At 40.5% G+C, this 72,089-nt stretch overlaps 1 protein-coding gene across 1 annotated transcript; it reads right to left on the bottom strand.

Moving 5' to 3' along the window:
• Positions 1–46,979: 46,979 nt before the first annotated feature.
• Positions 46,980–51,392, bottom strand: IL6 (interleukin 6). Its single transcript, XM_019959556.2, has 5 exons — positions 51,267–51,392; positions 50,909–51,099; positions 49,694–49,807; positions 48,817–48,963; positions 46,980–47,545 (listed from the first exon to the last, which is right to left on the bottom strand). Exons 1-5 carry the CDS (start codon positions 51,283–51,285, stop codon positions 47,390–47,392), a joined length of 627 nt encoding a protein of 208 aa, XP_019815115.2. The 5' UTR covers positions 51,286–51,392; the 3' UTR covers positions 46,980–47,389.
• Between the last annotated feature and the right edge of the window lie 20,697 nt (positions 51,393–72,089).

Genomic DNA, 72,089 nt, shown 5'->3' with positions numbered 1-72,089 from the left:
GGTCATACTCATAAAGAGTGATAAGTGGGGATTTGAACCCACGGGCTCCATGAAAGTGTGTGTGGCCCTGTGAAAAGCAAAAATATGGGACTTCTTGTTTAAAAATTGTTAGGAATTTCAAGATGGTAATAGCAGAGTGTGAAATGAAGTTTCATGCCATGAGGTTAGATGCCATTTGGAGAGCACTGGAGAGATAAAATTGTTGGATGCCTTCCAGGGTCTGGCACTGTTGCAGGTACAAGCTCATATAATCCTATGGCAACCATATGGGATTGAATGATCACATCCTATAGATGAGGAAACTGAAGCCCAGGGACACTCTGTACACTTTTCCTAATATCAAATAACTTTTTACACTGAGGAGTGTTCTCTTTCTGGAGTATAGCATTGAAGTTAATGAAATGTGATTAGCAAGTGTGGCCTGTTAAAGTTTAGTCTCTTTAATGTTTTGAGGTATAAATGGAGCTGTGGACTTTGGAAGAATCACCTAGATATCCAGCAGGGGGTGTGGGAGAGCAGCACTTGGCTGGTAAAAAGGTCTGAGCTACAGACATGGCAAGATCAGTATTTTAGCCTTGCTGTCTTGGTATTTTACTTGTCTTCTAGCTTGTATTTCAAGGTCAGTGCCTTATCTTTGTTTTCCTTTTGGGAAAAGAATTGCCTTAGGCACTGTTATCTTAGAAGGAGCAGGAGTTGATGTCATAGAGAAACACTAGTTTTGGATCCCATTATACTTCATAGGGCCTGTAGAAGCTCTATGAAAAGTCACATGGGTTAAGGATCCCATCATAAAAGCCCTGGCCAAGATGGCAGAGTAGGAAGACTCTGAGCTCACCTCCTCCCAGAGGTACATCAAAATCACAACTCCTTACAGTACAGCTATCTATGAGAATGATCTGAAGACTAGCAGAAAAGATTTTCTACAAATAAAGATATAAAAAAAGAACCATAACAAGATGGGTAGGAAGGGCAGAAATGTAGTATGTTCAGGACTTTCACTGCCAAAAATGGGAACCATGATTGAGGGTAAAATCATAATTGCAGAGGTTCTCCCCAGAAGTGAGGGGTTGGAGCCCTATATTAGCTTCCCCAGCTTGGGAGTCCTGTACCAAGATGAGAAGCCCCCAGAGTGTCTGACTTTGGAAGCCAGACTTGTGTACAGGAGAGCAAGAGGGCTGAAGGAAACATCAGTTCAGTTCAGTCGCTCAGTCGTGTCTGACTCTTTGCGACCCCATGAACTGCAGCACGCCAAGCCTCCCTGTCCATCACCAACTCCTGGAGTTTACTCAAACTCATGTCCATCGAGTCGGTGATGCCACCAGCCATCTCATCCTCTGTCGTCCCCTTCTCCTCCTGTCTCCAATCCCTCCCAGCATCAGAGTCTTTTCCAATGAGTCAACTATTCGCATGAGGTGGCCAGAGTATTGGAGTTTCAGCTTTACCATCAGTCCATCCAATGAACACCCAGAACTGATCTCCTTTAGAATGGACTGGTTGGATCTCCTTGCAGTCCAAGGGACTCTCAAGAGTCTTCTCCAACACCACAGTTCAAAAGCATCAATTCTTCAGTGCTCAGCTTTCTTCACAGTCCAACTCTCACATCCATACAAGACCACTGGAAAAACCATAGCCTTGACTAAATGGACCTTTGTTGGCAAAATAATGTCTCTGCTTTTGAATATGCTATCTAGGTTGGTCATAACTTTCCTTCCAAGGAGTAAGCATCTTTTAATTTCATGGCTGCAATCACCATCTACAGTGATTTTGGAGCCCCAAAAAATAAAGTCAGCCACTGTTTCCCATCTATTTCCCATGAAGTGATGGGACCAGATGCCATGATCTTCGTTTTCTGAATGTTGAGCTTTAAGCCAACTTTTTCACTCTCCTCTTTTACTTTCATCAAGAGGCTTTTTAGTTCCTCTTCGCTTTCTGCCGTTAAGTGTAGTGTCATCCGCATATCTGAGGTTATTGATATTTCTCCTGGCAATCTTGATTCCAGCTTGTGCTTCTTCCAGCCCAGTGTTTCTCATGATGTACTCTGCATATAAGTTAAATAAGCAGGGTGACAAATACAGCCTTGACGTACTCCTTTTCCTATTTGGAACTAGTCTGTTGTTCCATGTCCAGTTCTAACTGTTGCTTCCTGACATGCATACAGATTTCTCAAGAGGCAGGTCAGGTGGTCTGGTATTCCCATCTCTTTCAGAATTTTCCACAGTTTATTGTGATCCACACAGTCAAAGGCTTTGGCATAGTCAGTAAAGCAGAAATAGATGTTTTTCTGGAAGTCTCTTGCTTTTTCAGTGATCCAGCGGATGTTGGCAATTTGATCTCTGGTTCCTCTGCCTTTTCTAAAGCCAGGTTGAATATCAGGAAGTTCACGGTTCACATATTGCTGAAGCCTGGCTTGGAGAATTTTGAACATTACTTGACTAGCGTGTGAGATGAGTGCAATTGTGTGGTAGTTTGAGCATTCTTTGGCATTGCCTTTCTTTGGGCTTGGAATGAAAACTGACCTTTTCCAGTCCTGTGGCCACTGCTGAGTTTTCCAAATGTGCTGGCATATTGAGTGCAGCACTTTCACAGCATCATCTTTCAGGATTTGTAATAGCTTAACTGGAATTTCATCACCTCCACTAGCTTTTTTCGTAGTGATGCTTTCTAAGGCCCACTTGACTTCACATTCCAGGATGTCTGGCTCTAGGTCAGTGATCACACCATCGTGATTATCTGGGTCGTGAAGATCTTTTTTGTACGGTTCTTCTGTGCATTCTTGCCACCTCTTCTTAATATCCTCTTCTTCTGTTAGGTCCATACCATTTCTGTCCTTTATCGAGCCCATCTTTGCATGAAATGTTCCCTTGGTATCTCTAATTTTCTTGAAGAGATCTCTAGTCGTTCTCATTCTATTGTTTTCCTCTATTTCTTTGCGTTGATTGCTGAGGAAGGCTTTCTTATCTCTCCTTGCTATTCTTTGGAACTCTGCATTCAGATGCTTATATCGTTGCTTTTCTCCTTTGCTTTTCGCTTCTCTTCTTTTCACAGCTATTTATAAGGCCTCCTCAGACAGCCATTTTGCTTTTTTGCATTTCTTTTCCATGGGGATGGTCTTGATCCCTGTCTCCTGTACAATGTCACGAACCTCCGTCCATAGTTCTTCAGTCACTCTATCTATCAGATCTAGTCCCTTAAATCTATTTCTCAGTTCCACTGTATAATCATAAGGGATTTGATGTAGGTCATACCTGTATGGTCTAGTGGTTTTCCCTACTTTCTTCAATTGCAGTCTGAATTTGGCAATAAGGAGTTCTTGATCTGAGCCACAGTCAGCTCCCGGTCTTGTTTTTGCTGACTGTATAGAGCTTCTCCATGTTTGGCTGCAAAGAATGTAATCAATCTGATTTCGGTGTTGACCATCTGGTGATGTCCATGTGTAGAGTAGCCCTTAAAGGGTACATGCAAAAGTTAACATGCTCTAAGTCCCAGCACAGAGGCGGTAATTTGAAAGAAGCCTGGGTCAGATCAATTTGCTGATCTTTGAGAGCCTCTCAGAGATGCGGGAGACAACTGGGATTCCTCCTGGGACATAGACATTAGTGATAGCAACTTTTGGTAGCTCATTCTATCACAAGGACACTGGTGCTGGCAAGAGTCATTTTGGAGTCTTCCCTGTAACCTCTTAGTAATGGGAGTTTACCTGCCCAAAACAGTAGGCTGGCACCATCCTAGGACACTCTAGGCAGTACAGACAGCCATATTGGGATTTATATTACCCAGCAGTGGGCAAGCAACCACCACATGATGCAGGACCTGGTAGCCAACAGGGCTAGGGTCAGCCGTGCCTTCCAGTACACCCATGGTACTTACACAGCAGAAGGACCCATACAGCCCACATAGTGGATACTGTGAGTATATGCCTGTGGTAACCAGAGGGACTGTGCTACTGGGTCCCCTACGACAACTCCAATGTAGGAACACTTGAAGTTTAGGAAATGTGATGGTATACCTAATACATAGAAATAAACACAGAGAATTAGGTAAAATGAGGAGAGAGAAGAATATGTTCCAAATGAAGAAAAAGAACAAAACTTCAGAAAAAGAATGAAAGTGGAAAAAGCAGTCTACATCATAAAGGTGCTCAGTGAACTCAGGGAAAGAACAGACGAGCAGTGTGAATTTTAACCTAAAGTTAGAAAATACAAAGAGAAATCAAACAGCTGGAGAATACAATAATGGCAATAAAAAATAAATGAATGAATAAATGAGATTACTTTATATAGAGGAATGGATTAGTGAACTAGAAGACAGAGTAGTGAAAATCAAGCAGAACAGGAAAAATGAAAAATGTTTTAAAATGAGGATAGTTTAAAAGATTTCTGAGATAGCATCAAGCATACTAAGATTTCATTATAGGGGTCACAGAGGGAGAAGAGTGAGGAAAAGGGGTAGAGAGCTAATCTGAAGAAATAATAGCTTAAAACAGCCCTAACCCAGGAAAGGAAACAGACATCCAGTTTCAAGAAGCACAGGGTCCTGAACAAGATGAGTTCAAAGAGGTTTATACTGAAGACACTTTATAACTGAAATGACCAAAATTTAAGATGAAGAGATACTCTTAAAAGCAGCAAGATAAAATAAACTAGATATGTGCAAGGGAACTTCTGTGAGATACTCAGCTGACTTCAGCAGAAACTGCAGGCTAGAAGGGATTGGCACCATACATTCAAAGTGATGAAAAAACCTACAACCAAGAATAGTGTACCCAACGAGGCTATCATTCAGCTCTGAAAGAGAGATAAAGAGTTTTACAGACAAGCAAATGCCAAGAGTTCAGATCCACTAAATCAGCTTGACAAGAAATGTTAAAAAGGACTTTTTTAAGTGGGAAAAAAAAAAAGACACAACTAGAAATATAAAATTTATGAAAGGAAAATCTGACTGGTAAAAGTCATTTGTGCAGTAAAGATAGTAGATCAATCACTAATACAGCTAGTTCAGTTCAGTTGTTCAGTTGTGTCCAACTCTTTGCAACCCCATGAATTGCAGCACTCCAGGCCTCCCTGTCCGTCACCAACTCCCAGAGTCCACCCAAACCCATGTCCATCGAGTCAGTGATGCCATCCAACCATCTCATCCTGTGTCATTCCCTTCTCCTCCTGCCCTCAAATTTTCCCAGCATCAGGGTCTTTTCCAATGAGTCAGGTGGCCAAAGTATTGGAGTTTCAGCTTCAACATCAGTCCCTCCATTGAACACCGGGAATGATCTCCTTTAGGATGGACTGTTTGGATCTCCTTGCAGTCCAAGGGACTCAAGAATCTTCTCCAATACCACAGTTCAAAAGCATCAATTCTTCGGCACTCAGCTTTTTTATAGTCCAACTCTCACATCCATACATGACCACTGGAAAAACCATAGCCTTGACTAGACGGACCTTTGTTGACAAAGTAATGTCTCTGCTTTTGAATATGCTATCTAGGTTGGTCATAACTTTCCTTCCAAGGAGTAAGCATCTTTTAATTTCATGGCTGTAGTCACCATCTGCAGTGATTTTGGAGCCCAGAAAAATAGTCAGCCACTATTTCCATTGTTTCCCCATCTATTTGCCATGAAGTGATGAGACCAGATGCCATGACCTTAGTTTTCTGAATGTTGAGCTTGAAGCCAACTTTTTCACTCTCCTCTTTCACTTTCATCAAGAGACTCTAGTCCTTCTTCACTTTCAGCTAGTAGGAAGATTAAAAACAAAAGTAGTAAAATCATCTATAGCCATAAGTAATAGTGGGATAAATTCCTGGAAAAATACAATCTTTAAATGCTGACTCAGGAAGAAAGAGGAAATATGAACAGATCAATTACTAGTAATGAAATTCAATCAATAATAAAAAAACTCCCAATAAACAAATGTTCAGGACTAGATGACTACACATGTGAGTTTTACCACACATTTAAAGAAGAATTGACATCTGTCCTCAAACTGTTCCAAAAAATTAAAAAGGAAGAAATGATTTCAGTTTTTGAGGCCAGCATCACCCAATACCAAAACCAAACAAAGATACTACCAAAAAATATAGGCCAATATCACTGATTTGTTTTTTGAAAGTCACCCAGTTGTGTCCGACTCTTTGCAACCCCGTGGATTATACAGTCCGTGGAATTCTCCAGGCCAGAATACTGGAGTGGGTATCCTTTCCCTTCTCCAGGGGATCTTCCCAACCCAGGGATCGAACCCAGGTCTCCCACATTGCGGGTGGATTCTTTACCAGCTGAGCTACCAGGGAAGCCCAAGAATACTGGAGTGAGTAGCCTATTCCTTCTCCACCAGATCTTCCTGACCCAGGAGTTGAACTGGTTTCTCCTGCATTGCACGTGGATTCTTTACCAGCTGAGCTATCAGGGAAGCCCCTAGTAAACAGATGCAAAAAATCCTCAACAAAATATTAGCAAACTGGATTCAACAGTACATTAAATGGGTCATAAGTAAGTGGGACTTATCTTGTGTATATAAGGGTGATTCAAATCCACAAATCAGTGTGACACATCCACAACTTAAGAATAGATATACTATGATCATCTCAATAGATGTCCAAAGTAGAAAAAGCTTTGGTCAAAATTCAGCATCCATTGGTGATAAAAACTCTGAACAAAGTAGGTGTAGAGAAACATACCTCAACATAATAAAGGTCATATATGACAAACCCACAACCAACATGAATACCCAATGAGAAAAAACTGAATGCATTTCCTCTAAGCCCAGGAAAAAGACAAGGATGCCCACTCTCCCTACTCTTATTCAACATTGTATTGGAAATCCTCACTACAGCAATCAGACAAGAAAAAGAAAGGAATCCAAATTGGAAAGGAAGAAGTAAAACTCATTTTTGCAGACAACATGATACTATATATAGAAAATTCTAGATGCCACCAAAAACTATTAAAACTAATGAATTCAGTACAATTGCAAGATACAAAATGAATATACAGAAATCTGTTTTGTTTTTATATACTAACCACAAACCATCAGAAAGATAAATTAAGAAATAGTCCATTTATAGTTGCATTGCAGCAAAAAGAATAAGATACCTAGGAATAAACCTAATGAAAAAGGTAAAAGATTTGTTCTCTAAAAACTATAAGACATTGATGAAAGAAATTGAATACAACACAAACAAATGGAAAGCTATGCCATGCTCATGGATTGAAAGAATTAACATTGTCAAAGTAACCATATTACCTAGTGCAATCTATAGATTCAATGCAATGCCCATTTTTACCAGTGACATATTTCACAGAACTAGAACAAATAATTCTAAAATTTCTATGGAAACACCAAAGACCCTGAATAGCCAAAGGAATTTTGAGAAAGAAGAACAAAGCTGAAGGCATCACATTCCTTGATTTCAAATTATATTACAAAGCACAGTCATTAAAACAGTATGGTGTGGGCACAAAAACAGACACAGATCAATAAAATAGAAATAGCCCAGAAATAAGCCCATGCTTATTTGGTCCATAAATCTATGATAAAGGAGGTAAGAATATACAATGGAGGAAAGACAACCTCTTCAATAAATGGTGCTGAAAAAACTGGACCACTTTCTCATGCCATATAAAAAATAAACTCAAAATCGGCTTATTTGTAAAATCTGAAGCTGTTAAACTTCAGAAGAAAACACAGTCAATAAATTCTTAGACATTGATCTCAGCAATATATATATATGCATTTTTTTTTTATCTTGTTGCCTCAGAAAGAAAAGCAAAAATGAATGAATAGGACTGCATCAAACTAAAAAGCTTTTGCAAAGGGAAGGAAACTCAACAAAAGGGCAGCCTACTGGATGGGAGATTTTTCAAACATATATGATAAGAGGTTAATATCCAAAATGTACAAAGAACTCATACAACTCACATTAAAAAAACAAGCAAATGACTTAAAAATGGGCAGAAGGCCTGAATAGACATTTTTCTAAAGAAGACACCCAGATGGCTAAAAGATACATGAAAATATGCTCATATCAGTAATTGGGAAATGCAACTAAAAGCCACAATGAGATACCACCTCACATCTGTCAGAGTGACTGACATCAAAAAGACAACAAAAAACGTGTTGTCAAGGATGTGGGGAAAAGGGAACCCTCATATGCTGTTGTTATAACTGTAAATAGGTGCAGCCACTAGGGAAAACAGTATGGATGTTCCTCAAAAAATTAAAACTAGAACTGCCATATTATTTAGCAATTGCACCTCTTGGTATTTACCCAGTGAAAGCAAAAGCACAATTCAAAAAGATACATGCATGTCAATGTTCATTGCAGTGTTATTTATAATAGCCAAGATATGAAAGCAACCTAAATGTCCATAGATAGATGAATGGATAAAGAAGATGTGAGATGTGGTATACACACACACACACACACACACACACACAGGTATATATATATATAATGAAAAATTACTCAGCCATTAAATGAAATCTTGCCACTTGGGACAACATGGCTTGATCTAGAGGGTATTATGCTAAGTGAAATAAGTCAAAAGGGGAAGATGAATACCTTGTGACCTCATGTATATGTGAAATCTAAAAAAACAATAAATGAAATAAATAAAATGAAGTGAAAATAGACTCATGGATGCAGAGAGCAAACGGGTGGTTGCCAGATGGGAGGGGAGTTGGGAGACTGGGTGAAATAGGTGCAGAAGATCAAGAAATACAAAACTCCAGTTATATAATAAGTCAGTTCAGTTCAGTTGCTCAGTTGTGTCCGACTCTTTGCAACCCCATGAACTGCAGCACACCAGGCCTCCCTGTCCATCACCAACTCCTGGAGTTCACCCAGACTCATGTCCATCGAGTCTATGATGCCATCCAGCCATCTCATCCTCTGTCGTCCCCTTCTCCTGCCCCCAATCCCTCCCAGCATCAGAGTCTTTTCCAATGAGTCAACTCTTTGCATGAGGTGGCCAAAGTACTGGAGCTTCAGCTTCAGCATCATTCCCTCCAAAGAAATCCCAGGGCTGATCTCCTTCAGAATGGACTGGTTGGATCTCCTTGCAGTCCAAGGGACTCTCAAGAGTCTTCTCCAACACCATAGTTCAAAAGCATCAATTCTTCAGCGCTCAGCCTTCTTCACAGTCCAACTCTCACATCCATACATGACCACTGGAAAAACTGTAACCTTGACTAGATGTACCTTTGTTGGCAAAGTAATGTCTCTGCTTTTGAATATGCTATCTAGGTTGGTCATAACTTTCCTTCCAAGGAGCAAGCATCTTTCAATTTCATGGCTGCAGTCACCATCTGCAGTGATTTTGGAGCCCAGAAAAATAAAGTCTGACTTTATTTTCTGTTTGTATTATATCCCCATGGAATATGGTCAAACTGTTTCCACTGTTTCCCCATGTATTTCCCATGAAGTGATGGGACCAGAGGCCGTAATCTTAGTTTTCTGAATGTTGAGCTTTAAGCCAACTTTTTCACTCTCCTCTTTCACTTTCATCAAGAGGCTTTTTAGTGCCTCTTCACTTTCTGCCATAAGGGTGGTGTCATCTGCATATCTGAGGTTATTGATATTTTTCCTGGCAATCTTGATTCCAGCTTGTGCTTCCAGCCCAACGTTTCTCATGATGTCCTCTGCACATAAGTTAAATAAGCAGGGTGACAATATACAGCCTTGACATACTCCTTTTCCTATTTGGAACCAGTCTGTTCCATGTCCAGTTTTAACTGTTGCTTCCTGACGTGCATACAGATTTCTCAAGAGGCAGGTCAGGTGGTCTGGTATTCCCATCTCTTAAAGAATTTTCCACAGTTTATTGTGATCCACACAGTCAAAGGCTTTGGCATAGACAATAAAGCAGAAATAGATGTTTTTTTCTGGAACTCTTGCTTTTTCGATGATCCATTGGATGATGGCAATTTGATCTCTGGTTCCTCTGCCTTTTCTAAAACCAGCTTGAACATCTGAAAGTTCACGGTTCATGTATTGCTGAAGCCTGGCTTGGAGAATTTTTAGCATTACTTTACTAGCATGTGAGGTGAGTGCAGTTTTCATGGGGATATAATACAAAGCATAAGGAATATGGTCAATAACATTGTAGTTAACTTTTTATGGGGACAGATGGTTACTAGACATTGTGGTAATCATTTCTTAATGTATGCCAATGTCAAATCACTATGGTAGTACACCTGAAACTAGCATAATATTATACATCATCTATGTTTCAATAAATATAGAATCAGAATATATGTTATATTAAGTCCTTTCTGGAAAAAGAGCAGTGATTAAAAAAAGGAAACTAAAATAGGGTACAGTGTAAATCAGTCTTTTCCTAACATATTACATGTTGGGGGGGCCCCCCAGGAGGAAGAGTGTAAAAGCAGATGGTAGAGATGGTCTAGAGGAGCTGTACTGAAGAGTGGAGGCGGGCAGATGTGGCCATTGTGGTCCAGGAGGGTTAACAATGAGTGTTTTAACTAAGCAGTTGGTACTGCATGCCTGGGGAGCTTTGTAGATCAGGTTTGATCTGCAGAGATGAGATTGGAACAGAACTGGTAGGGATGCAGTTATGACTGAAAGCTAAGACTAATTGGGTAAAAAGTGAACGAAGCTCCAAATTATGACTGGAGTTTGCTCTAACGAGGCAGGAAGTGGGAATTCTGGAGATACGAATGAGGGCCTGGTCTTAAGCTCGTCAGAGTAGGAATGGGGGAATATTTATGGAATATATTTAGGGGAATATTATGGGAAATTTATTGATCCTTATCTGGGCAGTGCCAGGGTGGACACATCTATAATAATCATATACATTGTCTCATAGACAGGGTATTTTGGGGAAGGGAGACATGCTTTATAGCCCATGGATTGCTGAATATCATATTACTCAGAAGACTGTCATATGAAGCAAAAAGAGTTCAGGACACCTGGTGGCCATCTTGAATTGTCTCCCAGCAAGATCTGATTTCTTTTTTATTTCCCAGTGTTTGGCACAAAAATATTCTTCTCTTGACTTGTGTCAGGCTAAAAAGAAATGATTAGGTTTCTGCTTCTATTCTTTTTTTTTTTTTAATATCTTTTATTTTATTTATTTATTTGTCTTAGTTGCAGCATATGAACTGTTAGTTGTGGCATGTGGGATCTAGTTCCCTGACCAGGGATTGAACCTGGGCCCCTTGCATTGGGAGCCAGAGTCTTAGCCACTGGACCACGAGCGAAGCCCCTGCTTCTATTCTTGATGGAGATTCAGGCAGGGGTTCAAGCTTCCCTGATGACCTCTGGCAGATGGTTCTAGTTATTTAGTGGAAATGAAGCAGTTGTTTCAAGCATAGTGCCAAGATTTTATTTCCCAATCGCTGGTAAAATCAGTAATCATTTTTGGTTATATACCGATACTAAATTAAAAAACTAACATAAGCCAAGACTTAGCACTGTTGGCTTATCAAAATCATAACTTTGAAAATTCAAAGTTTCAAAAATACTTTTTTATTAAAACACAGCTGAGGAAATATGTATAAGTGATTTTTGGTGATACAAAATTATGGTGTGTTTTAAAAAACAAAACTTTTCTAATTCTAAGAATGGTAGATGTTCATTGAAGGAAAAAATTGGGAAATGTAAAAGTACAAAAAAAAGAATAAAGAAAGTATCACCTGTAATCTTCTACTTAGAGATGACTACTCTTTAATACTTTAGTGGATTCTTTCTGAGCCTTAGTTTTCAGTCCATGTACTGTATAATTGACATAGTCAAATTTGTACTCAAATTCATAATCTGGCTTTTGTTTTTGTTTTCCACAGTTATATGGTGAGCATTTTCCAACATCACTAAGATTTTTATAAACATATTTAATGGCTGCATAATTACTGTATGAATGTTCTATTATTTTAAAGCATTTTAAACTTTTTGTCTTGAAATAACTTGTTTTATCAAAAGTTATAAAAATAGTACAAAGATTTTCAATATAACTTTCATCAAGCTTTTATGAATGTTAACATCATACATAACTATGTACAGTACTATTAACTAACCTCCAAACCTTATCCAAATTTCACCAACTGTTTTGCAAATGCACAGGATCATTGCTTATAGTTGTAGTGTCTCTTCCAATTTGGGATAGTTCCTCCATCTTTCTTTGCCTTTCATTATCCTGACTTATCTTGTAGAATATCTTTCAATTTGGGTTTCCCTGATATTTTCTCATGTTTAAATTCAGGTTATGCATTTTGAATAAGAATACCACAGAAGTGATGTTGTGTCCTGTGTACATCAGTTCAGATGTGATGATGTGTACATCAGTTCAGAAGGTGATAACTCATAATTTATAAGTCATTCATGGAGTACCTTTTTTTCTCCCCTCAGTTTTGTTCTCTGTGTTTTCAGATCTGAAGTGAGTCTCTTATAGGAAGAAGATGTATGGGGCTTGTTTTTCAATCCATTCAGCCACTCTTATGTCTTTTGATTGGAGCACTTACTCTATTTACTTTTAAAGTAATTATTGAAATTGTCATTTGCCATTTTGTTGTTTTCTGTTTTTTTGTAATTCTCTTTTGTTCTTTTGCCCTCTTCTCTTGTGATTTGATGACTCTATTGTTATGCTTAGATTGTTTTCTCTTTTTTCTGAGTGTATCTATTAGGTTTTTGGTTTATGGTTATCATGAGATTTTTATATCTATATCTGTATCTAAACCTATATATGTGTGTGTTTATATGTATCTATGTGATTATGCTTCCGTGGTTGCTCAGATGGTAAAGGATCTGTCTGCAATGCAGGAGACCCGGGTTCGATCCCTGGGTTGGAAAGATCCCCTGGAGAAGGAAATGGCAGCCCACTCCAGTATCCTTGCCTGGAAAATCCCATGGACGGCGGAGCCTGGTAGGCTACAGACCATTGGGTTACAAAGAGTCGGACACGACTGAGCGACTTCACTTTACTTCACTTCATGTGGTTATTTTAGGTTGATAATCTTTTAAGTTGAAGCATATTCTAATCATCCTACATTTTTACTCTTTTATCAGTATTTAATGCTTTTAATGTCATATTTTACATATTTTGTATGCCCTTTAACTTTTGGAGAAGGCCATGGAAACCCACTCCAGTGTTCTTGCCTGGAGAATCCCAGGGATGGGGGAGCCTGGTGGGCTGCCGTCTATGGGGTCACACAGAGTCGGACATGACCGAAGCGACTTAGCAGCAGCAGTAACTAGTTATTGTGGACGTGTGTGCCTTTACTAGTTTTATCTCTCAGCCTTCCTACTAACTGTAAGTGGTGGACCCACCACCTTTCCTAGGTGTTTACCTTCACAGTGAGATTTGTCCTTTCATAATTTTCACATTTCTAATTGTGGGCTTTTCTTTTCCACCTAGAGAAATTCCTTTAGCGTTTCTTATAAAGCTGATTCAGTGATACTGAACTCTTTTAGCCTTTGCTTGTCTGTAAAACTCTCTCTTCTTCAAATCTGAATGGTAGCCTTACAGAGTAAAGCATTCTTGCTTGCAGGCTTTCCCTTTTCATCATTTTGAATATATTGTGCCACTCTCTTCTGGTCTGCAAAGTTTATTCTGAAAAGTCAGCTGAATATCTTTTTTTTGGTTTATTTTTGTTTTTTAATTAATTAATTTATTTTAATTGGAGGCTAATTATTTACAATATTGTAGTGGTTTTTGCCATACATTAACATGAATCAGCCATGGGTGTACATGTGTTCCCCATCCTGAACTCCTCCTCCCACCTCCCTCCGCATCCCATCCCTCAGAGTCATCCCAGTGCACCGGCCCTGAGCACCCTGTCTCATGCATCGAACCTGGACTGGTGATCTATTTCACATATGGTAATATACATGTTTCAATGCTATTCTCTCAGATCATCCCACCCTCGCCTTCTCCTACAGAGTCCAAAAGTCTGTTCTTTACATCTGTGTCTCTTTTGCTGTCTCACATATAGGGTCATCGTTACCATGTTTCTAAATTCCATATTTATGTGTTAATATACTGTGTTGGTGTTTTTCTTTCTGACTTACTTCACTCTGTATAATAGGCTCCAGTTTCATCTACCTCATTAGAACTGATTCAAATGCATTCTTTTTAATAGCTGAGTAATATTCCATTGTGTATATATACCACAGTCAGCTGACTATCTTATGGAGTTCCCTGATACATAACTAAATTGCTTTTCTCTTGCTGCTTTAAGGAGTCTCTCTTTAAGTTTTGCCATTTAAATTATAATGTGTCTTGGTATGGAACTCTTTAGGGTTTATCTTGTTCAGGACTGTGTGCTTATTGGGCCTGAATGTCAGTTTCCTCTCCCATGTTAGGGGAGTTTTCAGTTATTATTTCTTCAGGTAAGTTCTGTACCCACTTATCTCTTTCTTCTCCTTCTGTTACCCCTATAATGTGAATGTTAGTAAGCTTGATGTTGTCCCAGAGGTCTCTAAATCTATCCTCTTAAAAATTTTTTTTTCTTGTGTGATTTCCTCTTTTCTGTCTTCCAGGCTGTGATAGGTTCCTCTGTATTATCTAATCTACTGTTTATTCCTTCCAGTGAATTTTTACTTTCAATTATTGTATTATTTAGCTCTCTTTGATTCTTCTTTATATATTCTCTTTGTTGAAATTCTTACTGTATTCATCCTTTTGGTTTTTTTCTTTTTTTGTAGTTTTATGAGTATCTTTCTGATATTCATTTACCTTGAACTCTTTATAGGTCGGAGAAGGCAATGGCAACCCACTCCAGTACTCTTGCCTGGAAAATCCCATGGATGGAGGAGCCTGGTGGGCTGCCGTCTGTGGGGTGGCACAGAGTCGGACATGACTGAGGCAACTTAGCAGTGGCAGCAACTTTATAGGTAGAATGCTTATCTCCACTTTGTTTCCTCCTCTTTCTATGGGTATGTCTTATTCCTTAGTTTGGAACATATTCCTCCATATTGTCATTTTGCCCAAATCTTTGTTTTGATTTCTTTGTGTTAGGATGTCAGTTTTGTTTCCTAGTCTTGGAGAAATGGCCTCAGTAGGTAACCTCCTATGAGACTTGGCTGTGTGCTCCTCTCTGGTCACCAGAGCCATATGGTCTAGGAATGCCTCTGTTTGGGCTCTATGGACCCTTCTTTTATGATGGGGGTCAACTTCTGTGGGCATGCTTGTGGGCAGGGCTGACCTCTGTGAGACTTTGCCTTGTGTGGTGGTTGTGAGCTGTTGGAAAGCTCTGCATAGTTGGCTGCATGGCCCAGAAGTGCTTGGCATTTGTGCTGATGCACTGGTGGGCATGACTGGGTCTCCTGCGCTGATAGACTAGCAGGAGGATTCCACAGTGGCACTTGACAGTACTAGTGTTACTGCAGGAGAATGAGTTCCCCGGATGGCTGCCACCAGTGTCTCCATCCCCACGGGAGGCTCAGTTTCCTCCTGCCTCTCCAGTAGGCTCTCCAAGATCAGCATTTGGGGTGATACTGGTCCCTTTCAAACTGCTACTTCTGTTCTGGGACTCAGAGCACGTGTGTGGCGTTTATATGTAGAATCTCTGCTTTCTACAGCCCTCTGACTCTCCTGAACATAAAACCTGCTATTTTTCAAAGACAGACACTCTGGGAACTCATCTTCCTGGTGTAGCACTCCTGGACTCCCTGGGGAGGACCTCTACAATTGTGCTATTCTTCCTTTTGTGGGTTTCCAAACCTAGGGGTATGGGTTCTGACCATACTGTTTTCATCCCCTCTACCTTTCTCATGGTGGTGTCTTCTTTACCTCTTTAATTGTGGAACTTTTTCCTTCTGGTCTTCAGGTTAGTCTCATAGATAGTCCCACCGTAAGTAGTTATAATTTTGGTATGTCTGTAGGGGGAGATGAGTTCAGGGTCCTCATACTCTGCCATGTTGGCTACCTCCCTCTATCCATTTACTCTTGTGTTAGTAATAATAGAATCCTTCCTTTTCTGTTCTCGCCAGCACCAGATGCTATTAACAACACATTTTTAAAAAAAGCTCATTGTTGATTAGATTACTGTTGAAGCTGGTCAATTTTTTATGAATATTCTAATTTTAAAGATTCTGACTTCATGAGCTATCTAATTGCTCTCAAGCCTTTTTACACAGTGCTAAGTGCTTTATATATATCATCTCATTTAATCCTCCTAACGATTCCCTTAGGATGATACTATTAATATTTACATTTTACTGATTGGAAACTAGGGTTCATTAATGTGTCTAGGGGAATTGGCTAGTGGTCCAGTGGTTAGGATTTTGTGTTTCTATTTCAGGGGGGCGTGGGTTCAATCCCTAGTCAGGGAACAAAGAACCTGTAGGCTGTGGATGAATGGCCAAAAAAAAAAAAAAAAGTAATAATGTGTCTAAATTCAAGCAGCTATTAAGTGGAGACAGAATTACAACCCAGACCTTCTGACTTAAAATCGCATGCAGTAACTCTAATGCTATTCTTGTTTGAGGGTTACAAAGTATTTTCTTTAATGATGATAGTCTTTATGTATTTAATACTTCCAACATCTTGCAAAATAGTAACAGAAGATCTGTAAGTGATTTAATTCTTAAAAAGTAAAGAACTTTAATAAAATATGAAATTATGAGAATTTATTCATTTCATTTAAATTCTATGCTTCATTGGATTTCTAAAATTGATACTGCCTCCTATACAAATAACTGAAATAGAATTGCTCTTTTAAAACTTTGTTTTAAAAATGAAAAATTCTCCTAAACTTGACTCCTTCAATTTTAGGACTGATATTTTTATGGAAACAAAGAAAATAAATGGCTTGTTTAATTTGTTATCCAAAAGTATAAGAGACAATAGTAACTCCAGATGTTGACTTGCCTTTTCCATTTTCAAAGTGTTCATAGTTTCCTTACCTGCTCTATGAATGGGGTAAAATTTCTGTCTCCATGAGGAAATGGAAGCTAAGAAAAGTTGGTTGATACCTGGATTTACACAGCTAGTTTGTAGCATGTGTGTTAGTTGCTCAGTTGTGCCTGACTCTTTGTGACTCCATGGACGGTAGCCCATCTGTGGAATTCTCCAGGCAAGAATACTAGAGTGGGTTGCCATTTCCTTCTCCAAGTTTGTAGCATATTTGGTAGTAAAATATGGGATATATGAATTCAGTGGTGGTAAAATACACCATATGTGAATTCCAGCTCTTTCAATTACATAAAAATAATTTAGAAGTGAGCTGTGAAACATTGAAATTCTGAACACTCCTCAAGTTTCTATTTCTTTCTTGAATAAGAAAAATCATATCTACTTTGAATACGTTTATTTTGATATCTCCTAAGTATATCTTAAAAACATGTCAAAAATCAAACATTTTTCTCCCTAATCCTAGTTCTTCAAAATGTCAGTAAATGCCTCTACCATCTTTTCATTTGCTTAAGTCAAAACCTTGGAAATCATTCTTAGCTCTTTTCCTCTTTCATCGAGTCTCTACACTCTGTGATTTTACTTCCTGAGATGTGTGTATGACAAGAAAAAAGATACAAAAATTGTACACACTCACTGGATGTATATATACAGGTGGTTAGTATTGTAATTGCTGCACACTCAATTGCTGCACTTTCTGTCTTCTGCAGTCATAACTAAACACAGTTATGAGGAAAATAATGATTCTTATATTAAGTGCCTATGTGAATACTTTGAATGTACACGGTACTTATTTAGGCCATGTTGTGGCATGTGGACCTTAGTTGCCTGACCAGGGATTGAACCCGTGTCACCAGCAGTGGAAGCACAGGGTCCTTACCACTGGACTACTGGGGAATTCCCTGTGCACATGTTTTTAAGAAATTTTTATTGATATATAATTAATAGTGGTGTGTTAGTTTCTGACGTGCAACAAAGTGATTCAGTTTTACATCTCTGTCTCTATGTATCTATCTATATTTATATATACACACACAAATATATATATATTCTTCTTCATATCCTTTTTCATTATCCTTTATTACAAGCTATTGAGTATAGTTTCCTGTGCTATACAGTAGGACTTTGTTTTTTATCTGTTTTAGCTTGGTTTGTATCTGTTAATCCCAAACTTCTAATGTATCCCTCCCCCGTCTTTCCTTTTGGTCACCATAAATTTGTTTTCTATGTCTCTGAAACTGTTTCTGTTTTTGTAAATAAGTTCATTTGTATCTGAATGTACACATTTATTGTCATTAAAGATTTTGATTGACAAATCCAGGATGGATTGCTTATAATGTTACTTGTAGGAGATAATGTGTAAGTTGTGTCTATGTTTTGTTTTAATAACTTTATGTGTTAACTATGTCTGTGCATATCAATTTGCAATGAAAAATACTTTCCTAGCTTTATTTATTCATTAAGTTAGTCATTTATATCATTAACCATTTCTGAAAACATCAGTTATAAAACCACTATAAAAAATGGTACCTGAGCTACATTTTTTGTTCTAGATTCATCAATTTGAAGCAAATCTTTTTTTTTTGTTAAGGTGAGTTACAATTTCTTTTTTTTTTAAATTAATTAATTTATTTTAATTGGAGGCTAATCATTTTACAATATTGTGGTGGTTTTTGCCATACATTAACATGAATCAGGCACGAGTGTACATGTGTTCCCCATCCTGAACCCCCCTCCCACCTCCTTCCCCATCCCATCCCTCTGGGTTGTCCCAGTGCACCAGCTTTGAGTGCCCTGCTTCATGCATCGAACTTGGACTGGTCATCTATTTCACATATGGTAATATACATGTTTCAGTGCTATTCTCTCAAATCTTTTTGATTTGGTCTTTCACTAACGTCTTTGACTAATGTGAACTGTATATGGTTTGTTAGTTTTAGCAACTTGAAGTGCCATTATTATGAGATGCTTTCAAAAAACAGATGTTTGTTAAAGAAATATTAAATTTTTGTCAACTTTTTAATCCAGTATTTTTTCTTCCAAACATTTTTTGTTTTAAACTTTTCTTTTTATGCAAAAATTTATCACTTAAATTTAGGAGTTTAGGTGGCCTCATTGCTGCATTAGCTATACCTTTCTGCAAGTAACACTATGGTTTAGCACTTGACTATCACTTATAGCTACAAAACCAAGGGATCGTACTCTGAATAAAAGTACAAGCTCTTTTAACCTTTCTTTCTTTGGAATCACTCCTATTGTCATCATTTGGTTAACTACTGTTGCTACATTCAGGAAAAGTATGTTTGGGTTTTGTTTTTGTTTTTGGCAAAACTATCCAGTAAAGCTCCTTTAGCCACCATATTTTTTAAGAGGCTTAAGTAACATTTGAATTAATTGTAAAAGTAAGTTCCTAAAGTGCTTACATTTTCAGATTTTTATATACCTTGGGGTTTCCATTGACAAACTAACCTTAAAATAAATGGTCCTACTTCTCCTGACCTGTATATAGCTCATGTCACCTGCACCTCATCTTGTGAGGTCACTAATACTGACTAGTCTGTACCATGGTCAGAGGAGTCGCTGATCACAGGCTTATCTGATACAGCAACATCACATTGCTCTTTCCAAAGGTTTACTCAGTCAACTTTGATATTTATCTTATTGTAGGCAAAGAGTTCATGGGCCAAGTGTCGGTTTATCGACCCTACTTTGAGTAGTATTGAGCTGATATGAACTAAGATATACAGAGCACTGCAGACAAGTAAAAACTTGCATTTGAATATTCATTATAGTCTACAAACATTGTCACATGCTCTGTCTCCTTATCTGTTCCTCAAAATGAGTAATATTATTTTCATTCAGCTGTCAAATCTCCCATGGCTAGGAAGTGGCAGGAGGCATTTGCCACCCCAAGTCCAATATGCACTCTCATCTACAATTCCCAAATATATCTACACAATACCAAGGTACCTAAATTATGTGTACTTATTATTTCTTCTCCCCAGCTATTTGCTGTGACAACTCAGTTCTGAGCGGATAAGTAGTCTCTTTTGATGACTTGTTTTTCAAATAGATTTGAATTGATTTTGTGATCCTGTAAAAAGTCTTAGGAGCCAGTTTTGTTCTCTAAATTTATTATTATCCTAAGATACAAGTATGAAAGTAAATTCACTATCACATTTATAAAATATCACTTTATAAAAAGTAAAAATTTTTACTAACCTTTCTCAATATACCTTAAATGTAATATATTCCACCCCCATCATTTGAATGAATGAAAAATAGGGAGTTAAAAACAGGTATCCTCAGATTACTATATTTCCAGTAACTTTATAGATTAACTTCTTCATTTCTATTTTTTGACCCCTTCTTATTAAAGAGGTTGACAACTCTTTAAAATGCCTGCAGGGCCAGGCAAGTAAAATAGGAGAGAAGTAGGTGAATTTGCTAGGGTACTGTGTTTTTAATAGGGCAGCTGCTGGCTGTTAGTTTCAGTTCATTGTGACCACGCACGACTGTGAGCCCAGGGTCATTGGCTCTTCTAATTTTTAAGAAGAGTTGAGTATCTAGATTTTTATTAGTTCCTTTTTTTAATTTTAAAAGTTGGCAGCGAATTAAAGTATTTTGGAACACTATGCAGCCCAGTGAAGCCCAACTCATAGGCATACTGCCAGCTTATTATTTATTGCTGGCTTGTGCAGAGATGATTGGTGTTCAGCTGAAAGTACTCAGCCACTCAGGGTCTTTAAGGAGGAAAGTGAGGTCATGGGTTTAAAAAAGATATTCAGCAAGAGGTGAAACAAAGTTCTTCTGCTTAATTCTAACTGCCAGAAAATATAGTCAACAGAGCACTCTCGTGCTGATTACTCTAGCATGTATTCAGTTAAATTTTTTGCATTGTGGTCGAATATATATAATATAAAACTTATCACTTTGGACTTCCCTGGTGGTCCGGAGGGTAAGACTCTGCACTCCCAATCCAGGGGGTCCGGGTTGGATCCCTGGTCAGGAGGGAACTAGGTCCTATATGCTGCAACTAAAAATCCTTCTTGCTGCAACTAAGACCCAGGGCAGACAAATAAATAAATATTTTAAAAAATTTATCACTTTAACCATTTTTTAAGTGTACTATTCAGTAACATTAAGTATTTTCAAAATGTGTAGCCCTCCATTTTCTAGAACTTTTCATCATCCCTGCTGGAAACTCTGTTATTTATTAAACACTAACTCTCCATTCTCTTACCCCAGCCTCTTGTAACCTCTATTCTGCTTTCTGTCTGTACCAATTTTCCTATTCTGTGTATGTAATTTTAAAAAAGTTTAAATTACTTTTGGTCATGCTGGGTCTTTGTTGCTGTGTGAGCTTTTTCTCTAGTTGTGGTGAGCAGGAGCTACTCTCCGGTTGGCGTGTGCAGGCTCCTCATTTCGGTGGCTTCTCCTCTTGCAGAGCACAGGCTGTAGAGCACAGGTTCAATAGTTGTGGTGCATGGGCTTAGTTGCTTCACGGCATGTGGATTCTTCCTGGTCTAGGAATCAAACCTATGTCTCCTGCATTGGCAGGCAGATTCTCTTCCATGTTCCTCCTGGGAAGACCCTGGGTGTCATTTAAGTGGAATTGTACGATAGTTGTCCTTTGTGTCTGGCTTATTTTACTTGGCATGTTTTTAAAAAGGTTCATCCATGTTGTAGCATATATCAGAATTTGATTCCTTTTTAAGGCAAAATAATACTCCATTGTATGTATGTGTGTAGGTGATATGTACATACATACACACATATATATGTATTTTATAAATGCATACATATATACCATATTTTGCTTAGCTATTGATCTGTTGATGGACATGAGTTGTTTCCACTTTTTGGCCACTGTGAATAATACTGCAATGAATGACAAGTATCTATTGGAGTCTCTGCTTTCAATTCTTTCAAGTATGTACCTAGGAGTGGAATTACTGGATCATATGGTAATTCTATGTTTAATTTTTTGAGGAGCTGACAAAACTTTCCACAATGATTGTGCCATTTTACATTTCTGCAAACAGTGTGCAAGGGTTTCACTTTTTCCACATCCTCACCAATACTTGTTGTTTTACCTTTCTTGATGATAGCTATCTTAATGAATATGAAGTGATATCTCAATGTGGGTTGATTTGCATTTCCCTAAACACTGGTGGTGTTGAGCATATTTTCATGTACTTACTGATCATTTATGTATTTTCTTTAGAGAAATGTCTATTCTGGTCCTTTGTCCGTTTTTGAATTGAATTGTTTGCTTTTGTTGTTGTAGGAGTTCTTTGCATCATTTAATAATAGCTTTATTATATATTAAAAAAAAAGGAATGAGCATTTCAGGGTTAAGATGACAGCTTTAATACATCTATTTAATTTTTCTCCTGCCTAAAACCTTACCAAACCTACTATAAATGGATTAAAAATAGTCATAGGCCCACAGGTCAGGAAGAACAGGGAAAGAGAAAACAATGATCACAGTTTAGAAGCTGCCATGTGAGCAGGTGAGTGGTAACTGAGTGAGGAACCCGAGACTGGTGTTACGAGCTGGTAGTGAGGAAAGCTGCTGAGATCCCTGAGGTACTGGGTGGTTGCCGGCAACAACAAGATGCCTCTGGATCCTGGGGTGAATTGTGGAGGAGGAATGGCGGAGAGCTGTCTGAGAAGTTGGACTTTCTCTCTCACTCCATTCTGCTGGGCCACAGCCCTATCCTATCCCAGCAGGAGGTTAGGAGTTACAGGGTGGGTCTGCAGAAGCATCACTTTTGTTGATGAGTTCACAGTGATGATGGTGTGTGGCTGAGACTGACTAATGGGACAATAAATAGGTGTGTTCCTGTAAATGATTCCACTGCAGCCTGGTGCTTTTGGCTCAGCACCTGAGCGAGACCCTTATCTACTAGCATAGAGGAAAAAGACAAATATGTCCCAACAAAGGGGAACGCTTTTGTCAATCCATGTGTGCTCCTGTATATGTGAAGTGTCTCTGGGGGAATGTATAAGAAGGTGGCAGCAGTGGATGCCTGTGCGTTGGGGCCTTGATGAGAGGGAGATTTTTTATCCTTTACTCTCTTGTGCCTTGAATTTTGTACCATGTGCATCTATTAATTATTCCCCCAAATGAATTAAGTAAAACACCTTCCCCCAGCCCTAAAATTGTTGTTGTTGTTGTTTTTCAGTTGCTCAGTTGTGTCCAACTCTTTGCAACCCCATGAACTGCAGCACGCCAGGCTTCCCTGTCCTTCACCATCCCCCAGAGCTTGCTCAAACTCATGTCTATTGAGTCGATGACACCATACAACCATCTCATCCTCTGTCTCCCCTTCTCCTCCTGCCCTCAATCTTTCCCAGCATCAGGGTCTTTTCTAGTGAGTCAGCTCTTTGAATCAGGTGGCCAAAGTACTGGAGCTTCAGCTTCAGCATCAGTCCTTCCAATGAATGTTCAAGGTTGATTTCCTTTAGGATTGACTGGCTTGATCTCCTTGCAGTCCAAGAGACTCTCAAGAGTCTTATCCAGTACCACAGTTCAAAGGCTTCAATTCTTTGACACTCAGCCTTTTTTACTGTCCAGCTCTCATATCTGTACATATATATATATGGATATATATAAGAACATATACAATTTAAGCAAAAGCGGCATTGTGCAATGGATGTTATTCTGCAATTTAAGTTTTTCACTTAGATATACATGTGATAACCATTTAATAGCCATTCAATGATTGTTGAACCATTCCTTTTTTTCCCTTTCCTTAATTTTGGTACTACATAATTTCCTAAAATATAATCAGTTTTATTAGTAAAAATATTATTGACCTGAAGTTGTACATGACATATTTTCTTACAGTTTTTAAATCTTTGGAACTAAAGTGATATTCACTTTCTCAACACTGATTGTGTGTGTTTTCTATTTCTTGTTCTGTCTTGACAGAGACTTGCATGCATGCTCAGTTACATCAGTCATGTCCGACTCTTGGCGATCCCATGGACTGTAGTCTGCCAGGCTCCTCTGTCCATGAGATTCTCCAGGCAAGAATACTGGAGTGGGTTGCCATGCCCTCCTCCAGGGGATCTTCCTGACCCAGGGATCAAACCTGCAACTCCTATGTCTCCTGCACTGCAGGTGTATTCTTTACCACTGAGATACTGGGGAAGCTCAACAGAGATTTATGTCCTCGTTTATTGGTCTTTTTACAGAACCAATCTTGAAATTCATCTATTCTAACATTATAGGATATATATCTTTTTAGCTTCTTAAGCTGGATGTTTGTTTTTAATTTTTCTTTGAAATAAAAGTTTTTAGGTTATGACTATTTCTCTTAGAATGCTCCCAAACCTGTCCATTGCTAACTCAGTGTGGTATCATTTCTCAGACTGTCCTGCTGAAACTTCCAGCAGCTTCTGGCACAGCTGATCACTCTTCCTCCTTGAAACGTTTTCCTCTTTTGGCTTCTGGGTGCCACGAAGTTTTCATTCTGTCACGCGAGCTACTTCATCTCAGTCTCCTTTGCTGTTTCTTCTTTTCTCTATCTCGTAGTGTTGGGGGAGCCCCAGAGCCCAGTTCTTGGTTCTTTTTGCTTGTTTGTTCCATTGATGACTTCTCTCAGCCTCATGGCTTTGGATACCATCTATGGCACTTACAATGCCTACATTTACTTCTTCACTCTAGTTTTCTACACTCAACTACAGACATGTATATCAGTTAGCTTATCATTATTGCTAAGTTATCCACATAGATATCTAATGGGAGTCTCAAATTTGTCACGTTCAAGACTGAGTTCCTCATCTTTTCCTGAAAACTCCTTGTCCTGTTGGTTCCCTCTCTCATTCAATGGCAGCCTCATTGTTCCAATTGCTAACACCCAAAACTTTGGAGTCATCCTTGACTTCTCTCTTTATCCTACATATGTTTGTCAGCAAATACTGAAGACTCTTCTTTAAAAACATATCAAGAATACAGGAGCTTCTTACCTCCTCCACTGCTATCACTGTGTTCCAAGCTACCACCATCTTTCCCTTGGTAAATTAGATTAACCTCCACACTGGTCTTCCTACTTTCACCCTTGCCACCCCTATCAACTCTCACAGTTTATTCTTAACACAAAGCTATAGTGATCCTCTTAAACCATAAGTTAGATGTCTTTCCTTTGCTCAAAAATCTTCACACTCTGACCCATTTCTTCCAAGGGCCAGTCCTTGATATACCTGTCTTCTTGTGAATTAGGAAAAAAAGGGTCTCTTTTTGCCAGAAAGACACACCTTGGACCAGGTATATGGTTTGGCAAGCAGACATGAGCTTGATTTTAGCATCTACTTACCCTCTTGGCTTGATACCTTTAGGGTCATACTAGAATGATACAGGCAGAGCTGTAGCTTGAGTGGAGGTATAAGTGAGTAGAGAAGACAGATTCATTGGGTAAACTTACGGACCTAGGCAGAGATACTGACATTCCTGGATTTAAATGCCTGGTGAATGCTGGAGCTATTGTATGTATTTATTTTTAGTCATGCATATTTCATGTAAGTTTCTGAGTCAGACTTAATGTAGCTTTGGATCATGATGGTAGTGAGAGTGTAGGTTATTCCAGCCATTCTGATTTATGCTCTATTTCCTAGACAGGGCAACAGGAATGATCCAAGTCTCCCAGATCCCAGGTGATGTTAAACATCAAGTGCAAGTGCCCCTGCTGAGATGGTAGAAGGATGCACTAAATCAACCTCTTTCTTTCTCCATTTATTTGTATTATGTATATGTAAAACAATTATATGGTTTGTGTATATGTAATATAAATGATAAGATTCATATTTTTATCAACTCTCATGAAAAGTTGTAGGATGGGACTATTAGGTGAGAGTTGTGCCTCCACCTGAAATAAACAGCATGTTAGGTCTTCACACCTGTTTACTGTCTCTCCAGATGTTCTGGGTGTCAGAGCCATGAACCAGCCCCCAGGGGGGGCTGAGCTGGCTGCACAGGACATAGGAAATTGGAAAAACTGGCAGAAGCCTTTGCTTGTGTAAACTCTTTATCTTCTTTAAGAGAATGTAGGCCTTTCTAATTCTTTTTGAACAATGACATTATAATTTTCTAACATCAAGCCTGAGGATTTTTAACTTTAAAGACGAGACAGGGATTTGGGTGGTTTTTTTAAGTGAGGGGGTGGCATTTTCTCTGAAGGCTGCTCTGGTTCTCTCTCAGTCATCCTAGGAGTGGTTAGTCCTATGGCAGGGAAAGAGGGGACTTTAAAACCAGACAAAGTCAGACAGATTCCATCTCTGAGACTTACTAGCATTGGGGCCTGGACTTGGAGGTCCACCTTCACCACTGACAAATCAGATGGCCTTGGGCAATTTACTAATCTTCTTTAAGTTTCAGTTTTTCTTGCCCATGAAATGTTAGTATTATAATAATATATTCCTCATAGAGTGTTAGAAGGATTAAAGTAGCACATGAGGAATGTGTAGCTTGGTGCTAGAATTTAGAATGAACACTCACGGGGCATCATGATTATCATTGTTAGAGCCTATATTGTCTTCAGCTTCCGCTTATGGTCTCCCATTTTGAGAGGTCTAACACTGAAAAGAGTGAGTTGCTAGAGTGAGTTGCTAAAGTGGCTTACATGTGTAAAAAAATTTTTTTTTCAGTTATGTTTCATTTCTAAGCCTGATCTACATTTGAAGTGCCCTCAAAGTCTAGTAGGGTAAGGGGTGTGTGTATGTGTGTGTAAGAAAGAGAGACACAGAGAAAGAGGAAGGTAGGCTTTCAGTTCAGTTCAGTTCATTTCAGTCGCTCGGTCGTGTCCGACTCTTTGCGACTCCATGAATTGCAGCACACCAGGCCTCCCTGTCCCTCACCAACTCCCGGAGTTCACTCAGACTCACGTCCATCGAGTCAGTGATGCCATCCAGCCATCTCATCCTCTGTCGTCCCTTTCTCCTCCTACCCCCAATCCCTCCCAGCATCAGAGTCTTTTCCAATGAGTCAACTCTTTGCATGAGGTGGCCAAAGTACTGGAGTTTCAGCTTCAGCATCATTCCTTCCAAAGAAATCCCAGGGCTGATCTCCTTCAGAATGGACTGGTTGGATCTCCTTGCAGTCCAAGGGACTCTCAAGAGTCTTCTCCAACACAACAGTTCAAAAGCATCAATTCTTCGGCACTCAGCCTTCTTCACCGTCCAACTCTCACATCCATACATGACCACAGGAAAAACCATAGCCTTGACTAGACAGACCTTTGTTGGCAAAGTAATGTCTCTGCTTTTGAATATGCTATCTAGGTTGGTCATAACTTTCCTTCCAAGGAGTAAGCGTCTTTTAATTTCATGGCTGCAGTCACCATCTGCAATGATTTTGGAGCCCCAAAAAATAAAGTCTGACACTGATTCCCCATCTATTTCCCATGAAGTGATGGGACCGGATGCCATGATCTTCATTTTCTGAATGTTGAGCTTGAAGCCAACTTTTTCACTCTCCACTTTCACTTTCATCAAGAGGCTTTTTAGTTCCTCTTCACTTTCTGCCATAAGAGTGGTGTCATCTGCATATCTGAGGTTATTGATATTTCTCCCGGCAATCTTGATTCCAGCTTGTGCTTCTTCCAGCCCAGCGTTTCTCATAATGTACTCTGCATATAAGTTAAAGAAGCAGGGCGACAATATACAGCCTTGACGTACTCCTTTTCCTATTTGAAACCAGTCTGTATACACTAATTCCTTAACCCCTGGTTTATGAAGCGGGGTACTTTGGGGTTTCAAGAGAATATTGTTTAATTTAGCCTAAAATGCTGAATTATTGAGGGCTACTTTATCAATTATTGAATTGCTACTTCTTATTCAGATATGGTTAATTTGTGAGTTATGTGAATATATTAATACAGTATAATTTTTAAAAACTGAGTATTCCACTACTTATGAACACTACTATATATGATTTAATCCATTCTACTCCTATAGTGAAAACAAAATATTAATAGGAAAGATAAAATTGATAAAAACAAGCAGGTTAGATTGGGTGGTTCACCGAGTTTCTGGTAATATTTTCCCTTCTGAGTGATTCAGGTGGTCAGACACTAGCAAGGTTGTCCAGGCCATTCTCCTGAGGCCTGCTGTACAGCTGACTTGCTTTCTCTTCAGGAGAAAATGAGTTCATTATAAAGAGAACAATGTGTGTCATACAGTTTCCAGGAATCTCAAGTGTTTGGCTTAAGGTATTTTTGAAAATAAATAAACACACGTATTAGGAAGTCAGGCTCTGGGAGGTTTTTCCTGAAAATAATTACAAGCCTACAATAATTAAGATTCTTTTGTTCATAAGTAACAGAAATAGACTCTGACTAGCTTAAGTAAAAAAGAAGTGTATTGGATGGACATAAGATGGTCTTATTCATTCAAGAAATCGCTAACCAGCCCAATCTTGGAAAGCACAGAAACTTGAGGGTTCAGCAGCAGGAAGTTTGTAGAACTCTGCTATCAGTGCCTCTGCTTCAGCAAGCACTAGTCAGTTTCATTTCCAGAGAAATGGGTAGGCCTGTCTTGAGCCCATGTTTGAGTTTATCCTTGGACCAACCACCTATGGCCAGTGGCATGTCCTAGTTCAGACAACACAGCTGAGTACTCAACACACGTGACCCTGGCAGCTCCTGGAAGAGGTAAGGCAAGCTGCCACCCAGGGGGTTTCTGCCATAGAGTATTTTACCTTTGAGCTACCTTCTTTTTTCTCCTGCCCTTAAAGAACTAGGTGAATTTTTTACTTCACGTTTTTTTTTTTTTCCCCCTGGGGAATTAAATAAATTCCTGCTCCCATTCCTGGACACTTGTTCAATGATTTTTGAGAAGTTCTATGTCAGCAATTCTGCTTAGTCAGTCTAATAGCAGCAGTCTTTGGGTAGTTCCTCTGGTGATATCTGTTCTTAACCAGTTCTTTGCTTACATTTCTCTCTTCTTTTCTTGCTGTTTTTTTTTTTTTTTTGCAGTTCTTATGTATAGGTTCTTCATTAATTGCCATCCGATTATTACACATCTTTGAATGGCCTGGCCCATCAGGTGAAGGGAGTGGGTGGGGTACTGAACTAAGGCAATCTGAAACCTGACTTGGGGTTATTGTCTCAAACATCTTTTCATCAAATCTGCTATTGCCTTTGTCCTGAGAGCTTTCTTCTCAGTTGTCATCTCTCCCCCAGGATCTTTGTTTTTTTTGAGAGGAAATATTCAAGAAGAAGGTGTTATTTTCTCTTTCTTAAAAATTATGAACTATATAATTCATATTGAAGAATAAATAAGATATCTTTATTATTAGACATTAAAGACTAATCATAAAAAGGATGTTCATATATAAATAGTCATTCCAGGGTCTTAGATACACTCTGTGAGTCTTGCACAGAGTATACCATTCCCCCCCTGGTGGTGGTAATCATTTGCTGACTTTTGTGTTCATAATTTCCTCACTTAAAATCAGTTTTTAAAACCACCTATGTATGTATGTATGCCTAAGAATACTTAAAAACACGATTAGTTAGTACAAACCTGGCTAAGTAGGAAAAGAGAGCTACATTGCCATTGTTAGAAGGAGTCTCCCAGAAGAAAATAAGCTGAGCAGACTCTTGGAAATGGTTTACAGAGACTTTGCAGAAGTCTTTGAGCAAAAGTGTGAATGGGTCCTGAGAAAATCAAAACATCTGACAAGCCAGGAGTGTGGGCCAGAGATATCCAGAGGAAAAATGGTTGAAGAGAATAGGACTCTCTGTTTGTTGATTCTCAGCTCATCATGACCAACCCCAGAGCTAAAAATGTAGGTGAAAAGCAATGGTTCTCAAAGTGTGGTTCCTAGGCCAGCAGTATTAGTATCATCTAGGAAGTTGTTAGACATCCCTAGTTCCCAGTCCAGACCTACTAAATAGACTTCTCTGGGGTTGGGGCCCAGTGGTCTGTGTTTTAAGAAGTGATTGTTAGAAACCAGTTCAATACTGTAAAGCAATTCTCCTTCAATTAAAAATAAATAAATTTAAACAAAAGATGTTAAGAGTACATTGAAAAGACCATAAGGAAAAATAAAAAGTGATTGTGCTGCATGCTAAAGACTGAGATACACTGGATAAAGCACATATTCTGTTTATCTTCTTGGTGATAGTTGTAGCATGGAGGGAAAAGCGTGAGCTTAATTAATCAGCATTTGGTCAAAACAGGCTGAGTACAGATGACAATATAAAGCAGGCTCACTAGGTGTTTATTCTTCCACTAAAATGGCAGTACATGGGACCGGGTAGTATCTGAGAGATGGCAGCTCTCAACATGGCTGTCTTTTGGTGACACTGCATCAACCTGGACTGTTGTCCTTTGACCCTGATGACAGCCATTTCCCCAGGATCTTCTTCTATCATCCCACTTTAAGATTACCTTCAATTTTCTCCTCTTTCTTCTACTCCATGTCTTTCCTTTTCTTGGTTTACTCTCTTGCTTTGGTAAAAAAACATTCAGTAGTTTCTTCCAAGTGAATGAAATGTAAATTTTGGAGTCCTGGAGTTTCCCAAAATATCTTCATTCTTTTTTCATGCTTGGTTAATTGTTTGGCTGAATTTAGAGGAATGTTGAAGACATGGCTCCACTGCTTCTTGTTCTTTGGTCATCTTGCTTCTAGTATTGCTGCTGAGAAATCTAAAGCCATCTGATTCCTATTTTTCTTCTCTTCTCTTTTGTTTTTTTTTTTTTGTATGTGACTTGATTTTTCCTCTTCAAAGCATGCAGAATCTTCTCTTTGTCCCCAGAGCTAATTTCCCAAGAAAATGCCCTCACGCATGTTTTTGTTTTGTTGATGTACGGCATTTTAAAAATTGTGTTGTGACCCTTTCACTTTGGAAATGTGTTGCAGGGAGGAAGCCAATTCAGACTCCATGTTAGAACTGTTTCTTTGACTTGCTTTTCATTGCTTTTGTTATAATCATACAGAATGGCCTGTCTCAGAGAATCCTGCCCCTCTGCCTGACTGTTAAACTAAAGTACATTTCTTCAGAACCCTGTCCACCTGTAGAGGGCAGAAAGGAAGAAATTGACACATCCCTTGCCCCAGGCTTGCCATTCTGGGACACGTTTGCAAGACTAATGGCCTTTTTACTTTGCTTCCTCACCTCCTCCCTCTTCCCCAAATCCCCACCCCCACCATCTCTGAACTATAAAAGAGCCTAGTGTCCAGACCCCATAAGATGGTTGTTTTGAGGCCTTAGCCTGCTATCTCCTCGATCAGCTGGCTCCCTGAATAGTCTCTTCCTATGCCTCAACCCCTCCTCTCTTGTATTCATTGGCCTGTCATATGGCGAGCAGAGTGACCTTAGACTCTGTAACGAATGTGTATCTTTTAATCCTGGGAAATTTTCTTGAATTATTTTGTTGATTTCCATCTCTTCATCTTCTCCATCCTCTCTTTCTGTAATTCATTTGTCTTTTTGTTCATTTATGTTGTCTTGAATGTTGTACCCCCTCGTGTTTTAGTTCCTGTTGTTCTTAGACTGTTCTCCTTTTTGATAGCTTTACATTCTTGTTTCATCGATGTAATGTCCTCTTTTATCTCTCTGAGGATATTGTTGATATTTTTGAAGATTTCTTCACTGCAAAGTTACTATTTCCTGAAAATTGCTTTTTTTTTTTTTTTGTGGTGGTGGGGCGAGGTCTCTGTCTTCTGTATTGAAGTGATTAAAATGAAAGTTGCTCAGTTGAGTCCAACTCTTTGCAACCCCATGGAACCTGCCAGGCTCCTCTGTCCATGGAATTCTCAGGGAAAGAGTACTGGAATGGGTTGCCATTTCCTTTTCTAGGAGATCTTCCCAACTCAGGGATTGAACCCAAGTCTTCTGCATTGCAGGCAGATTCTTTACCATCTGAGCCACCAGGGAAGCCCCTCTTCTATATTAGAGGTTAAAAAAACTAATTAACAGAAAACTCAATCAAATAGAGTTAGGAGACCAGAAGAGGGAGCTCTCATGCCCTGCAATGGTAGTGGAGTCCAGCAGGAAGAAGAAAGTCTCCTTTCCTAAAAAGGATTCAGCCAATGAAAAGCCATAGACTCTTTGTTTACCGTAGTCCTCTCAACCACCTTTTCACCTCTATAAAAGTGTTTTCTTTCCTTTGCCTTGCAGGAACTTGCACATGACTCACCACAATTGCAAACCCCACATTGCAATTCTTTGCTGATTCCAAAGAAACCTATTTTTTTCTTTCAATTTTTTCTTAAAACAATTTTTATTTTATATTGGGCTACAGTTGATTTACAATCAACTGTAAAGGTATACAGGTTTCAGGTATACAGCAAAGTGATTCAGTTATATCTTTTTCAGATTCTTTTCTGCTATAGGTTATTACAGAATATTGAGTCAAGTTCACTGTGCTATACAGTAGGTCCTTGTGATCTAGAAACCCATCTTTGTTTGAGTAATATGTGGCTGGCTATGTAAGGTCAGCAGAAGTTTCCTTAGATATCTGACTTTGTTGTTTGCTCATATCAGAGTTAACAAAAAAGCTAATTGGAAGCTCTAAGCATGTGTCTGTAGGGCTTTTCATTCTTGAGTTTCACAAAATAATGAATGGGTGGATCACATTTGTTGGAGAGTTCTTGATATTAGTATTTTCACATCTTTACTCTTATCAAATTCCCCAGAGAAGACTCTTTCAGCATTCTGCCTGCTTCCCAGTATTCTGGAACATGAGTGAGGATGAGGGACCTACAATACAGCTTCTCATCCACGTTGCCTTATTTGGAGGTCCTCAACCCCTAGTTCCCTTGTCTGGGATGCCTATGCTCAACAATCTACATGGTTTCTCCCTTAGCCCTTTCTCCTCTGCTGTTCAGTGGAGTGGAATTGGGCCTATCAATAGACTTAAAGACATTTCTGCTGTCACACTGTTTATACATTTCTGAAAAACCTTGTGTTCTGCAAAAGTCATGCTCTGAAAATAAGGGGAAAAAAGAGTTAGAACACTATTCAAAACGTTGTACTTTTGTAGTCAGTACAATGCAAAACTGAATGATAAAAAAGACAGTAGCACAATTAAATCTCCATGTGTATTTACATCCAGAATCATTCAGCCTTAACACTGAGGTATATTGGTCCTAAAGAGCATTTGCTTCTAAGAGAGATTATTTTTTCCTAGGATTTTATATACTGTTAAAGCTTTCTCTTTAATTGTAAGAAATCTGGTAGCTTCAAAATGACTGAGAAAGGTTGTTTATGAACTTACACACTTTCTGAATTAAAATATCATCCCCTTAGTTCAAACCATGTTTGAGTTAGTTCTCATTAAAAAAACATATGGGCACTTCCCTGGTGGTTCAGTGGTTAAGACTTCGTGCTTCTACTGCAAGGGGTGTAGGTTCCATCCCTGTTTGGGGGAACTAAGATTGTGCATGCCACAGGGTGTGGCCAAAAGAAAAAATAATAAAAACATTAAAAAAAACAAAACAAAACATGTGTTATATCTGAAAAGACTGACCATTTCAGTTCTGTGGGCATTTCTGCCTCCAGGACTTGTTTGTCAAACTTAAAGATCTTTGCATAGACCTCTCCTCCACACACTGACAGTTCTTTAGGGGAAGTAGGTGTGTACCGTGCATTCCTCCCACATCTCCATCCAGACTCCCTGGATTTGGGGCAGTGTACTTGTGGACTGCAGCCATGTTTGTTTCCTTGTTTCACTAATGTTATCATTGCTTTTTCCCCTGCTCAGATTTCCATTTTCAGGAAAAGGTTTTTGGGAAACTTTGAGCGAGGGCAGTGGAGTAGGATATATTAATATTACTCCACTGTCTTTACCGAGAAGTCCCCCAGGCACAGAGGTCTTTGAGGAAGGTAAACTCAAAGTTAGCTGGAATTTTACAGGTTGAGAAGTTTGCTTTAGTCCCAGAGACTTCTGTGGAAAGAGAGGCTGTGAGGCTGGGGTGAATTAGAGGCAGAGAGAGGCATTCTGGAAACAGCAGGTGCTGTGACTATCAATCTGATTGAACTGGGCCTGATTCAGGGTCTGTTTATAACACTCTCTTGTTTTCTATCTTTTGAATCTTAGAATTGTCTAGGAACATAAGAAAAAGCAAATTTCTGACACCTTTCATGCTGGCTAGTGAAAGATAGTGTGTTAGTTGCTCAGTAGTGTCCGACTGTCTGCAACCCCATGGACTGTAGCCTGCTGTCCTCCTCTCTCGATGGAATTCTCCAGGCAAGAATCCTGGAGTGGTTTGCCATTCCCTTCTCCAGTGGATCTTCCCAATCCAGGGATCAAACCCATGTTTCCTGCATTGCAGGCAGATCCTTTACCATCTGAGCCATCAGGGAAGCCTAGCTGGTGAAAGAAGGGGAAGGAAACCACTGTGTGGCTTTTCGCATGTAGAGGTGCATGTAGTTCCATTTCTAGTCCTGTTGTATTTCCAAGAAATGTAAAGATTCCTGTGACCACTTTATCTTCAATGGTCCAGTCTAATTAAACTGAACAAATGCTTTAAGGACAAAAATGAATTGTGTCTTGGGCGCTTAACAACTACTTCTGCTTTCCAAACAGAATATTTTATTCTTACCGGAAACTCAATTTTCACTTTTCTTTGTGGCTGTTTTTCACAGAGTGGCAATTTCTAAAACCTGAATTAATCTGCCACATACAGAACTACCTATTATAGCTCTTAGTCTTCAGTGGCCTGTTAATTATTATTGTACTGGAATAGTACTTGATTTAAACATTTAAAGTTTGTGGATATGTTAAGCAAAACTTTAGTTAGCTTAATTGTCAAAATTATTTAGTCTACCAATTGTACTGGAAAACCAGGCTCTCTTGTTTGATTATCTCTGGTCATTTGCCAACATTTCTTTGTGTTTCATTACTTGTGTAGTGGCATGAAACTTAGGCTCTCAACAGAAGTATGTAAACCGTGTCTATTTATTTTTTAAAAAATTGAACATAAGTTTTATGTCAAGCCCTCATTTCATAGATATTTAACCTCAGCCAAATCAGGGTTTCTTCAGTCAGTTCAGACTCTAGTTTTTCCCTACTGTCTACACATTCATGATTGAGAGTCAGTCCAGGAATGCTAAGACTTCCTAAGGGTGGGCTTGAGAGGGCCGTCAGCTGACTGCCCTGAAGTGGTTGCCGTCTATTCCCAAGGTATTGGATATAAATCAGGTCTCCATTCATCAGAAACATTATTGCTCTTTTGTCTGCCCTGTCCTTTCCTAAGGCTTCTCCGGGTTATTCTTACTTGTAACTTTTGGACATGCCTATAACGTTTGGATGCTTTTCTCAGAGATATTTGTTAACAAGTAATTCTTACAAGTTTTCCCGTCTTATGACTGCTTATCTTTCACAGCTAAGAGAATTTGTATTTCCTCTAGGGTAGGAAAAACTAGATTTTATATAATCATGTATTCTCTCTAGTCTATTTGGTAATATACACTTTTTGCCATATACTCAAAAGATCAGGCTATTACAGATGAAAAAATGGTCTGCTTTTCTAGATGCATCCCTCTTCGGAGGTAACAGATGACTTAATGTTCCGTTGAGTGGGGGCAGGGTCATGGGGCAAAAAGTAATTATTAGAAATGAAAAGAATGCAAGTTTAATATATGAAAGTGTTATCCACAACAATTACATTGGGACCTGGAATATATGATTAATATCTATTGTGGATTCTAAAGTCTTAGTTTGATATTCTATTTTTTCTTTATTAATATTATTTCTATGTGTCCCTGTGGGGAAATGGAAAGCTGGTGGCAGTGAGAGATGGTTCACTCACATGGACTCTGCATGATGGAGATGTGACCTTGCAAGTTTGACTTGGGGTTTAAAACTGGGAGTACGTGATATTAGTACACATATTCTACTTCCAGGAAGATGGAATAGAGGTACTTTCCCCTATTCCTTCTACTGAATGCAATTAAGACCCTGGATATTTTGTATAAAACAAACATAAGAAGACTCTGCAGAGAGAAGAAGCTGACCAGTTAAGACCTGAGGATGTGAGGGATGACACAGTGGTGAGTTCCCTGGATTTTCTTTTTGCCTTGTATGTGTCATACTCAACACTGGATAAGACAGCAACTCAGAAAATGCCAGTGAGTGAAGATTAAAAAAAAAAAGGTCCCAAGAAAAACTTGGTCTTTCTAGACAAAGGACTAGGGAAGGGACTGTCTTGTAAGGCAGAAAACTTGTAGATAATAAACACTAGATGCCAATCAAATGTCATGGAGAAAAATAACATCCTACTCCTCCTTCTCTAGCTAAGACCAAGTAAGGAAGCTAGACTTCCACCCTCATGGAAATGAGGCACCCCAAACCCCCTAGTGGAGTGGGGTCAGAGAGAACTAAATGGGGATCTGGGACTTCCATCTCTGCTAGGCAGTAATGAGTTGCCTTCCCTACTCCCATCATCCCAGCCCTTGTGGTGTCAGTGGACCACATTGGGAACCTGGACTTCCACTCTCACCTAATAAAAGAAAGTGGCTCTTGTTCTCCCCAGGAAGGTGGCTTCCCAGGTGGCTCAGTGGGTAAAGAATCCACTTGCAATGTAGGAGACGCAGGTTTGGTTCCTGGGTTGGAAAGATCCCCTGGAGGAGGGCATGGCAACCCATTCCAGTATTCTTGCCTGGAGAATCCCATAGACATAGGAGCCTGGTGAGCTACAGTCCATAGGGTTGCAAAGAGTTGGACACAACTGAAGTGACTTAGCATGCATGCACATGTGCAAAGTAGACTTAGAACAAAGAAAATCACCACAGACAGACAGGGACATAAATAAATAAAGGGTCAAAAATAAATAAAAGGGCCAGGCCTCCAAGAAATCATGTAATCCCAAGTGTGTGTTCACCATGTTACAGAATTGCAAAGTATAAGAAGCAAAAACTAGTGGAACTGAAAAGAAAAAAAAAATTATGATTCAGGTTGGCAACTTAAACACCCCTCTCTCAACAACCAACAGATCAACTAGAGAGAAAAATCATCAAGGATTTAGAAAACCCCAGTCATATTTGTTGATTTGGACCAAAAGGATCTAATTGACATATAAAACACTTTACCTGACAACAACAGAAAACATATTCTTCCCAAGAACTCATGGAACATATACCAAAACAGACCATTTCTTGGTCATAAAACAAATCTCAACAAATTTTAAAGAACTGAAATCATATGTTCTCTGACCACAATAGTATCACACTAGAAATAGATACCAGAAAGATAATGGATATGTCTCCAACTCTGGGAAACCAAACAACATACTTCTAAATAATCCATGGGTCAAAGAAGTCTCAAGAGAAATTGACAAATACATTGAACTGAATGAAAATGAAAATGCAGCATCTGAAACTTTGTGGGACAAGCTAAAGCAGTACTGAGGGGGAAATTTATAGTAATGCTTACATTAAAAAGAAGTACATAGATTGTTTGTGGAAATTCTTCCTGAATGGCGATACAAAAGAGCAATGGTGCCGGGAGCCAGCATATTGCATATTGAGTGCATATTGCATATTGAGTGCAGCACTTTCCACAGCATCATCTTTCAGGATCTGGAATAGCTCAGCTGGAATTCTAACACTGCCAGGAGCCAGCGTGAGGAACTCCGCCCATGGCAAAGGTCATGAGGAAGGAGGCTCGGCATAGGCAAAGGTGGGATCGAGCCTCAGGAGTCCCCCTGGAAATTCTTGAGCATCTACCCCCAAAACCAGAGTCTGCCTACTTTCTGCTTTGTGCTCTCACCCACACCTCTGACTTTATGGGGGGCTGTCCCCCACTACCTCTCTCTGAAAAAAAAGAGTTAACTTACAGCTCCAGTTAATAATTCCTGGGTGTGACAGTGTTTCAACCTACAAACTCCTTTGGAAGTCCTCTAGCCTGCCTGAATAGGTTTTTCCGGCCACATGTGATTGCTCAGAGCCTCCCAACTGTGAGAGGCATGAGATGTTCTAAACCGTCTAAATACAGAGTCCTTTGAGCAGTTAAAAGATTGATTAGAAATTGTATTGGTGAAGGGTTTTTCACTTGTTGGGCCAATGTTTGCTGCAAAGTCTCCATATCCCTTACCTGCTATGTCCCTGGCAGTGTATTGATTAATATAATTGGTGTAAGTAGTAGCTTTAATGTTTGTAACCTGGGACCCTTGAGTTAATTCTTTTCTTGATTGAACCCACCTCACCTTTGCCCTATAGGAATGCAACTCTATCCAGTGCTTTTTGGAGGCTGGCGCCTGACTTTAGAATAATCACCTTTAGAGAAAAATAAGTTTCTTAAAATGTTAACAGGCCTCCGGGCCAGAAGATGATGTAAATCACCTAAACTTTTGCGTATGATAAGTTTGCAGGAAGAAAGCCTGGCTTACTGCATGACTCTACCCCTTCCCCCATTATCCTCTATGCATAACTTAAGGTATAAAAACTACTTTGGAAAATAAAGTGCGGGCCTTGTTCACCGAAACTTGGTCTCCCCATGTTGTTCTTTCTCTCACCTTCTGGCTGAATTATTCAGCCTCTTTTCTCCACTGAATTTCCTCACTGAGCTATCCTTATTTCAGCCTCTTTTCTTCACTGAATTTTCCTACTGAGCTATCCTTCTTCTATTACTCTTTATATCCTTAATTAACGTTTAATTAAGCAGTTGTTTCCTGATCCTCGCCGACGCCGTCCCCGCTTCGAATTCCCTGGATCTGCCCGGGCTGGACCCCGGCACAATGGTAGAATGAGAATTGAGCTTTTGCGATTCTGAGAGACCCTACCCCATATGGACAAAGTCACCAACTCACATGTTCTCTGATTAAAGACCTGGGCATCAAGAGTAGCTGTGCTTGTTAGACATTCTGACTTTGCTCCTGTTCTACATGATTGCTTGCTTTCTGTATTTTTAAAAAATCCTTGATTAAGAATAAATTGGGAGTTATGTTAGAATATAGGGCAAACTTCTGTAATGAACATATCCCCAAATATAGTTGAATAAGATAGAAGTAGATTTATCATGTAATGATCCATTGACTGTTGATGGTCCAGTGTAGTGAGTCTGTTCATCTCCATGAGGTCATTTAGCAATCAAAGTTCCATTCATCTCTGCTCCACTAACTTCTAGGGCCAGACTGTCCAGTAGAAATTTCTTCAGTGATGGAAATGTGTTGTATCTGCACTGCCCAATACGATGGCCACTAGCATGAATGAAATTGGGGGCCTTACGTTTTAATTTTTTTTAATCCTAATGAATTTAGGTTTAAAATTAAATGCGTGCAAGTGACTACTGTGTACCCTATTGGACATTGCAGCTGTGGATATTGCTTTGTTCTGTGTGATTAAAGCTGATTCACCATAGCATTTTTTTCCCTAATCCACAAAAAGGTGAAAGACAATGGAAGGCAAGTAATATCTTTTTAGGCAAGTGAAGGTAAAATTACAACCTCAATTTACTCACGTTTCATTGGTGAGAACTCAGCCACTGTGTCGAGGGTTCCCAACATTACCCTGAGGTTTGGTGATATTTACTAGGTGGGCTCCCAGGACTTAGTATACATGAGTCACAGGACTCATATGGCTGTGATTTATTATAGCCAAAGGATACAAAGCAAACTCAGCAAAGGGCAAAGACCTGAGGCAGATTTTGGAGAAATTAAACATGAGCTTCCAATAGTCCTGTCCCAGTGGAGTCACATGGAATGTGCTTAATTCTTCCCACAGTGAGTTGTGACAGTATGTGTCTACCAGGGAAATTCTTTAGAAACTCAGCTCCCCAAGTTTTTAGTGGGGTCCTCTCTGCTTAGCACATATTGAGATTTTACATTCTTAAAAGAAAAGCAGGTGGTTTGTATAAACTGTATAGACTGTACAGGTTAGGTACTCTAATCCTTTAGGGAAAGTTTTGTATCAGCGTGAGGAACTGTTTACTAGTTAAGGTCTCAGATGCCAGCCAGGGGTCATACTTGTAAGCAGGCTTTTCCAAAGACTTTTCTTGAGCCTGCTCTGTTCTTTTTTTCAGCACAGCCACACCTACTTGCAAAGGACAATGGGAAATGTAGCCTCTAGATAGGTAGCCACATGGCTAATCAAACACAAGAGTGGATTTGAAAGGACAGCTAGCCGTGTCTTACGGAATTAAGTACACTTTGTGATTTTGCACGCATTGCTTAGACTCTCTGCTCCTTTGGTTACTACATGTGCATCTGAAATAACACATACATTGCACTGTGCTTGGTGCACAGTAAGTGCTCAATAACAGATTATTATCATCATTATTATTAGTCTATTCTTAGTCTTTTTTGTTTCTCTGTTTTTTTGGCCATGCTCTGCAGCCTGTGGGATCTTATTTCCCCACCCAGGGATTGAATACAGGCCCCTACAGTGAAAGTGCCAAGTCCTAACCACTGGACCACCAGGAAATTCCCAGTCTATTCTCAGTCTTATTATTAGTCTATTTATATGGGTTCATTTATCTTTTCCTTTCTATTCTTAAGCCACCAGAAACAGAATTTTACCAGAAGTGGATTCTGGACTGTTACTTTCCTACCAGCTTTCTCTCTTGCAGATTTTGGGGTCATTTTCATAGAATAACCTACATGTTCTCAAGTCCCTAGCCTTTGGAGATCATCCTTTCCTTTAGCATACAAATATTATAGTCAGTATCTCCATCCCAACCCAACTACAGGGAATTCAAACTTCTCCCAGATTTTCCTGAGTCTTTTTGATTTAAAAAAAAATTATTATTTTTTATTCTTGATTTTCTTGGTGGGGTGTTACATGTCCTGATTGCTGCCTGTCACTCTTGCTATGAACTCTTTGGTTTCTCTTTGATCATTTCCCTGATCTCCCTGTGTTTTCAACCTTCCATTATCCATTTTACCCTCAAAGGTGCACAGGAGCCTCCCTTCATTCTTTAGAGCTGGGCTTGCACAAGGCTGCCATATGTTTGCTTTATGTCAGTGAATAAAAGTCATGGAAGATTTATGAGTAAGGGAGAAGATAAATGAAAATTTGATACCTGACATCACAATGTCTGAAGTTCTTTTTAAGACACACCCTGACGTGCTCCTTCTCATCTTCTCTTGTTCTTGCCTTTCACCTCTCTAGTACGGTCTGCCCTGTTGCTGGAACCCACTACAGAAAAGTAGATCTCTTACAGATATTCTCTATACTACCTGGTATAGAGGTTTAGATCCAAATCTCCTCAACCCATGCCACCAGATGATGAAAAGTCCCGCAACATTAAAAAAAAAAATAGAGAAAGCAAACAAAAAACCTCGAAATAAAAATTTTAAGAAAATTGCTCTTTATCTTTCTGTTATATCAACATTTTTAGTTAATCCACCTTCATGATTTTTCATAACTTGAACCTATTCCTTCAGGTCTATTTGTACTACTTTCTTCTTTGTGCTTCAGTTATTTCAGTTCCTCCACATGTTCTGTCCAGCCTCTGAGCCTTTGCACATGCTGTGCTCACTGCTGGAAACACCTTTCCTACCTCTGCAACTGGCTGAATCCTGTACATTCTTTTGTTGTTGTTGTTCAGTGCCAAGTCATGTCTGACTCTTTGCAACCCCATGGACTACAGCATGCCAGATTTCCTTGTCCCTCTCCATCTCTATACATTCTTTTAGTATAAGTTTCAGTTCAGTTCAGTTCAGTCGCTCAGTTGTGTCTGACTCTTTGTGACCCCATGAATTGCAGCATGCCAGGCCTCCCTGTCCATCACCAACTCCCAGAGTCCACCCAAACCCATGTCCATTGAGTCAGTGATGCCATCCAGCCATCTCATCCTCTGTCGTCCCCTTCTCCTCCTGCCCCCAATCCCTCCCAGCATCAGAGTCTTTTCCAATGAGTCAACTCTTTGCATGAGGTGGCCAAAGTACTGGAGTTTCAGCTTTAGCATCATTCCTTCCAAAGAACACCTAGGACTGATCTCCTTTAGGAAGGACTGGTTGGATCTCCTTGCAGTCCAACGGACTCTCAAGAGTCTTCTCCAACACCACAGTTCAAAAGCATCAATTCTTTGGTGCTCAGCTTTCTTGACAGTCCAACCCTCACATCCACACATGTCTACTGGAAAAACCATAGCCTTGACTAGATGGACCTTTGTTGGCAAAGTAATGTCTCTGCTTTTGAATATGCTATCTAGGTTGGTCATAACTTTCCTTCCAAGGAGTAAGCGTCTTTTAATTTCATGGCTGCAGTCACCATCTGCAGTGATTTTGGAGCCCCAAAAAATAAAGTCTGACACTGTTTTCACTGTTTCCCCATCTATTTCCCATGAAGTGATGGGACCAGATGCCATGATCTTCGTTTTCTGAATTTGAGCTTTAAGCCAACTTTTTCACTCTCCTCTTTCACTTTCATCAAGAGGCTTTTTAGTTCCTCTTCACTTTCTGCCATAAGGGTGGTGTCATCTGCATATCTGAGGTTCTTGATACTTCTCCCGGCAATCTTGATTCCAGCTGGTGCTTCTTCCAGCCCAGCATTTCTCATGATGTACTCTGCATAAAAGTTAAATAAGCAGGGTGACAATATACAGCCTTGACATACTCCTTTTCCTATTTGGAACCAGTCTGTTGTTCCATGTCCAGTTCTAACTGTTGCTTCCTGACCTGCATACAGGTTTCTCAAGAGGCAGATCAGGTGGTCTGGTATTCCCATCTCTTCAAGAATTTTCTGCAGTTTATTGTGATCCACACAGGCAAAGGCTTTGGCATAGTCAATCAAGCAGAAATAGATGTTTTTCTGGAACTCTCTTCCTTTTTCCATGATCCAGCGGATGTTGCCAATTTGATCTCTGGTTCCTCTGCCTTTTCTAAAACCAGCTTGAACATCTGGAAGTTCACAGTTCACGTATTGCTGAAGCCTGGCTTAGAGAATTTTGAGCATTACTTTACTAGCGTGTGAGATGAGTGCAATTGTGCGGTAGTTTAAGCGATTTTTGGCATTGCCTTTCTTTGAGATTGGAATGAAAACTGACCTTTTCCAGTCCTGTGGCTAGTGCTGAGTTTTCCAAATTTGCTGGTATAAGTTTAAATGTCATTTATTCTGGTGAGTTTTTTCTGAACTCTATTTTAGATTAGATTCTCCTACTTTGTGTTGTCATAATAACTGTATTAGTTTTCTAGAGCTTCTATAACAAATTACCACCAACTGTGGCTTAACACAACACAGATTTATTCTCTCACAGTTTTGGAAGATGGATGTCTGCTGTCAAGGTGTGAACAGGGCTGTCCTCTCTCTACAGGCTCTAGAGGAGGATCCTTCCTTGCCTCTTCTGGTGGTTGTCAACAATCCTTAGCGCTTGGTTTGTAGATGTATCTCTCCACTGTCTGCCTCTCTCTTCACATGGATGTCTCCCCTGGGTGTCTTTATGTGTCTCATGACTTCCTCTTGTCTTCGTTACCTCTGCAAAGATCTTATTTCTGAGTAAGGTCACATTCACAGGTACAAGGATTAGGACTTCAATGCCTCTTTTGGGGTGGGTGGGCTACCTACTTGTAACAGTAGCATACATACATAGCACAGTAGTTATTTCTTTAGATTGTTTTCCCTAGACTAGGTCTCCTGAGAGCGGAGACCTAGTCTGTTTTATTTATCATTATATGTCCTGGGCCCAGCAGAGAATCTGGCCCATTGCAGAAGCTCAGAGAATATTTGAATAAATAAAAACCCTCAAATTCAAAATTCTCTGGGTTTTCCACTCAACTACTTCTTCCCTCTCCCAAAGCCTCAGTGTCCTTTAGAATTCCTGAATCTTGGTCAACAATCACCACATCCTACTGAACTAGCCGCTACGTATCTTTTGCTGATGACTGCCATTGCCTTCTCTCCTTTCAGTCATTCTCACCATCCTAATCCATGTCTTGCCTGGACTACAATGAAGGCCTCTGATATATTCCTCCAGCAATCTCTTCCTGCTTCTTTTCCATCCATTTCCCACACTGCAACTTGAGTGAGCACATTAAAATGTAAATCACAGATGTCATTCTACTCCTTAAATACTGTCAATGCCTTCTCATCACATATGGGATAAATTCCCAATTTTTATGGCTTTTGTAAATTATATTTTTATATTAATATGGCTTCTGATGCTCTCAGTCTGGTCTCAGCCTTCCTCTCCATCCACTCTCAGCTATCCTTTTTCTCATTCTTTATGCCCTGGACATCATGTATTTTTCATGGTCTCAACCATAGTGTGCACTTTGTGGATTCAAACCACTGCACATGCTGTTCCCTCAGGCTGGAATGCTCTTCCCACCCATCTTGGCCTGGCTAACTCCTATATTATCTTCCACATCTCAGCCCGAACCCCTCTTCCTCAATTAGATCTCCATTACTGCCCTCCCCAGACATAGTTAGATGCCTCCACTACTGGGGTGCGTAATAGGGTTCTTGGTATGCCTCGCATTTCTCTTTTGTAAACCTCCTCACATTTACATCCTTTGTTCCATGTCTGCCTTCCTGCCGTAGTGTAAACCACATGAACAAACATGTTTACTTGTTCACCTTTGCATCCCCAGCATCACCTAACATATATGATGCTCACACACTCTTTTTTGAAGAGTGGAGGTGTTTGTTAACTGCTTTTTCTCTTGCTCTTTGAATTTAGTTCTGATTTTCAGAAACCTGCTTGTGATGCATGGTTTCTAGAAAGCAGAGTATGTGGCTCTTCTTTTGCTTAACTCCTCTCGGTTCTTGACTCCTGTGGACTTTCCCTTGCTGAGCAGAACTCCTCCCCCAGAGGAAGACATCTGTGGTGGTTAGGGTGGGAAAAGCTTTACTAAGAAGACAGACTTTATATGGCTGGGACTTAAAAGGGGAAATCTATGCCAAATTCCCAACATAATATTGATATGAGATGTAGGGACCATGTGCACTTCCCCAGATTGTCTCTCTTACCACCACTCTCGGCTGGGGTAAGAGGAGAAGGCGGATGGAGAATATCGCTGGTGGGAAAGAAAATGGAGGCAGATATACATGCACTGACTAGCCACTGTCTCCTCTAGAAGGTCTTAGAATGTTTCTTCCTAAGTCTTACTGTTTTTTCCCTTAAGATAAAGACTCATAAGCACACAGCACTAGTAACTTCCCCACTCATTGACCAACAGCATATATCCCTAAGAATTGAAGTATCTTAGGTTTGATTATCTGGGAGAAGGCAATGGCACCCCACTCCAGTACTCTTGCCTGGAAAATCCCATGGACGGAGGAGCCTGGTAGGCTGCAGTCCATGGGGTCGCTAAGAGTCGGACACGACTGAGCGGCTTCACTTTCACTTTTCACTTTCATGCATTGGAGGAGGAAATGGCAACCCACTCCAGTATTCTTGCCTGGAGAATCCCAGGGACAGCGGGGCCTGGTGGGCTGCCGTCTATGGGGTCGCACAGAGTCGGACATGACTGAAGCGACTTAGCAGCAGCAGCAGGTTTGATTATCTATGTGTGGTTTCTTCATTCAGTAAATGTTAACTGGGGCCTGCTTTGACTGTGTGGATCACAACAAACTGGAAAATTCTTAAAGAGATGGGAATACCAGACCACTTTACCTGCCTCTTAAGAAATCTGTATGCAGGTCAAGAAGCAAAAGTTAGAACTGGACATGGAACAGCAGACTGGTTCCACATTGGGAAAGGAGTACATCAATGCTGTATATTGTCACCCTGTTTATTTAACTTATATGCAGAATACATCATGAGAAATGCTGGGCTGGAAGAAGCACAAGCTGGAATTAAGATTGCTGGAAGAAATATCAATAACCTCAGATATGCAGATGACACCGCCCTTATGGCAGAAAGCAAAGAACTAAAGAGCTTCTTGATGAAAGTGAAAGAGGAGAGTGAAAAAGTTGGCTTAAAGCTCAACAAACTAAGATCATGGCATCTGGTCCCATCACTTCATGGCAAATAGATGGGGAAACAATGAGAGACTTTTTTTGGGCTTCAAAATCACTGTAGATGGTGATTACAGCCATGAAATTAAAAGATGCTTGCTCCTTGGAAGAGAAACTATGACTAACCTAGGCTGCATATTAAAAAACAGAGACATTGCTTTGCCAACAAAGTTCCATCTAGTCAAAGCTGTGGTTTTTCCAGTAGTCATGCATGGATGTGAGAGTTGGACTATAAAGAAAGCTGAGTGTTGAAGAATTGTTGCTTTGGAACTGTGGTGTTGGAGAAGACTCTTGAGAATCCCTTGGACTGCAAGGAAATCCAACCGGTCCATACTAAAGGATAATAGTCCTGAATATTCATTGGAAAGACTGATGCTGAAACTGAAACTCCAATATTTTGGCCACCTGATGCGAAGAGCTTACTCATTGGAAAAGACCCTGATGCAGGGAAAGATTGAAGGTGGGAGAAAGGGATGACAGAGGATGAGATGGTTGGATGGCATCACTGACTCAGTGGACATGAGTTTGAGTAAACACCAGGAGTTGGTGATGGACAGGGAGGCCTGGCGTGCTGCAGTCCATGCGGTCACAAATAGTCAGACACGACTGAGTGACTGAACTGAATTGAATATTCATGTTCTGGGCTGTGGGCTCAGGATGCAAAGATGAATAAATAGAGTCTTCCTTCTTGTGGAACCCATATGCTGACTGGAAAGAAAAATCCACCCATTTTAAGATGTGATACAGTATGGTCATTGATGTGATGGACAGATCTGTGCAGTTTGAGGAACCCAGGAATAAAAACTTCTAGTTATTATTCAGAAGCTTGCATATTGCTATGTCTTCTGTAAGTGGTTATACCATCTTAAAGGTGTGTGATTGCATCTTTAAAATGTATTCCCTGTATTTTTTTGGGATTTTCTACCTCATCTGTCAGTTCCCTGTGAGGCGGAGGACCTAAAGGTTAAGAGTAGGGAGCCTGGAGGCAGGAAGACTGGGCCTGTGGTTTACTTTTCAGCTGGGTAACTAAGGGAATCACTTATTCTCCCACCTCCAGAGAAAAGTGTGCAAATGCAAGGATTAAATATGATGCATGCAATTCATTGTGCTTGGTGCCTGGCATGCAATAGGTGCTCAATTATATCTTCCTCCAGGTGACTGCAGCTTTTTGTTTTAGTGGTGGTGGTAGTGACAGAAACTTGTTTATACTAAGCTTCATGGGACACACACAGAGGTTTAGTTGCTTTTTTTTCTTTAAAAAAGAAGTTTATTGTTATAAAAACAGCCTAAACATTATATAAATACAATATAAATATGCCTTTAAAAATATGCATAAGTTAGCAAATTTTTTGAGGTAAGCCTACACATTTCAAGAAATGATTTGTCTCCAAAACAATAAGGACATTCAAGCCGCATAGCCATTTTTACGTTACTTTTTCAAACCAAATACATAAAATATTTCAAGTGGCACTTCATAAAAATATAAATACTTATCATGTATATAAATTAACTCAAAATCACATATTTAAATATCAATAAATTAAAGATAAAATAGTGTCCTAACGCTCATACTTTTAGTTCTTCATAGAGAACAACATAAGTTGTGTGCCCAGTGGACAGGTTTCTGACCAGAGGAGGGAATGCCCAGGAACTACCACAATCATGGGAGCCCCAGCTACTTCATCCGAATAGCTCTCAGGCTGAACTGCAGGAAATTCTCAAGGTTTCTCAGGATGAGGATAATCTTTGCGTTCTTTACCCACTCGTTTGAAGACTGCATCTTCTCCAGCAGGTCAGTGTTTGTGGCTGGAGTGGTTATTAGATCTGCGATCTTTACATGAAGGAAACACAAAACAAAAGGAATTGTTTAAATATTGAAGAAGTCTTTTGCAGTGGAGAGGCGCTGTGGCCTGTGGGAAGATATTCAAACAAATTTGGAGCGAAGGAGCAGATGTGGGCCACTGGCCTTGACTCGCCCAGATGGGGGGAGGTCCTCTGCTCTGAGCCCACCCAGCATGAGACCCTCTCACAGCAACTGAGCTCTGATACTTTTTGCTGCTCTGTCTCTGTTGGACCATAAGCATCTCATAAGTAGCCATCGTATCTTACTTGTCTTATGTCATCCTAAACAGTGCCTGGCACAAAGTTAGAATTCAGTAGATGTATGAAGAACTTTTAGTTAAAGGCATTTTAATGGGTTCTTCGGGGGCCTCTAACTCTAATACTTTTCTTTGGCTTTGCTCTCACCCATCCATCTGACATCTATTAAGAGTCAGCTGCTCTGGCGGCATAAACAGAATTGGGGAAGATTTTTCCATAGACCCACTGACTTGGAGCTAAGTCATGGTGGAAGGCCTCGCACCTCCACCTGTGATCCTGGAGCACTGCAACCTCAGCATTGCCAGGCGCTTGTTAGAAATGTGAGTCTCAGGTCTCACCCCAGACCTGTTGAGTCAGACTCTGCACTGTAACAAGATCCTCTAGGTGAAGGTGTCTGCACCTTCAACGGGGAGAAGCCCTGGTACAAGGGACTCAGCTAGGAAAGGGAGGCAGGATTAGCACCAATGTGCCTGCTTCTCCTTCTCTTTGTGCTATGGTTCATCTGCAAACTGTGCCATCAAGCTTATACCATGTGGCATTTGAATGGCTAGCTGGTAGTGACCAAAAAGCCCTTGGTACATGCTCTTCCAGCCTTTAGCCTTTTCTCTGCATTAACTCCTTGGCAAAAGAGTATGGGAAAGTAGTTGAAACTACCATAATAACAAGAATGTCATTTGGCAATCTTAAATAGTTTTTGTGCTCTCTGTTCTTTGTTATTATGGATTGTTACTTGAGGTTGGATATGCTTCCTTCTGCCTCTACAGATACTTTTTCCCCTTATTTCTTAAACTTTTAGAAGTTAATGTTAAAACTCTCCCCCTTAACTGAGTTTTAAATATAGTTATTGATGTCATTTGCAGAAGACAGGAAAAAGAAAAAGCTTTAACTTGAGGAAATATTTGTCAGATCTTTTCCTTTACACACAGCCATCTCTTTTGAATTGGCTTTGCACTGCCGAGTTGTCTAGGCCGCCTTCTTTGAGTCAGGCGAGGGGACACTCACCTTTTGCTTCAGGATCTGGATCAGTGTTCTGATATTTTTCCTCAAATCCCTGACATTTTCCTGATTTCCCTCATACTCGTTCTGGAGGTAGTCCAGGTATATCTGATACTCCAGAAGACCAGCAGTGGTTCTGATCAAGCAAATCGCCTAAGAGAAAAGACAGTGGGAAAACTGGTTATTGCCAGCAAGGCATAATTGATTTTAGAAATGTAAATTGCTATAATTCAACAACTTCTGCCTGTTCCCCTCCAGGGAACTTCAAGTACTTCTTAAGCATCATGTTTTGAGACATTGGACAGCATTAGCTGCCCCATTTAAAATACCTGCACAACGAGAGGCACCACTTAAATGTTTCCCAAAGCCCAGTAGATGCTAGATTATGGCAAGGGGCCATCCTCTGTTACACCCCATAATGCTCTTCCCGCTGGCTGCACTCCTGCCCTTGTCAATGTCAGGGTGAAACCTCCTTTTATGAAATAAGCAGAAGTCAGTGGAGGTTACTGCACTGTCTGAAGGAGAAGGGTGTAGAGAATGATCTCGGCAGGGAGGGCAGGCCTAGATCCTGCTAAGGGCAGCCAAAGAGGAGAAAGGTTCCTGGACCACCTTACCCATGATGAACTAGCTAAACCTCTGGGGTTTCCTAACACTTGACAGTGGTAAAAATCCCAGCCCAGAGGGGCTATATTTGACGAAGTTGTTAAAAAATAAGTTGCCTTTAATATCATTTAAGTTGGCCTCCTCATGAAATCTACATGGTATTCTTTATATTAATCCCCTTCTTCATTGCCTGCCTGGTCTTTATATATACAGATGCTTCATGCAAGAGGGAGAACTTTTGACTAGGGAGTACTGAAAAGTGAACGTAATGCATTTGTACCTGATTGAACCCAGATTGGAAGCATCCGTCCTTTTCCTCCATTTTTGGAAGATTCAGCTTATTTTCTGCCAGTGTCTCCTTGCTGCTTTCACACTCATCATTCTTCTCACATATCTGGGAAAGAATATCAGAACCGTTATCTTATAAATGCCCCTAAAACTCACACCACTAGAGGGCTGATGCATGATCTATCATGGCCAGGAAGTTCTCTAAGAAAAGTGAAGTCACAGTCCATTAGCACCCAGGCAAGTGAGCTCTACAGAAGATGGGCACATGGGTTCAGTTCTAGCCTCACCCGTGACTTCATGGTTGTTATGTATTCCCAGTCTCAGTGTCCCTATATCTGCAAGTTGGGGATAATGAAAAACCTGCCCATTAAGTTTATTGTGAGGACAAAACAATATTTTATAAAGTGTCAGCACATAGTAGGTAACATAATAAATGATAGGAATTTTGATAATAATTGGATGACTATAAGTTGAGCCAGAATTATATGTCCCAGCTGGAAGGATCTTTCAGATCATCTAGTCCAATTCCATGATTTTACAGATGGAGCCCAGAGGTGCTGAAGAATTTGCCCAAGATCACAAAGCTTGTCCAGCAGAATCAGAGTTAGATTTGGGACTCCCAGTTGCCTCTCCTGTATTATTTTCTTTCTACCAAAGCAGAGCCAAACTACCTTACATTTAAAGCTTGGGAGCTGCTGTAGCCTATGGATGATTTTGCCACTTTGGTGGACTATCAGGTATGCGTCTTACGTGCCAGAATGACTTTGGGGAATCCCTAACCTCTGGGCTGGCATAACCTAAAAGTACTGTGACTGTCCTGAGAAGCTGAACAGTCATTTCAGGTGGTGCTTTTTAATCCTCCTAAAGTCCAAATCACACAAAAAAATTGACAGACCTTAGTTTTTGGTTATGGAAAAGGAAATCCTGAGAGGCAGTGTGATCCACAGCTCATGCCAGGAATGGAGCTGAGAATGGGCCAGGGGGCAGGGATCCCAGCATCACTGTATATTTTTCAGGATGAAAAGGAACCATCTGAGACCAGGAGCAGAGGAGAAATTACAGGACATAGTCTGCCCCTTTGGCTTCAAGTCTGAACTGCCTCCAAACCCAGCAAAGACCTCCCAATGCAGAAGCCCCCATTCACATCCAAGAGCAAGGAAATAGATGCCCACATGGGTGCTCATCACCCTGGAGCGAGCCTACCCACCTCCTTTCTCATTGCAGAGATTTTGTCGACCATGCGCTTAATGAGAGCTTCGGTTTTCTCTGGAGTGGTCAGAAGTAGTCTGCCTGGGGTGGTGTCATTTTTGAAATCTTCTCCCAGGGGACCCGGGGTAGGGAAAGCAGAAGTCATCACCAGGAGCAGCCCCAGGGAGACAGCGAATGGAGTGAAGGCGCCTGTGACAGAGCAGAGGGAGAGCAGCCAGTGAGCAGACTGCGCCGCTGGGGGAGCTGTGCTTCTGGCTGCTGGCCGCCCGCCAGCCCTCACAGCAGCGGACACACACCCCCCTCCTTCGCCGCACGGCTGCCAGGCCGTTCCTGGGCTAAGGATTTCCTTCACTTACTTGTGAAGCGGGAGTTCATAGCTGTTCCTGGAGGGCAGATGGAGCTCTCTTTCGTTCCTGGTGGGCCCGAGGGCAGACTGAGTCTCAGACATCCCCGGTCTCATATTTATTGGGGGTTGAGACTCTAATATTGAGACTCATGGGAAAATCCCACATTTGATAAATCTTTGTTGGAGGGTGGGGGTGGGGCCAGAGCGGGTGGGGCTGATTGGAAACCTTATTAAGATTGCTCAATGTGACGTCCTTTAGCATCACAGGAATCAAACCAGGGCAAAAAGTGCCGCGTAGAAGCTTAGATCATTACTAAAGCTAGTCCTCAGAAGCTGGATCACTCTTTCTTTACTTTTTTTTTTTAGTGACTCAGCACATTAGCATGTCTTGAGAAAAAGTAAAGCTGAAATCATGCACAGAGTTTTAGAGGGGTAGCGGGTGGGGAGAAGCTAAGGCTGACTGATTTTAAAAATACTTTAATTACCACTGGTTAGGCTTTAGTATTCCAGTTTATTTGTATTTGTAAAAAACCTAAGATGTTCTGACCTCAGTTTCCTCAGACCACTCCACAGCCTGCTGGCCTGGGATTACAAATAATATACTATGAGCCTCTCCACCCCTCCACTCCCTCAAAAAGGATACTGTGAGCCCTCAGCAGTACTGTTATTTCCTGGCTCTCACTGTGGCCAGCTGTTGCAGAACCTCCTGACTCCCCCCACATCTTGTGGACGTTCTCTAGGAGTCTCCAGGTGCAGTGGGGGTTCACACATAAATGCCGCCACGAGGCATCTGCCAGCTTCCTCCTCACCTGCGCCTGCTCACTTGGGCCAGATCCGTCACAGCCCTGCTCATTCCCTAGTGGCCTTTTGGGGATGTTCCCCGTGAAGACCCTGATCTCTGTCCAAGGAGGTTGTCTTGTGATGCTGGTGCTATCCCTACCACTGGCTATAGGGTGATCCTGCTCCCACTGGGAGGACCCTGGGTCTGGGTCTGCTGGTGTCCTCAATTTACTGACACCCACTGGGTTCAGGGTAGAAGTAGGGAGAATACCACTCACCTCTTTGGTAGTATGTCAGAGGAGGATCTTGTGGCATTTTCTGGAGCTTGTGTTCATAGCTGTATGACTTGATTTGAATCCAGAGGCAACTGAGAAGAAATCTACTGATAGAACAGGACTCTGGGTTTGGAATCACACTTCCCCTCCAATGCCTCAGGCTTCCATGTTGGGTTGAGCTAGTAGAGGCTTCCTCGGTTCTTACAATATCTTTTGCAAGAGGGTCCTTGGTTTCATGCAGAAGATCTGTATACCAGGCCGTTCCCCCCAGTCTCCCAGACATCCAGACAGCTCAGAAGATTGGTTCCAGACTGCAAGTAGGACCCTTGTATGACACCAAGGGAAAAAAAGCCCTCTTTTTTTGTATGTTTTGTTTACAAAACACAGTGTTAACATCACAATCAACTTCTTTACTTTGCAAAGAGGATCTTGTCAGGATTGCTAAAACAGGGACCTCAGCTAGGGTATTTAAAACACAAATTGATTTACTTAAGTTTTGTTTTGTGAACAACATGTTGGGACCTGCCTATTGGGGAACGCGAGGTCATTCATTCTTTCACTGACTTTCTAAATTGAGAGGCAGATCCTGTAGTGGTGGTAGCTTGGTTTGGAGTTTGAAAATGAAAATGGCAGAGGATAGCTGAATGGTTTCGCTTTTAGTGCTCTTGGGTCTTGAGCTACTCAGATGCCCCCAACCAAGCCTCCTGTACTGAACGAAACCACCACTCCTGGCTCCCCTGCAATGCACGTGCTGGGCCTCTGTAGTGTGGGACTGCTTCGTCTCATATTTCCATTTTTTATAAAATATGACTCAGAAAATTTCATACAGTGAATCGACAGCACACAGATTTTTTTTTCAATTAAGAGTTTTAAAAACAGGAAGTACATGTGCATGATAAAATGTTGGGACAGAGCATTAGGGCAGCATGGGAGAAGAAGTTGGTCTCCTTCCTTCCCAGCTCCTCTTCCCAGAGATAGTGCCCGACCTGTGGTGTTTTCAACTAAATCCTCTGTTACTCTAATCTGGTGAGGTGTTCTTGGTGACCTACGTACTCATCTCTGTGTTTACATTGTTGGTTCATATATTGTGTACACCCACACACTTGTACACAAGTATATACACACTATAATTTCCCATTGTCTAGATGATGCTGAGGCGATTTCCTATGGTCAGGTACATGGTAGAGGCACCGGCTCTTGAGTTCACACAGCTTGGCTTTAAAGCCCAGCTCTGCCACTTGCTGTCTGACCCTGGCTAAGAAATGCCAAGGATCTGTGCCCCTTGATTGCTCATCTATAAAACTGGGATAATAGCAGTTCGCTGTGGTAAAGACTGAAAGAGAAGATTGTGTGAAAAATCCCTGGAGCATGGTAATTCTGCAATTAATACTTGCTCTTTGTAACATTCCTTGGCTCAGGGTCTCTGGTTTGGAGAAGTCCTCCAGCCAACTGTGTCAGACAGTCCATATGGAGCCTTGCTTATGAATGAGCCAGACTCCTGTGCCAGTGGTCAGCTAGTCTCCCAGTCTTTTCTCCTCTGAAGAAATCAAATGCATGTTTTTTGAAAGTTAAGTAGAAGATGAAGAAAAGAAAAAAAAAAAAGTGATTTCCTTTCTCTCTCTCTCTCTTAATGGTGAACATTAAGTTCCCCAAACCTGGTCTCTCAATTTAGGTAATGAGCCTAGCTTGTGTCTTGTTGTTACACTGTTTTCCAGGCTTTCTGCTAAGTGTTTTTATGACTGAAGGTTTTAGCCTTCCCCACCCATGATCATCATTATTATTCAAAATCTCGAAAGTGACCCTCGACTGTGAAGGAGTCTGACTTAATCTCAGACCTTGTGCTTCTGGCAGCCCTGGAAGGGTGAATTGTGTGTGGGTGGGAATGCAAGTGTATGGGGAGGCTGAGAGGACGCTGTTGGGCACCACCTTACACACTGGTAGCATCTAGGGTCTTTATTAACATCCTGGCCTTGGGTTGCCGTTTGCTTGTTGGAGAAAAGGGTTCTTTGCTCCAAAGCATTAATGCAACATCCGTAACTCCACCATGATAGCTTCTGTGCTTTGGATGTCAGTGGATATTCCCCTTGGAGAGCTCATCCCTCATATTTTAATATGTACAAATGATTAGGAAAGGCCATGCTGTCAGCATTTATTAACTAGTAATAGCCGCAACTGCTGGATTGCAGCATCACTGATTTGAAGTGACCACCAGCTGAGACCAAGAGAGGCCTGACAGATGGGGGGAAGAAGGAAAACACCAAGGAACTTTGCTTCCTCTACCCTTGTCTAGGCTGGCTGGTCCTTTCTGTGCCCCTTAGGATTACTGCCCATGACTGCCCTCCTACATGTTGGTGGAATCCAGTTCAGAGAGTCCATCAATGCATTCAAAGTGAAGGGGGAAAAGTAACTGCCATTCAGTATTAAGCTCCCAGGAGAAGAGGTGGCGTCCACATCTCACAGGTTAAAATGTGGAGTTGTGCTCCTGTGTCTTTATTCTAGTGGGTAGGGTTGGGTTGGTTCTGTGATTTAGCAGGAGGGAGTATCCCAAGAAAAAAGAGAAGTCACCGGCTGCTTGAGAACTGGCAGTTGCTGTCAGAACGCAGTTTCACTTGTCACTAAGTCCTCAGAGTCTGTAAACCGCAACAGTGGGTTATTTAGCAGCTCCTTCCGGGGCTGAGTCCTACTGAGCAGACCAGCCAGGACTGTAAGGCTCTGGGAAATGTCTTTGCTTTGAGAAAAGTGGTGCTATTACTGGGAGTGAGAATATTAGGGACATGCAGTGCGTCTACTTGGAAAGGGCTGGCTGCTTTTGGATGGGGGGCCAGGCCTGGATACCAAAGCTCTGGGCAGTTCTCAGGCCAGCCCAGCTTCTGTCCTGGACCTCACGACCTCAGCTCTGACGTCCTGCTGTAGCTCCTAGCGACTTCTTGGTCTGGCCTCAGCTTTTGGAGGGCAGAGATGTGCAGGGTTGTATCTAGCCTCTCCCTCTGTTAGAGACACGGCTGCAGTGCCAGGTTTCTGATCCACAACTGTGCAGAAGGAGGCGGGGTATCTGTTCTGGGCCCTCATTGTTTTGGTATGTGCTGAGTTATCGTCCCCTGCTGAAGTGGGAAATCCCAGGCATTTTAGGAGGGAAGTGGCTTCTCCTGGGGCAACCACGTAGACTCCCCCACTTTGAGGACGAGCCCTCTCCCCACGTCCCTCTGGTCTCTGAGCCTGGAAGAGCGGGCCCAGGAAGCTGCATTGGTGAGGAGATCTTACTTGATGCTTCTGAAGGAGCCCACTGCTCTGAACCCCAGGGCTGGGGAGGTTCCCCTGGGCTGAGTTTCAGTGTTTTATCTCTTTTCCATCTGTAGGGTTGACCTTCTTTGTCTGTGGCTGCTGGTTCTGCTTTACTATTAGGAAATCAACTCATCAGCAAGGAGCACTGAGTTAATTTATTCTCATGAATTATTTGAACCATCTTTGGTTTCTCCAAAGGTCTCAGTTCTCTTGAGTTCAGTGTCATAGAAACTAAGCATGTAACACCATTGGCTGGTTCCTTCTACTCTTTTCCCTCAAAATTAAGGTACTAGTAACCCATTTGAAAGCATCACATGTGATGGTTAAGACTAGGGGATTCTGCTATGATGTATTTTACCTCTCTTCCCTGCCCTTTTGGCTACTTATTTGCAAAAAAGAGACTCTCTTTGTCTCTTTAAATTATACCTTAATATGTGTTCTTCTTAGCAAGCTGAATCCATGAAAGTAGGGAAAGTCTCTCTAATCTTCTTGATGGAATAATTTCCATGATATTCTTTGGACATGTTGAATGCTCTGTAACTGAGCCATTGGGGTTTATTACTTCTCAAAGCAAGATCCACCTTGAGTGATCAAAAATATCACTGAAGTAATAAGGTAAGCAGGTAATAAGTTAAGCAGGTAAGGTAACCAGGTAAGCAGGTCAAAGAGCCATAGGTAATTTCTTTATTATTCCTCGAAGCAAGATCCACCTGGATTGATCAAAAATATCACAGAAGTAATAAGGTAAGCAGGTAAGGTAACCAGGTAAGCAGGTCAAAGAGCCATAGGTAATTTCTTTATTATTCCTCGAAGCAAGATCCACCTGGATTGATCAAAAATATCACAGAAGTAATAAGGTAAGCAGGTAAGCAGGTAAGGTAACCAGGTAAGCAGGTCAAAGAGCCATAGGTAATTTCTTTATTATTCCTCGAAGCAAGATCCACCTGGATTGATCAAAAATATCACAGAAGTAATAAGGTAAGCAGGTAAGGTAACCAGGTAAGCAGGTCAAAGAGCCATAGGTAATTTCTTTATTATTCCTCGAAGCAAGATCCACCTGGATTGATCAAAAATATCACAGAAGTAATAAGGTAAGCAGGTAATAAGGTAAGCAGGTAAGGTAATCAGGTAAGCAGGTCAAAGAAGTAATAAGGTAAGTAGGTAAGCAGGTAATAAGGTAAGCAGGTAAGGTAACCAGGTAAGCAGGTCAAAGAAGTAATAAGGTAAGTAGGTAAGCAGGTAGTAAGGTAAGCAGGTAAGGTAACCAGGTAAGCAGGTCAAAGAGCCATGGGTAATTTCTTCAAGCTATTGAGTTCTGGGTGTGAGATACGTAGTGCACAATCCTTGACTTACAGACCTATTGCCACAGCTCCAGGTGGTGCTGTCCTCACTGTGGCCTTCAAGGCCTGGGCACCCAGGCAGCAGGGCTGGTGGTCTGCTGGCCCTTTGGTCTGCCAGGCCTGCGGCTTCTCCTGTGCTGTGGGGCCTCCACAGTGGTCTGAGTTTCTTGAGGGCTCCGTGGAATGATGGGCCTGGAACTTTCACTCTGGAGGCTGTGTTTCTCATGTGCTGCTTTCCTGTGGGCAAGAGTCATGACAGGAGGAAAGGCCTGCCCTACTATGCCTGTTTGCTTGGCAAGTGATCAGGATGCATGGAAATGGTGTCTTCTTCCCTGGCATTTGGAATTGTCTTTGGTGATACCTTTTCTGGGAGGTGATGAACTTTTACAAGGAGAGATAGCATCCCCAGAGGTGTGTTTGGAGCCTTAGTACTGAAGCAATTGCTGCTAACTACCTCAGATTCTCTTGTCCTGGGACAATCAACACAGAGGCTGTAATACATATTCCTTCCTCTGTGTTCAGTTTGTTCACTGAGGCCCCAGACTCCATTAAGGCAGGTTAGGTGTCAGAAGAGATTCAGGTTCTGGGCTTTTCCCATCTGATATGTGTGGCCATGCTGTTCGTCAGGCGTGTAAAAACTCCCTGGCCTTCATGGCCTGTCTTAGATTTCAAGATTCAGAAGGAGCTTGGGGCTTTTTGCTACCAAAAAAATACTTTGGCCAACTGGAGGATTGGGGGCAAAGTACTCTGTGATCTCAGGGCTCCATTAGAGAGATTTCTCTAAATTCCCTTCTTGCCCCAGCATTCTGTGGATCTTCATTAGTTATGCTTAATAACCCAGAGTCTACTCTTAATAGAGTAAGGGACTCTAAATTAAGAAATAGCTCTTCAAAGTCCAAAAGTCTGATGTCTTGGTTTACACCAAGAGACCTCTTGTGGCTAGTCAGGGTGTCACCCATTTGGACATGCTCTGGACATTGGTGGCCTCAGGCAGACTGACTGATTTGGAAGATGCCAAAGCCCAGACATATCACTGCAAGGTGATAGCAGATTTCTTAGTTATCTGATCAATATTTTAAAATTTAATTGTTTTTAGCTTAAAGAAATAACTACATAAGTAATACATGTTCAGTGTATTGTAGAAATTGAGAAAATAGAGATAGGCCAAAACACTGCATAATAATTTTATCACCCAGTGGTAATCATTGCTTATGCTGTAATTATTGTTCTTGTCATTTTTCTCTGTAGCTACACATCTGTCAGGATATGGGAAATAGAAAAATACCATCCATAGTGTATTATAACCTGCTTTTCTTTTTTTATACTGCTTTGTATCTGTAACATTCTGGGTAATTTTCTGAGTAGAGATGATGTAAACAATGGCTGTAGCCAAACCCATCAGAGCTGAGAAGGGAAACATCGAGTGAGGTTTATTGATTACTGTTGCAGATGCACACTGTTCACTGTTCCCTGGAGAAAGAGGGCATATCTGAATGGGGATAAGATGCATTTAAAACATTCAGTGAGTTTCCCAGGGGGATAACTAATCACTTGTTTGTGGAACAGCATAATCTCTAAATCAGTAAGTCGTGCTGATGGTTTGACAATCATGAAAGTGAAATTTGCAGTTCAACCGATACTTGCTTCTCAGGTGGTTCTGGTAATTTAACATAGCCGAGCTCCGATTGGCTCTTGTGCAGGGCATCGATCTGTAGCTCGTTGCCCTGGGTTTCAGGATGCCTGGGGAGTTGCCACAGGTGATGGTGTCATCACCTCTTCTCATCTAGCTCATTTCCCCTAGTACTTTGAGGTTCCTTGCAGGAGTCTGTTCTACAGAGAGAGGAAAAAAAATTGTACATTTTGATAAGGAGTTTGTAGTCTTGCAACATTTCTCTCCTTTCCAACTCCAGTTCTGGTTGTGTTTCCACCTGTTGGGATTGTGTTGCTTGTGCAAGAAAACCGCATTTCCTGTGGGAGCTGAAGGTAGACCTGTCACAAAGCAGATGCCTGCAGGCCTTGATGTTGGTTGGGAGATATGTTTGGGTAAGAGGTAGACAGCCCTGGCCTCTCTTGATCAAGGACTCTGAGTTGCTAGAATGGGCTACTGCTGGATATGTCAGCATCCCCTAATCCCAACCTCTGCTGCTGATCTGTTTAAAAATAAGTGCTTAACAATAAGCACCTATTTAAGAGACTTTGGACATACAGAATGATGTTCTAGGACTCCTGGCCCTTGGATTCCATAACCACAGTAGTTTTCCTGCTAAGGTATTTTAAGTAATTGAGGATTGATGTGGGATATGAGGGTCAGTCAGGTATTTTTTGAATGCTAAGTGCTAGACTAGATGCTTTACACACATTAGTTCATTTACATTCCACTCTATAGAGTGGCAGTTATTAGCTTTATTTTATGCATTAGGAAACTGAAGCTCAGAGACATTAGATGACTTACCTGAGATCACACAGGCTTCTGTAACTGTGAAGAAGCTTGCTGGTGTTTGGGAGGAGAGGTAAGATGTGGTGGATAGGTTAGGTGTAGGGTTGCCAGGTAAAATATAGGATGCCCAGCTAAATTTCAGGTATACAACAAATAATTTTTAAGGGAAAGTATTTTCCAAATATTGCATGGAATGTACTTATGCTGTAAATGTATTCCTTGTTCATTTGAAATTCAGATTTAACTAGGCATCTTGTATTTTTATTGATTAAAGCTAACAATTTTTGTTAGGTAGACAAAACTATGGAGGGTGAGTTAGAAAGCTAGGTGGAAGTGAAGCAAATAGGGAGCCAAGGAAGATGGTTTGAGGAGGGCGTGGTTTGATGAAAGTGTTTAATCTGAATGAACAGAAAGAAGTCCCCAGGGGATGGAGAAGGAGGTGGGTTTGGAGGCTATTGAAGAACCATCTCAGCGTGAGAACAGGATGGAGCCCAGGCAGATGTACGTTGGGGCTGGCTGGTTCACGTTCAGAGGAGCCAACTGTGTTCATCTCCTCCCGGCTCTGCCCTCCGTGGTTCCTGGTTGTAGCTTTATATTAGACAGGGTAGGTGGAAATTGGCAAAAGCTAGGAATCAGGGCCCCCAGAAGGCTAGTTATTATATGTCTTCCCCCATATCTGTGGGCCTACAGAGATGGAAGGATATTTTGAAGGGCCAAATCAATGCAATCTAGAGATTGGTTATTAAATAGCTGTGGTTTAGGGAGTATAGAGAAAGCATGCAATCAAAGGTTATTTAAGCTTACTTTTCAAAGGCAATTGGTCATAAAACTTTTTAAGGAAAAGTTTGTTTCCTTAAACAAATTGTTCTGGTCAAAACATACTGCTCCTATGTCCCCAAATGAAGGCTGCTGTTTTTATAAATAAATTGACACAGACTGCACACTGAGTTTAGGGGAGTAAGGATATGCACAGCGTAGAATTTTTGTTCTACAGAGTTAGCTGTCCTTGAGTTTCCCCAGCCAGGTGCTGGCTCATGCCTTAGTGGATCAGGGCAGAGACTGAGCCCAGCTCTTGAGCTATGGCCATGTCAGGGACTGAAGACTGGTCACGGTGAGAGAATAAGACTGGTCACGGTGAGAGAATTAGACACAACAAGGCAGCAGCCCATGGGCTTGTGGGTTTCCGCTTTGTCACCGTTCTGTCACAACCAGAACAGATGAGTCAAGAGTCCAGCTTTGGGGCATTTAGTGGACAGGATGAAGAAAGCCCCGAAGCATTCTTAGGGTCCCCAAAGATTGCTGCTTATGTCATAAGTTTTGCTCTTAACTACTAAAATCACAAAAAAATCACTTCTACTGTTATTCTTGGCATTGTGTCTTATTGTACTACATCCTTTTGTTTTTGATTCATCTCTGTTACAGTTCTGTTGCATATTTCTAGGACATTGCATTAGGAAAACAAACATTTAAGTGCCATTAAATTCAACCCTGCCTCCTAATAGTACCCTCCTGATGACAGGAATGTGTTGATATTTGACTGTGTCATAATCAAACTTCAGAATATTGAGTAAAACATAAAATTCCCTGACAGAAACTTGGTTCCACTACATGGCACAGCTCCCAGGCAGATCACATTAGGCTCTAGGCTACAATTTCCTCCTGCTGTCCAAAGGATGTAAGTCTTTTCATAACAGTTTCAGCACAGGGTAGAATGACATCTTGCGGATGCCATGACGTCTCTCTGTTCTGAACTTCCATTAGGACTCAGACCGTGACTTGATCCTCCGGGAAGCTTTTGCTGACCCATTTCCAGGAATAGTGAGGGTCATCTTCTGGGTTCTCCTGCAGTGTCGTGTGCTGTACTAATCAGTTTCCAGACAATGTCATGATGGCACAGGCTCTGGAGCCAGACTGCCTCAATTCAAATTACCATTCTGCATTCTACAGGTGTGGTCAACTGGGAAGTTATTGACCATCTAGTCTTCATTCTTCTCATTTACAAAATAGGGGGTATCAGTTGTACCTTCTCTCATGTAGTTGTTGGAATCTATGTAAGGAGCTTAGCATCCTGCCTGCCACATTGGAAGGACCCAATAATATTACTATTGCTTTCGCTGCAACTGACTGAGAATTTCTTTCTTTTTTTCTTTTTTGGGGGGCTATGCTGTGTGGCTTGCAGGATCTTAGTTCCCTGACCAGAGATGACTGAGAATTTCTTGAGGGGTCCATCTTTCTATGTCAATGAATAGTATGGTTTTAGGCACTAGGCGCTCAGGGCTCGTAAGTGAATGAAAGGTGAGTTCTCCTTTCAATTGACTTGTCAGAAATAGTCATCAAGAGTTTAAAAATAAAAAATACCTTAATTTATGAAAAATTTTTTGTATGTGTGCTTTTAAAAAGTCATATAAAATATTATGCTTGCTTGATTTTTAAATCAAAGATTATAATACTTTCAATTTAGTTCAGTTCAGTCACTCAGTCGTGTCCTACTCTTTGCGACCCCATGAACTGCAGCACGCCAGGCCTCCCTGTCCGTCACCAACTCCCGAAGTTTACCCAAACTCATGTCCATTGAGTCAGTGATGCCAACCAGCCATTTCATCCTCTGTTGTCCCCTTCTCCTCTTGCCCCCAAATCCCTCCCAGCCTCAGGGTCTTTTCCAATGAGCCAGCTCTTTGCATGAGGTGGCCAAAGTATTGGAGTTTCAGCTTCAGCATCAGTCCTTCCAAAGAACACCCAGGACTGATCTCCTTTAGGATGGACTGGTTGGACCTCCTTGCAGTCCAAGGGACTCTCAAGAGTCTTCTCCAACACCATAGTTCAAAAGCATCAATTCTTCGGTGCTCAGCTTTCTTCACAGTCCAACTCTCACATCCATACGTGACCACAGGAAAAACCATAGCCTTGACTAGACGGACCTTTGTTGGCAAAGTAACGTCTCTGCTTTTGAATATGCTATCTAGGTTGGTCATAACTTTCCTTCCAAGGAGTAAGCATCATTTAATTTCATGGCTGCAGTCACCATCTGCAGTGATTTTGGAGCCCCCCAAAATAAAATCTGACACTGTTTCCATTGTTTCCCCATCTATTTCCCATAAAGTGATGGGACCAGATGCCATGATCTTAGTTTTCTGAATATTGAACTTTAAGCCAACTTTTTCACTCTCTTCTTTCACTTTCATCAAGAAGCTTTTTAGTTCCTCTTCACTTTCTGCCATAAGGATGGTGTCATCTGCATATCTGAGGTTCTTGATAATTCTCCCGGCAATCTTGATTCCAGCTTGTGCTTCTTCCAGCCCAGAGTTTCTCATGATGTACTCTGTTTTATCCAACAATTAAAAAATATATACGAATGGATATTTGTTCCATATTCCTGGCAGTACAGTTTACTAAAAGAAGCATGGATTTCACAGACAGACTTGGTTTAAACCCCAACCCCATCATTTACTGTTTGAGTAGCTTTGGGAAAAGCGCGACAGTCCCCTGTGCCTGAGTTTCCTCATTTGTAAATTGTGGCAAAGACAACTTTCCTCCTCATGGTGGTTGTGAAAATTAAATGAAACCACACCCATAAAGCAGACTTATTGGTATATACTAAATTGTCAGCAGATGCTAATTTTTTTTTTTTTTTTTTTAGTTGTATTTAGCAGAGGTGGGGCAAGAGAAAGAAGGCAAGAGAAAGGGAACAGAAAAGGGTCAAGGTAGACACAGCACAAAATAAAAACACAGGAATGAAGAAAACAGGAATGGCCACCAGAAAATACAAATAAAATGGCTTATAGATTTCTTCTTGTTTTTAAAAATTATATATATATATATATAAATTTTTTTTGCATGCATTATATATAGCCATGGCATGAAATTCAGAAGTTTCCAAGGCACACTCAGTATAAAAGAAATTATTTTCAGGCCACTTGAGCCAAACTGTTACCTCATTATGTAACTACTTCAACCATCTTTTTCTAGTGATTCCTTCTAGAAATACTCCAAACATACACTGATAAACAGTATGTTTATATTTCCCATGATTTTTTTCGGCCGCACTTTGAGGTATGTAGGATCTTAGTTCCCAGACCAGGGATTGGACTCACCACCCCCTGCAGTGGAAGGGTGGAGTCTTAACCACTGGACCACCAGGGAAGTCCCAGTATTTCCCACAATTTAATTTTATTCTTCTACGTAAGTGGTGGTGCACAGATGACAGTGTTCTGCACCTTGCTTTCTTTACTGAATGCTTTAGCAGTCATTCCTTTGCGGGAGACACAGGCTGCCTCCTTCCTCTTAGCCCTTGTATTCCATTTATTAACCAGTTCCCCACTGATGGAATTTTAGGTTGTTTCCAATCTTTGGTTATTACAGATACAACTGCAGTGAATAATTTTGTTCATGTGTGATTTCACACATGTGAGTGTAGCAGTGGGATAGTTTCCTAGAAATGGAGGTAGTTCCTCAAAGGATACAGGCAGTTCTACTAGAGACAGAGTTTATATCCAGTTACTCTCCTTCCAGCAAGGTGTAGGAACACCTGTTTCTCATACTCTGGTCAGCACATGATGCTATCAGTCTTGATCTTCACCAGACTGATGAGGGGAAAACATATCTCGGTGTAGTTTTAATTTGCATCCCTCTTATTATAAGTAAGGTGGACCACGGAACCATTTTTATGTGATTTTCCACAAACTCTCCGTTCATGTCCTTGTTTTATTTTCTGATGGTTTTTGATCCTTTTCATATTGCTTTGAAGGAACTCTGTGTGTGTGTGTGTGTGTGTGTGTGTGTGTGTGTGCGTGTGCTGAAGTACAAATTTAATAAAGTCTTTGATCAGGTTTTAATCCATAAGTTATCTATGAAATCAGCCCTCCCCCCACAACTTTTTAGAGCCATCAATAGCTGTGATGGCCATCAATAGCCATCAATGTCTGTGAATACCAGACACCAGCTAGAAAAGTACAGATTCAGGGCTTCATTAGTGCAATACTGCCAGCCGAAAGTTAAATGAAATTACAAACTACCCCTCTTCGTCAAAACAGCAAAGCTGATGTTGGTGCATAGAAACCACTTTCTGTGATCCCACCCTGGCGGATTCCTAGGGAATAAACATCAAACCTCTTCATGTAGGTTGACAATCTGAAGGAACTCTTGATACACTTCAAAAGGTAAACTTTTGTTCTTCATGTGTCTTTTTATTTTATCACTCATCTTTATATTAATTTATAGTGGGTTTTTTTTTCCACCATGCAGAGAATTTAGATTTATATAAAGTAGACTTTTATCTTTTCTTTTATAGTGTCTATATTTCATGACATATATGAAAAGGTTTAGTATACTCCAATTTCATAAGAATATCCTTCTAAATTTTTCTCTAGTATCTTTAAGTAATAGGTTTTCAAAGTATTGAGCCAATACAGGCAATGCTTGTCATATGACAAGATGCAGTATTCTTTTCCACACCTTTTACATAAATATAAATACACAGAGAAAATGTCAGTCTCTCTAGAAAGTGGAGTGAGTGGTATTTTTTCCCTCTTTGTACTTTGTTTTCCAGGTTTTCTGCATTGATCATGTACTACTTTGATACTCAGAAATATATTAACTAAATGAAATTTACTTTTACCTCACTTAAACTTCATTTAAGATTTGCTTCCTGGATCTTTGAGAATGCTTGTAATGCTGTCTACTTTGCTTTAGAAACGGTCTTTTGGCTTCCACCCTGAACGGTTTTAGCCCCTAGAGACTTCCTTGTTGCCAAATCCAGTGGAAGCATTTTAGTCCTAACCTGACTTTCCCACTGGTATGCTGAAGCTCCTGGAGCTTTCCTGCTTTTCCTTGCTTTCCTGCTTGGCCTTAGTGCCTTCTCTCTCTCCTGTTCCTCACGCTTTCCTCCTTGTGTGGCTTTACTGACCCTTTCTTTCTGTTGTACATAGATGATGCCCAAGTTTATGTCCATGACTTGGATTTCCTGCATTCTAGACAAGGTAGACATATTCAGTGTTCAGTGGACATTTCCACTTAGATCTCCCACAAACACCTTAACTTCAGCATGTCATTATCTCCTAACACTGTGTATCTGGAAAGATAGGGGATGTTATTTTTCACAGTGCCCAGTGGAAAAGGCTAACAAATGAGAACATGGAGAATTTCTCATTTGAATGCACATATACTATATCTGAGGTTAGAGCTTTGCTTTAATTTAGCTTTGGTTTATCAGCTCCTACCAGGGCCTTAGCCTCAGCCCTCAAAGAACTTTCAATTATTCAGCTTGATTTGCATGTTATTGGTTTTTTAAGGCCAGTGAATCTTTTGGAAGGTTGGTTGCCTTTTCCCCACAGACCAAAGTAATTTGCTTATCCTGATGGGAAGCCTCATTCATTTCCTACTAGTGAACAGGGCTTCCTCTCATGGAGTAATTAACATTGAAGGTCTGGATCCGTCTAAATCCCCTGAGAGTCTAGGTCCAATCCATTGGAATTAGTAATCACAGACAACTCAAGTTATGGCATTCGATTTAAAAACAATTGCAGTACATCCAGTGGGAAGAGGAAACTTCAACTGGAGGAGATTGGCTTGGTTTTCTGGCTGAAAAATTGTTTTTTCTGTCTTTGCGATTGCTAACTATCAGAACTGGTAGTACTACAGGAAGAACACTACCAGTTCCACTTCTCTGAGATAGTCTCTTTCTTTTAATTTCTTTGTTAGTTAAAAATAAATTATGAAAGTAACAAACATTAATTGTAACTACAGCAAGACTGCCCGCCTCTTGAGATGACCGCTGTTCACCACGGTGTCACCTTCCACGTCACCTTCCCTGCCACAGACTCCCATGAATGCATACAAAAGGCACCCAAGTTACATGTACAGAATTGGGTTACCTATTCTTTTTTTTTTTTTTTTTAAGTGATGAAATCATACATTGCATGTTTACCATGCAACTTGTTTTTTTCACTAAGCTCTATGGCATGAATACCACATCCAGGTCACTTAACATAGCTCTTATTCTTTTTAATAATAGGTATTATTGAATGTTTCATGATTTATTCAACCAATTTCTTTTTCTTTTTAAAAAACTTTATTGAAGTATAGTTGATTAACAACATTATGTTAATTTCTTCTGTATAGCAAAGAGACTCAGTTACATTTATATGTATCTTTTTCATATTCTTTTCCATTATGGTTTGTCACGGGATACCGGATATAGTTCCCTGTGCTGTACAGTAGAGTCTTGTTGTTTATCCATTCTATATAAATATAATAGTTTGTTTCTGCTAATCCCAAACTTGCATTCCTTCCTTCCCCCTCACTGTCCCCCTTGGCAACCACAAGTCTTTTCTCTGTATCTGAGTCTGTTTTTGTTTTGTAGATATGTTGATTTGTATCATATATTAGATTCTACATTTAAGGGATATCATATGGTGTTTGTCTTTATCTTTCTGACTTACTTCTCAGTACTGATAGTCTCTAAGGTTCAACTAGTTTCTTCTTGATGAACATTTTGATGAACACTTTACAGGCAAAGCTGCAGGAGACATCCTTATATATGTATTCTTACAGAATGAAACTTTATTTCTAAAATGTCCTGAAAGTAAGATTGCTAAGCTCCAGGCTTGATTAATTTCTACAACTATGTTAATATATGAGCAGAGGAAGGGAAAAGGGAAGTGCTGTACTTTTGTCTGGCAGGTACTACAGTGGTACTTTCCATAAGTTGTTTAGTTTCATCTTGGTCTCTGGGCGATAGTCCTTCCCCGATCCCTCCTCTACATAACCACAGACGAGCATGTCACTCCTTTGCTTAGAAGCCCTGCATAGCTCTCATCTCCTACAGGTTAAGGCCAAGCTAATAACATGGCCTATGAGGCCCTCCACAATTTGGTCTTACCTACCTCTTCTGTCTCTCTCTTGCCCTCTCCTTCTTGCTTTGCATTCTAGCACCCCAGGACTGTTTGCTATCACCTACTTCCCTATGCCACTGCAGCCGTCCAAGGCTTTGCTCTGCCTTCCTCTCTGTTCTGCTGATTCTTTCTCACCTCTTCCCCTGGCTCTTCTCTCACTCATTAGTTAGCACTCAAGTCAGTCTCTGGGTCTCTCAGAATGCCTTTTGCAGGTTGGTTTATGAATTGGTGAGGTTAGATCATGCCACAGTGACTTATAACACACAATCTCAGTGGCTTAACACAAGTTTAGTGTTTGGTCAGTCAAAGTATGCTTTAGGTCTGGGTAACATTCTCTTTGGAGCTCCCTTTGGTGATCAGGTCATCAGGAATACACCATCCTATAACTGTACCATCCAGAGCACTTTGCTTCTCCGGTTGATGTAGCAGGAGACGAGAATACCAAGAGCATCTTATTGGCAGTTAAATGTATTGGCCCAGAGGTAACCACCTTATTCCCATTCTCAGCCCACTGGTGAACCCTGTTACACAGCCCTACCTAGGTGGTGAGGTGCAAGGGGGTGAGAGTGTAATGCTTTCCTGGGGCTGGAAGGAAGGAGAATTGAACATAAGTGAGCACTAGAAGCCTAAGCCTCTACTACAAGTGAGATGCCACCACTCTCTATATGTCTGTCTGAAATATTATATAGTATTAGAATGATAGGATGATGGTTTATGTGTGTCTCCCCACTAGAGTGGGCACTTCTGTAGAGTAGAGGATTTTATCTTGTTCATCTGACTGTGGCATGTGGCACAGTGTCTGGCACATAGGAAATGGTCAAGAAACATGTGTTGGCAAGTCCATTCATATAAATCAATAACCTATATTTATATCCCTGGGACAGTAAAGTTCAGAGAGGTCAGTTAACTCACTTATGATCACAGCTAGGAGTTAGCAATTGTTGTTGTTTCAACTGCTAAGTTATGTCTGACTCTTTTCGACCCCATGGACTATAGCCCTCCAGCCTCCTCTGTCTGTGGGATTTTCCAGACAACAATACTGGAGTGGGTTGCCATTTCCTTTTCCAGGGGATATTCCCGACCCAGGTATCAAACCTGCATCTCCTGCATTGACAGGCATAGTCTTTACCACTGAGCCACGAGGGAAGCCCAGGAGGTAGCAAAGCTTGATTCAAATCTAAGTCTGTCAGATTCCAGAACTCATGCTTTTAAAAAAGGTTCTAAATTCTAATCTGAGGGCAGGAGAAGACCAGTGTTCCAGCTAAAGCATTCAGACAGAAAGGGAGAGTGAATTCTGCTTTACTCAGCCTTTTTGTTGTATTCAGGCCTTCCATGCATTGGATGAGGCTTGCCACATTGGGGAGGACAATCTGCTTCATTAAGTCTACCAATTCAAATGTTAGTCTTATTCAGAAAAACTCACAGACACACCCAAAATAATGTTTAACCAAATATCTGGGCACCCTGTGGCCTAATCAAGTTGACACAAAATTAACCATCATACCTGCCTTTCCTGACACTCCGATAATTTGTACTATTTGTTAATCTTCTACAAGACTCCTTTGTTCACATTCCTTCTATATTTGGTGTTAAAAAAACGTTAAAAGACAAAGAACTTTAATTTTGTGGAAGTGGAGTGCTTTTACCTTCTGAAAACATTTTAAAATTATATGCTAAGAGTCCAATGAAAAATCAATTCAAAATAATCCCCACCCCTTTACACTGTTTCACCTTACCTGATTATTTTTTAAACTTAAAAAAAAATAGACTTTGGTTTTCAGAGCAGTTGTAGGGTCACAGTAGAATCTGTGAAAGTTACAGACTTTTCCCATAATCCCTACCCCCCACCCCACAACCTCTCCCATTAGCAACATCCTGCACCAGTGTGATACATTTTTACAATCAGTGAACCTACAGAGACAAATTATTATCACCCTGAATCCATAGTTTACATTAGGGTTCACTCTTGGTATTATGTATTCTATTGTTTTTGAGATGTATGACATGTACTTGCCATTACAGTATACAGAACAGTTTCATTGCCCTAAAAATCTTCTGTATTCCACTTGTTCATCCCTTTCTTCCTTCAGCCCCTGGCAACCACTGATCCTTTTTACTGTTCCCACAGATTTGTTTTTTCCAGAATGTCATGTCATTGGAATCATATAGTATGTAGCCTTTTTAGGTGGTCTCCTTTCACTTAGTAATACGCACTTAAGGCTCCTCTATGTCTTTTCATGGGTTGATGGTTAATGCCTGATTTATTTTTATCATGTAAAAAAAAATTTATAAATTTAACATTTAGCACTAGCTAATATAGTTTATCAATTTGATTCATGTTTGTTGACCATCTCTCCCACTAGAATGGAAGCTTCTGGAAGGTGGGGACTTTTATTAATCACTGTATCACAGTCCCTGTAAAAGAACTTAGTATATGATCAACTGTTATTGAATGAATGAATCAGACAAATCTTTTATAACTATAATCCTCTTATTTAGGGAATTGTTTCTGATGTGTACAATGTAAAAGTTAATCTGATACCACTGTTTCAATGGGATTTAAACTCTTAAGGGGTTTGAGTCCTTTTTTATTTGGATGTGGAACTAGAGACCTCATCAATGATTGATAAAATTGAAGAAATTATGGGTTTCTAGCAAAGTATTACTTTAATTTTTTTGTGCAGAAATGAAGTATGTAATGGAAACAGGAGTATTTCATTTTCTATCACCAGAAGTGATTCCCACCATCCCACCATATGGGATTTTGGCTTGGGAGGCAGGATTTCCATAACACACGTGTAACCCTCTGCCTCTCCTCCCTGACTGTCTTCTTCCCACAGCCCACTGAGCCCGGAGGTTGGGCTTTTATTTTATGTCTCCTTCCTGTCTGCTGGGGACACCTCCCATGGCATGTCCTCTGTCCTAATTCCAGTGCTATGCCTTAGTCTAAACGCCTCAGCACAGAGTTCAGGGAGAAAAATGTTTGCCCATGAGGGAACATGCATACACTGGGAAGTACTTCAAAAACAACACTGTGTTATACGTGTACATCTTTGATTTGGTTTAATCAAAGTTGAGGTAATAGTACATATAATGCTGTTTCTTTTGTTTTAATTTAATATTTCTTGAAGATCTTTTCCATATTCGCAGACACACATCTACCTTACTCTTTTTTAAAAGTTACATAATACTCCATAAAAAACTAACTCTGTTTATTTAATCAGTCTCTTACTGAAGGATGTTTAAGTCATTTTCAGTCTTTTCTATATAAATAATGCTGTCGTGAACATTACACTATGGTTTTGGTTCTCTTGCATATTTGTGTGAGTATATCCTTTGGCTATATTTCTAGCAATGGAATTGCTATACAAACTGCTGTGTGCTTATAAGATTGTCTACAAAAGATCTAGCACTTTGTAGTTTTATCCACTGATAGCAAATTCATAGTTTTCTCTTTAGATTATAGCTCTTATAACTATAACTGTGTTGGTGATTAAGAGAGGATGAGATACATTTGGAAGAAAGAAAGGAAGAAACAGGAAGGGAAGAGATGAATCATTTGTTAAGTGAAAAGCACACTATTGGGGATAGGCTTATGGAAGTAGGGGATCAAAGAGCCCTTGGTGGGAATTTCAGCTGTGCCATTTATTAACTATGGTACACAGAATATGGTACAATGGCATGATGCTAAACGTTTAGCGTGTACTAGGCACTGAAGGAAATGCAAAAGAAAGCACTAGATTTTATTCCAGACTAGTTGGCAAAGCACAATAAGCCCCCTGGAAGCCATTAGGAAGCAATGAAGACCTTCAAAATCTCCAAGAGGATTTTGGAGAAACTCAGATCTACTTTAGAAATTATTTATGTGGATAATTTACATGGAGATATATATATATATATATATATATATATATATATATATATATAAATATATATATATATATTTTTTACAATTTTATTTATTTATTTTTGGCTACACTGAGTCTTTGTTGCTGCGGTGATGTTCTCTAGTTGCGGCAAGTGGGGGCTACTCTTTGTTGCAAAGCTGAGGCTTCTCAGAAAGGTAGCTTTTTTTGTAGCAGAGCATGGGCTCTACAGATGTGGGCTTCAGTAGTTGCAGCTCATGGGCTCTAGAGCTCAGACTCAGTAGTTGTGGCACATGGACTTAGTTGCTCCACAGTGTATGGGGTCTTCCTGGACCAGGAGTTGAACCTGGGTCCTCTGCACTGGCAGGCAGATTCTTAACCACTGGGTCACCAGAGAAGTCCTACATGGATACTTTAAAAAAATCAGTTCTAATGAAATAATTTCTTTCTGGGAGTTTGATGCTTTTGAAGAATTTGCTTTAATTTCACATGACTCTCTTAAAAGCATCTCATAAGTCATATGACAGCATCCTATGTCAAGCTTTTTTTTTCAGAAGTTCAACTATATGTTTGTCATGGTTTTTGTAGCGTCAATATTCTGAAATTCTTTAAAAATTATCATTGGTATCTGGGTTGAAGATTTGCTTCAGGGTGGAGCTGAGGTAGATTTGGTTCTTCCAGTGGGTTTCAAAGGGAAATTTTAGGCTTTTTTAAAGGATTATTTTGTAAAATGTCATAGTCTTATGTGTGTCTCCAGTTGAGGGTGCGGTGGTACCTGCCCTGGGTCAATAGAGGAAATGATGCAATAATGAAACTTAACTGCAGCACTGTCCTACTAGGGAATGGAAGAATAGTTACAGCTTTCCCCCAAACCTCACCCTATTACATTAGGCCCTTTCACTGGTGATACTGTTGTTTGGGACCTTCTTCCCTCTCTCTTTCATTACTCATCTCTTAGTTTAAG

Source organism: Bos indicus, chromosome 4 (genome assembly GCF_029378745.1).
Source record: "Bos indicus isolate NIAB-ARS_2022 breed Sahiwal x Tharparkar chromosome 4, NIAB-ARS_B.indTharparkar_mat_pri_1.0, whole genome shotgun sequence".
Taxonomy (NCBI): Eukaryota; Metazoa; Chordata; class Mammalia; order Artiodactyla; family Bovidae; genus Bos; species Bos indicus.
The sequence above is the reverse complement of the archived record's forward strand: the minus strand, read 5'-3'. Positions and strand labels throughout refer to the sequence as shown.

Excerpts from the sequence above, each read along its gene's own strand:
- IL6 (XM_019959556.2), bottom strand. Across the intron at positions 48,964-49,693 it reads TCCAATCTGGGTTCAATCAG|GCGATTTGCTTGATCAGAAC; the intron begins GTACAAATGCAT and ends CTTTTCTCTTAG. Across the intron at positions 47,546-48,816 it reads TCCAGATCCTGAAGCAAAAG|ATCGCAGATCTAATAACCAC; the intron begins GTGAGTGTCCCC and ends CTTCATGTAAAG.